The 72,089-nt window shown below is 40.2% G+C and overlaps 2 protein-coding genes across 2 annotated transcripts; one reads left to right on the plus strand and one right to left on the minus strand.

Moving 5' to 3' along the window:
• Positions 1–18,180: 18,180 nt before the first annotated feature.
• On the minus strand, positions 18,181–23,907 carry TRIML1 (tripartite motif family like 1; the record flags this gene model as incomplete). Its single annotated transcript, XM_079726589.1, has 6 exons — positions 18,181–18,731; positions 20,294–20,391; positions 20,567–20,589; positions 21,623–21,853; positions 23,164–23,259; positions 23,500–23,907. 6 exons carry the CDS (start codon positions 23,905–23,907, stop codon positions 18,181–18,183), a joined length of 1,407 nt encoding a protein of 468 aa, XP_079582715.1.
• Positions 23,908–43,380: 19,473 nt separating this feature from the next.
• TRIML2 (tripartite motif family like 2) lies at positions 43,381–54,428 on the plus strand (the record flags this gene model as incomplete). The annotated part of the gene is given in 8 exon segments (XM_079726542.1): positions 43,381–43,569; positions 43,849–43,944; positions 46,426–46,620; positions 47,709–47,782; positions 47,784–47,937; positions 49,949–49,971; positions 50,143–50,243; positions 53,857–54,428. Coding segments are annotated over 8 exon segments (1,404 nt in total).
• Between the last annotated feature and the right edge of the window lie 17,661 nt (positions 54,429–72,089).

Raw genomic sequence — 72,089 nt, forward strand, 5'->3', positions numbered from 1 at the left:
CACTGCCCTAAACATCGCCTGTGCTTCCTTCCTTCCTTCCTCCTAACCCTGGGCAACCCTGATCTTTTTACTAGCTTCATAGTTTTGACTTTTCCAGAGTGTCATATAGTTGGAATCATACAGCATGTAGTCTTTTCAGATTGGATTCTTTCACTTAGTAATCAGCTTTTAAGATTCCTCCATGTCTTTTCATGGCTTGACAGTCTGAGGGTTGTGAGGGCCCCCTTACAAATTTATCTAAGATGCAAGTACACCTCTAAACTAAGCTTCTATTTTATTTTTTTTTATTTTTTAAATTTTCAATTGAAGTACAGTTGATTTACAATGTTGTGTTAGCTTCAGCTGTATAGCACAGTGATTCATATATACATATATTCTTTTTCAGATTCTTTTCCTTATAAGTTATAGGTTATTACAAAATATTGAGTATAGTTCCCTGTGCTATACAGTAGGTCCTTGTTGGTTATCGATTGTATATGTAGTATCAATAGTATGTATATGTTAACCCATCAGCCAGACAAAGACAAATATCATATGATATCGCTTAAATGTGGAATCTTAAAAAAAAAAAAAAAGGGAATTCCCTGCAGTCCAGTGGTTGAGACTACACACTTCCACTGCAGGGGGTGCAGGTTTGATCCCTGGTTGGGGAACTAGGATCCCACATGCTGTGCAGTGGCATGGCCAAAAAATATTTTTTAATAAAAATTTTTTTAATAATAAAAAAATAAAAATAAAAAGATACAAATGAACTTATTTATAAAACAGAAATAGACCCACAGACATAGAAAACAAATTTATGGTTACCAAAGGGGAAAGGTGGGGGGAGGGATAAATTAGGAGGATGGGATTAATATATACACAATTCTATTTTCTTGGAGGAACAGTCTAGTTTCATATAAGACTATTCTTCCTTTTAGTAGAACACTGACTGTGCCCTTTGTGAATCAACAATCCCAATATTACTGTACTAAGGAATAGTTAACTCTTTTTTTGGCATGCCTTACATTACAGTAGATACTACTTTGGCCATAACAGACTCTTAGAAATCCAACAGCACTACTGTCTACTTCTGTTAATTCAATTTTAAAATCTTACCTATTCCCCATCCGTCCCTGTCAATGGACAAACGGTTCTCTTCCAGTACATCTGACCACATAATAAAATAATATATAGTAGAGTCATTCTTATAATAAGATTGTTTTCAAATGGTGGAGAGAGACCAAAATCTCACTGTAATTTTCACCAATCTATGGAGTTACATTCATTCTAATATTGTTTCCATAGCTGTTACTCAAAGCCAGTCACCCCCAAGGCAACATTAGTATGATTTGAGAAGCACAAATAAAGATTTCCCAGATGAAAAATTTCCTTCCCACTAAGCTGCCACTAGGGAAAGAAAGAAATTAACATTTATTGAGTTTCTTCTAAATGTGAAGCACTCTCATAAAAATTTACCTCATTTAATCTTCACAACATGCTACAAGATGGGTACTATTATCCAAATTTTGACACTTGGGGAAACTAAAGGCTGCTGATTTTCTCTGCAGGTAGGGACTCTGCCCTTTATCTGTTATTCCTTCAGGACAGCTCAGTGGTGGACTCAAAACAGGTACTCAATAAAAGGTCAGTTGAATAAACAAAACTAGAAAAGGCTAAAAAAAATTTTCTGAGGTCAAAAACTTTCTAAGAAGCCAAGAAAAGATTCAAACCCTATTCTGACTCCAAATTTCTAACCTTTTTTAAGAGCCTAAATTATACCAGGTGCTAAGATTGTGCCGTCTGACAATTAAGTTTACGTAACGGTATAAGTTGGACTTCCCTGGTGGCGCAGTGGTTAAGAATCCGCCTGCCAATGCAGGAAACATGGGTTCGAGCCCTGGTCCGGGAAGATCCCACATGCCGTGGAGCAACTAAGCCTGTGTGCCACAACTACTGAGCCTGCACTCTAGAGCCTGCAAGCCACAACTACTGAAACCTGCGTGCCTAGAGCCCATGCTCCGCAACGAGAAGGCACCACAACGAGAAGCCCGCACACCACAATGAAGAGTAGCCCCCGCTCGCCACAACTAGAGAAGGCCCGTGCACAGCAACAAAGACCCAATGCAGCCCAAAAACAAACAAACAAAAAAAATCGTAAGGAAGTGAAATATCTGTAAGTACTCTGTACTTTAATCAGTACCTGGGACATAGCTGGGATACAGTAATATTATTTCCCTTTCCCTATTTGAATAGAGCTACATTAGATTTTTCTGGAGCCAATTCTCTCTTGGATCATCCAGACCACAGACATCACTAATATCTCACATGTGGGACTAATTGATATCCATGTATCTTCTTGGCTTGAACCAATAGCAGGGTTTTCTGAGACTGTATTCTGTTCTTCTAATGTGTGCCCATCACTATGGTATGTATTATGAAAGAAGAACCAGACAAAAAGCAACATCTGTTTTATAGTCAGTATGTGCCAGACTCTGGACCTAGTCACACAGCTAAAAGGTGAAGGACTTGGAATCCAGTCTAACTCTCCCAGGTTTCCACACTATGTCTCATAAAAAGTTAAAAAGTGAAGAAAGGTGAAGAGGTAGGGAGTAAAACTGATCAGCGTGCAAAAGAAGATAAACGGTATTTGTTAAATCAATGAAATCTAAATGCAGAGTCAGCTGGGGAAAAGAAGGAAATAGAGAAGAAAAAGGAGGAGACAGAGAAGACAATCTTTTCTAACTTTTCACTTACTGACTCAGAGCACAAAGATGCAGGAGCCCACTGAGCTCTCCAAGCCTGTCCTTCCACTCAGCTTGGACAATTCTAACATCTTTTTACACGCAAATACTCCCAGCAACTCTCCCTATTCCTGGCACAATGGGCTGCTTGGAATTCACCTTCGAATCATAGAAGGATCTACCCAATCCATAAAATTGATCCCAATTCTAACGAGCCCTAAGGAGTTTATTGAAAATCTTTTATGCTTTCAACTTTGCTTGTAAACACATCATCTTATTCACAGAAGAAAGATATTTTGTCAATAGCAACCAGAATATGTCAACAACACAGTCAGTATGGTGTGCCTGTCTGGACTGAGTCCCCTGTGCCATTGGCTGTGGCTCTACCAGATGGTGTCAGCACTGCAAGGTGCCTCTGCCCTGGTCCCGAGCGAGGTCTGCCTCAGCCCCTGGAGCTAACTTGGTACTCAGTGGAAAAACATGATTGTAATCCTTATTTTCAGTTAACAAGTGAAGGTCTTTCCTTCACCTCCTCCTTCCCCGCCTCCTATACCCTTAATGTGTATTTGTTTTCTATCTCTGCTGTAACCAATAACCACAAATTCAGTGGCTTAAAATAACACAAGTTTATTATCTCACAGTTGCAGAGAAACAAAAGTCTGAAATCATTTTTCCTAGGTTAAAATCAAGGTGTAGGCAAGCCTGCATTCCTTCTGGAAGATCTAGGGGAAAATCTGTTTCTTTGTCTTTTCTAGAAGCCACATACAGTCCTTGGCTTGTAGTAGCCCTCTCCTTCATCTTCAAGGCCAAGGGAGTGGTATCATTTCTCCCGTCCGACCTCTGCTTAATCCTTACATCTTGCCCACAATTCCCCTAGCTATCATCTCCATTTCTTCTCATGGCCAGTGACACCCCACTAAATGGTTATTTCAAGCAGTCATTGCAGGGTATACAAAAGTAAGTGCCGATCAGTGTAGTTCAGGCCACTTCAGCCAGGCCGTAGGCTTTTTTCAGGCATGAGGCTGACACTACCCCATGTGCAATCACAAGCTTTGTAGATGCACAGTCATCTGTCTCAGTGCCTGAAATGCCTCTTACCAGGCATGAGATGAGGGGAAAGTAAGCTCTATCCTTCTCCCATAAAAGCGGGATCCAGGGTCCTAAGTGTACAGGTTACTCTCTCCAAAAAAAGCCTCCAGTTTCCCAATAAACATCCAGCTGAATCAACTTTAACACTGGCCCACTTAAAGCAAAAGTAAATGAAAAAGCTATTTTTTTTCCAACTCCTTTTTTTAACATAAGGAAAAATGAGGAGATTGTCACAGAGATGATCTTGATCCTCTGTGGAAGCCTAAAGAAAAGGAGTTCCATTTTAACATCCTGTCATATATTGTCAGTTCTGCTAGAATACTACACACATGTTCTTAAAAATCACCACATTATTGTGGTGATAAAAACCACAGGGCTTATGGGTTTATGGGCATAACACTTTAAAACTTTTTCAGTGACACATTAAAAAAACAGGACCCTAATAAATACAGAAGCACAGTCCTACACTTGTTAAATGGTTAGGAAATACATAAATGGGTTGCAATAAATACGACACTTTACCTTGAAAAGACGTGGGGTGTTCTTGTGGACACAGGCATCAGAAAGACGGCAACTTGTGGGTTATTGTGAGGTGGTGAAAAGAGGGTCACCAGAAGGGAGAGGAAAGGAGGGAAATCAGATGGATTTAACGCCAAAGGTTAATGGCGCAGCTTGTAACACATGCAGTGAATCAAGGTAGCTGGCAGATGCTTAAGATGTGTGTCTGTGTGCGCGCAGGCGCTTTGTGCTTTCCTGGGTGGCTAGGTTCAGCTGAATGCAGTTTTCTATGTTCGCCTAGTGTTTCTTGTAGATGAAATCATGCATAAGCAAACATGAGATTCCTGTTATGCTTGAATTATTCTCTGAAACACCCACTGCGTTAGAACAAATTTGCATTTTCAAAACAAGCATTATAGCAAAACAATGTATTTGTGTATGAGTGTTCTAATCAGATCCTCCTGAGGGAGAGATACCAAAGGACAGTAGCTTATCAAACTATTAAACATTAGTTGTTCCCACCTGTCAGGCATCTTTGGGTATTACTAGACAGGTGGTAAGAACTAAGAATCATTCCCCTACATTAAAGGCAAAATGGAGAAGAGAGTGTAAAGATGTCTCACAGGGACAGAAGAGAAAATGTAGGTAAGGAGGCAGTCTAGCATAGCAGGAAGGAAACTTCCACCGAATTCTTGGTCCAAAACATTCTAGCTACACACTGTATGATTCCAAATATATGACATTCCAGAAAAGGCAAAACTATGGAGACAGTAAAAAGGTCAGTGGTTGCCAGGGTTTAGGAAAGGATGAGTCATCAGAGCACAGAGAATTTTTAGGGCAATGAAACTATTCTGTATGACACTACAATGGTAGATACTTGTCATCACACATTTGTCAAAACCCACAGACTGTACAACAAGAGTGAGCCCTAACGTAAACTATGAGCTTTGGGTAACAATAATGTGTCAATGTAGGCTCATCAGTCATAGGAAATGTACCACTCTGGTGGAGGATGGGAAATCTTATTTGGAGGCAAACCTGCCCTGTACTACCAGGAGAATAGTTTTAGCCTTTATTTATCTCACTAAGTATGAATAATCTTACATTTCACTACTACATTAATAATACTATCATCAAATATTAATTTATCTGCTTAAAAGGTACTGCCTCAAATCCCACTGGGATGTTACACAACACGGAGTACGTGTAACACTACTTTTCTACAAACCCAAAATCTTTACTTCCAAAACATATTTAGCCTAAGGGTGATAAGGAATCGACAAACTGTATGATTTTCAAAGTATTCCTGTCAACCAGGAAACATAAAGCTAGGTTTTAGTACAGCTGCTGAAGAAACTGCTAGGTGACCCCAGATGTGTTCTTTCTGGACATGTAGCTACACGTAATTCCCAACACCCCTTGCAGATACGTGTGAGCAGATGACTAGAGGAATCTGAGATGAAGAGATATGTGATGCTGCTGTATCACGTGGTTAAAGGCCACATCTCTTGCTCTGGACTTCAACTTCTCCTAACCCCGCCTTGCTCCTACTAGCTTGAAATGTTCATGACTGAAACTGACTTGGAAGCCATATGCTGGGGGTGGCAGAGACACTTTGCTAGCCTCGGTTCCTTCATGACTGTGGAGCAGAGACCACTTAATCACCAAGCACTGTTATATGAGAAAAAGGTATTCTCTGCTATTTAAACCATGGTATTTGGTGGGTATCTTTGTTATAGCACTTTAACTGCTACAACAGCCTAAGCCCATGAGATCACCAACTTGAAATTAGCATGCTGGTTTCATTGTTTCTATTAAAAATGTGTCCACAAATTTTTGAGTAAGTTTCTTAGTTTAAATAAGATGCCCTTTCAGCTCACTGATTTTTTTTCCCTCTTATTGAATCTTAATTAGCATGCAAAACAATAAGCTGGTCAGCATTGGCCCAAACTGACTAAACTGTTTTCCTTTCCTTTGTTTCCAGTCATTTAATAGTAAGTTTCTTAACTACCAACTTTCTCAAACACTGTTTTTTTCTCTCATATAAAGTACAGAAGTAGCAGCCCTCAAGGCTGTCCCTGTGTAGAGCTGAGTAGAAAAAGCTCAGTAGAAATGAGTCTCTTTCTAAAAAGACCTTTTTAAAGGGCACTAAAAGGATAAGAATAAACAAAATGTATTCTTATAAACTCTGGGGATTACTCTTTTTATTGACTGATTTTTTATGATGCCTGAATTCCTAATCAGTTTGTCCTTGATCCACCACCTTTTTATTAATAGTCTAAAGATAAAGATTCTAACCAAGATGTTGACACTTTATCCAATCATACCAGGTTGTCAGGAACATACTGACAGACCTCTACATCTGCCAGTCAGCAAACCCTCAGCCATACTGAGAAAACTATTGGTTGTTTGAGGATCCAAAGTGTTACCACTTGGTTTGAAATACTGGTGGTATCCTCTAGTTACTTAACAACCAAGAACATGAGATTTTATTATAATGATCCTCTGTTTTATGACTACATTTTGCTATCATTTTAAGACCTCACATTTTGTGCCCCAAAAAAGTAAAGTTTTTTTCTACTTACTTGGTCAACTAAATGCAGAATGGAGAAAGAGAAGGAGGAAACTCAAACATGGGAAGGAAAAAAAAATTGAGTCTATTATAGTATCTTATTCCTTCCCACCTGTAATTTCTTTTTCTCTTAGAAATTCTTTATGAATGAATTTGGTGCATTAAAATAGTACAGCAGTTCCCAGTATTTCAATTACCTCTCTCTTAATTCAAATATTGTTTCAACAGACCTTTATTTGATATTCTTCTACCCTCCTGGTCTGCTGCTTCTTTAAGCTAAACTGAGGATTTCTTCTAAAGCTCAATACTTGGTTCTATGTTCTTCTTGATCTCCAGTCTTTACTAGAATAAAGTGATGTCATCTTACAACTTCAGTTATTATGTATATGACAATCACTGTAAAAATCCTTCCTGCAGCCCAAACCTGTCTAAAGAACTGATTTTCTATCTCTAAAAGCCAAGGGATTCACTGTTCTTTTCCCATTATGTGCCACAATCTCCCTCAAACTCAAATGCTTTATCAGACAAACTGGATCCTTCACCTAATTTCTATTAAAGAATAATACAGCCCAGTGGTTAAAAAATAGGCCCTGGAGTCAGTAGACCTGGGTGGATATCTAGTTCTTCCACTTGACAAATGTGTGGCACTGGGCAACTTCTTTAACCTGTTCATAGTAGTGTAAATATTATACACAATACTTAACCTACAATAGATGTTTAATAAATGTGAGAAATTATTTTCCACCTGGGATACATTATCCAATAGAATATAATCTTATTAGAGAGAAAATACATACGCACAGAAAATACTTTAAGTCACAAGTGTTCTCTTTGCCTCGATTTCATAAACACACTGAAGAAGTTTTCAAAGCAGCTCGATTACCTAAGCAATTAAAGTGCGATCATCAGCCATCGGGGTGGAAAGCCAGGGTACAGTCCCCAGAGGGCCAAGTTTCCAGGGGAAGAATCTGAACCCAAACACAGAGCCAAGATATTGTCCATAATGAAAGATAAAGGTGGTAGAACTGAGAAGAGGTGCATAAAATGGAATCTGATTTCTAGCAGAGATTACTGAGTAGATCATGTGCCTTCCACAGCTTGCTCTTTTTAAAGACTTATTCTTAGCCTCTTCCCTATCGGAGCTAATAAGAAAAAAATATCAAATTATTTGTTCATCTCCTGAAGAGTGAATAAGAACGCTGTTGTACATTTAGTATGTGAAGGATATATTTTATTCTGCAACTATAATAGTAAAAAATTACAGATTTCGAGCCAGACCACTGGGGTTCAAATTCTACTCCTACTCCTTGTTGGCTCTGTGAACATGGTCAAAGTTAATCAACCTCTCTGTGCTTCATTTTCCCACCTGGAAACTAGACATAATAATGGTAACTATATCTCTGGATTGTTGTGAGAATAAAATGAGTAAATGTATTTAAGTACTTAGAATACTCCCGTGCAAAGGATAAGTGCTATAAGCCTTTGCTTTCGTCATTATTATTACTATTATCATTATATTTCAACACGTTTCTTTTCTCAAAGGAATTGTCCTGCTGATGACAGCAGAAAACAATTTAAATATCAATGATGGAGTCAAAAGCAATCCCCTGCTTGTTGGGATTCTTTATCAGAGGGGGAAGCTTGCTCTTTTCAGCTATATGTATATCAGCTGTACGTACGCGTTTGTGTACAGAAGATGAAGCTGATGGGCAGCCAAATTTAGGCCATAAAAGGTGACATTCATAACCAAAGTCCACCGCATCTATCTTCGCTCTAAATTAACTTATTAAGCATGTGCTATAAAGCATTTTAAACCACATTAACTAATAGTGTGCACCTGAGTCACGACACTCCTCTCACTACTGACGTATAGGCAGAAATCCCGTCGCAAAGAGTAGGCTGGAATAACCTAAGAGCTCACCATTGTTCCAACAATGCAAAAGTACAAAAATTTCACCGGCTTCGTGTTTTATCATCCTTTCCTTTGTATGTATAATGCGCGAACTGTTCTACAGACAAAGCCACACGATACCAAAGGAGGTTGTTAATCAGGCCTTAAACAGAACTCTTAATGGTATTCTTAGCTTGGAACATGGCACAGAGAGGGTATATATGCATCTGTATCTACCGTTACTCTTTGACAGAAAATAAATTTATTTTTTGTTTGTTGGTCAATAAACTTTTTTTTTTTAATTGAAGGTGTAACACGGATACAACGACCAGGGCTGCTTTCGCTACATCCTCAGTGCCTACCCCAATGCATGATGGGTAGAAGCGCAATAAATATTCGTTGAACAAATAAACGAATGTAGAAATATTCCTCACGTGGGGAGGGGCGTCATAAAATTCATTTCAGGGAGGCAAAGTGTGGACTTTGGGGTCCACATCCCCAAAACAGCCCAACATATTGGGCTACTACGTATTGGGCAGATTTAGGTGCTAGATCTTATGCCACGTCCTTTACGCGAATTACTGGCTCACTAACTCTTCACCGAAACCGAAAAGGTAGATTAATTTTCCTGCCAGGTGAGAAAACGGAGGCGCAGTTAGAAATTGGGATTCCCGAGGTCGGACAGCGAGACCAGCGTCGCCGCCACTCCGGAGCCCAGACTGCGCTGGACCCTCGAGGCTCGGGGGAACCGGGAAGGAGCTTACAGAGGCGCCAGGCCTGCAGGGATGGAGACCCGCCCGGGCCGCCCCGGGAGGAGGGGGCTCGGCGGGGGGCGCGGGGGCGGTTGGGGGAGCAGGACGCTGAGGCCCCGCAGCCGTCACGGGCTCCTCGCCTTACTTCCTACCTCATCTGGTGGTGCCTGGCGACGCGCTCCCGGTGCTGAGAGTCGTGCCATCTGTGAGGCCGCTCGCGGGGCTGTGCGAGACGCCCGCCATTGTTGCCGCCGAGAGCCCCAAGGACCCCTCAGAGCGACTGGCTGCCACGCCTCCCACGCCCTCCGCGCGGAGCCGTCCGCTCGTCAGCCCGCGCAATTCCCGCTGCCTCTGCTCCGCCCCGCCAACCCAGCAGCCCGCGATCCTGAGAGGACGACTTCCGGCCTCTCTCAGAACCGGAACTCGAATGAGCAGGTAACCATGTTTGAACATTTTCAGGGGGGCTTATTAAGTGTCATAAGAAAAACAGTGCAGGGAATTCCCTGGCGGTCCAGTGGTTGACTCTGCGTTGTCACTACGGAGGGCCGGGGTTCAATCCCTAGTCGGGGAACCAAGATCCCACAAGCTCTGGAGCGGGGCCAAAAGAAAAGGAATGCAGGCCCTTTTAATTTATTTTCCAAAAGCTAGAAGGACTTTTTAATTCGCTTTTAATTCCCGCGGACGGTGATTTAAGAGTCCGTACCATACGCCCCAAGAAACACAAGTCTGAGAAGATGCATGGAGATAAGGAAGCCACTCCTGCCTTCGGTTAACAATGTCGTACGGAACACTAAATATCTGTTCAGACAGTAGATCTCATGTGTTCTTACCACAATAAAATAAATAGGGAAAGAAAAAAAAGATAGTTTTTACAAGGGATCTTTTTATAAGATAATGCATGGTAACTTTTAATTTAACCACTTAGAAAATATAAAGCATGGTTTTACTACAAAGAAAAAAAGAGGGAAATATAAAAAAGAAGAAAGAGAGACAGAGAAAGAAAGGAGGGAATGAAGGAAAGCAGGCAAGAAGGAAGACAGGAAGGAAGGAGGCAGGCCTTTGTCTCCAGGGCATTCCCTAAAACACAGAGGACCTGACAAACTCCCACTCAGCATCTGCTCGTGCTCCTGGGAACCCAGCCTGCAATAAGAGGCAGCCACTTTATCGAAAGTTTTTATTGAAGTACAATTTACATACAGAAATTGAATATATAAATTTCCAGCTCGATGTATTTTCACAAACGGAATACGAGGTGTAATCAGATAAGCACAGAACATTTCCAGCACCACCAAAGAGACAATACTTCTAAAACTTCTAGACAATACTTCCAATAAATACTTTTTAAAATGTCTAATAAAATGTTCACTGAGTGTAACACTCCTTTAGATGTATGCCAAGGGAAGAAAGAAAGGAGCAATCTGATATTATTTCCTAAGATGGTGTGCAGAGATCAAACAAACAACAAAAGATTTAGACTTTAAATACAAAATCTAGAATATTGTATAGCATGGTTTTCAATATGTATATTGCTTAAAACTGATTTTGAAAGATGCTCATTAACACAAAAATACTAGTTGTAAAATAACTACAATGTATATAAAAGTGGCATGACTCCTTCCAGATTAGCCTTGAGAGGGTCTCCCGGATTCTTCTGTAGGAAAATGATGTGTGTTGGGACAGTATCACTGCACATCAGTCTGGTCCTGCTTTGTGTGTTTTTCAAGCTCTTCTCTCTCATCCTTTACCTCAGGGCCATTTCCCTCCCTGGCAGAAACAGAGTCCAATAGACCCCCCGTGAGCTTCTCTTCTCAAAGCAGGTTTACAGAGCCTGCTTTTCATTTCTGAGAAACTAGATAATTGGAAGACAAGGAGAATTGAGAGAAGGTAGAGCTACTTGAAAGGGGGGGCACAATGTGAAGGGTCAAGAAGAGACTCTGAAGACAAACTAAGCTCCTTCCAGGGCTCTTCCTACACCACACCCTCCTCACCACACGTCACGCACATACACACACACATTCCACCACACATACCACATGCCACACACACATCACACAAAACACATACTACGTATCACATATCACACACACTACCACAACACACCGCATACACACACACCCCCCACACACATTCATACTCCTCACCTAGTGGATAATGTGCCTTGGCCCGACACCCTGGACATTTGTTTCCCATCTGGATGGAGGGCAGGAGACTCAGATGCTGTGTGAAGAGAGGCTGTCTCCCACCAAAATGAAATCTGATTAAATTGGTGGAGGAAAAATTTCCTTTTGAACCAAGAAGTTGTGGATCCACCATCACTGTTAAAAACACAGCCCAGAAAAAAAATACCAGTTTTGAATGTTCCTACTTATAATTTATAAGAGTTTACTATTTGAATCATGAACTGGAAGAAAAAGAATCAAGGAGGCTAATAAAAGGCAATATGTAAAATACTCAAGACTTAAAAAAAAAATCTTCCTAACAGATGAAGAATGAGGATTAGAATTAGGAACTCAAAAGGATGAACATTAATGTTTTGAGGCCATCACAGAACTAGACATAGAGGTTCCATCAAGGATGGAAACCAGGACCGTGAAGGCAGGAATGAGAGTAGGAGAAGGCATATTCTGAATTCAGATATAAGTTCATGGTCAGAACTGTGAGAAACAGAACCACAGATCTCAGTATTCAAACATGCAAAGAGTCCGGCTAACACAGATGCCAAAGCTTAGTAAGGAACTGTTGGTAATTCACATGGATTGAGTAGTTATACCTTAAAGTAGGTAGTGTTCTAAGTAGGTAGTAAGGCACCAGGATATTGATTATCTTGCCATGAGCAGTGCAGTTAGTAAGTAGTAGAGCCAGGATTTGAACCCAGGAGATCTGGCTTTACTGCCTTTGCACTTCATCTTGCATCTGGCTAGCCCAGAGGCAGATATACTATGAAACTAGTCAAACTTAAGTTTCAAGATCCTTATTTGTTTGAGACCCTCTAAGATCCTAGACCTAATGTTTTACTTTGTAATTTTTTATTCTTTTTCTTGACGAGGACTCTCCTCATTTGTATAAGCTTCAGGCCTCACAAAACCTGGTTCCTTCCTACTGGCTGTCAATAAGAAAGCTATCACAGGACCTCCCGGATAAATAATATGTCTCCTTATATGTCTGATCTCCTATGGTGGGGGGAGGGGGGCAGTGCTTTCCTACCTTTCTCACGCCGGGGCGCACATCTAACATGTTTTTATAAGGCAGTAGAAGGAGGAAGAGGTTAACGAAAATTTCAGAAGTGGAGACCAATTAAAATAAAGAGGTTTATTTGGGGTATGTTCAAGAAGCACTTGAATTGTGTTCCACCTGACTACGAAATGGGGGGAGCTTATAAAGGCAAAAAACTGCACGGTTACATATTGTTTGTCAAGAATTAAGATTGGGGACTTCCCTGGTGGTGCAGTGGTTGAGAATCCGCCTGCCAATGCAGGGGACATGGGTTCGAGCCCTGGTCCAGGAAGATCCCACATGCCGCGGAGCAACTAAGCCCGTGAGCCACAACTACTGAGCCTGCACTTTAGAGCCCGCGAGCCACAACTACTGAGCCCACGCGCCTGGAGCCCGTGCTCTGCAACAAGGGAAGCCACTGCAATGAGAAGCCCGCGCACCGCAACGAAGAGCAGCCCCCGCTCACCACAACTAGAGAAAAGCCCGTGCGCAACAACGAAGACCCAAAGCAGCCAAAAATAAATAAATAAATTTTTTTTTAAAAAAAAAAGAATTAAGATTGGAGCTGGCAAGAAGTAAGGGTGCTTGTTTAGCAGGATTGGTTGAGGTTCCAAATGATTGGAGGGAGCGAGGGACTTTGAAACTACAAGGTTGCAACTGGCAGCTGCTAGCAGATTTTGTTTTAAAAATGGCTGGTGGTGTTCTTTGATACGGTTGAGAAAATTCAAGTTCTCAACGATGCAGGAAAGTGTGTGAACCATATCCACGTGGCCACCTGGCTCCATTTTGGATGCCTAAACCGAGGTTGCTACAATTTGATTTTTAAATGATCTTAAATATGTCATCAGGTTCACAGCTGGTGGTGACCACCCTAAGTCCCAGCCAGAGGCTAATAGGATCAAGATTTTAGGGGACCTCTAAGCTCTTGAGTACCACTGAATGAGGTGCCGTGGTTGAATAAGCGCCTGGTTGCTCATGCCTCTAGGTTCAGTACTTCAAGTGCTAGCAGAGCTAATGATAGGAATGTTCATACCATGTCCTAGGAGCCCAGAGCAAAGGTGTGAGATTGTCAGGTCTGGAGGAATGAGAATGAGATTACCACTTTATAATAGTTTTTATTTTTATTTATCTCCTATTTATTATAGTAATTTTTAATTGGGTAATGAGATGCTCACAAGTGTGAAGAGCAAAAGGACTTCCATGAATGATAACAAAATGATCCACAGGGTTTTGTTTTTTTTTTCTCCAACTGAATTTTATGTTAATACTTTTCCCCCTTAAATAGTAACACCTACCTTGGAAGTATTTCAGAGATTTTGGTGCCAGTGTTTTCCATATTCCACACAAGCATGCTATGGCTTTTCTGTCCCCTTTCTGACAAATTGCAAAATGGAGTCTCTAAAGGGACAGGGGTGAGGCTGACAAAAATTCATCATGCACCATGGATTATTTGTTTCTCGCTGTTCTCACCTAATTATCACAATGAGTGGTATTTCCCAAATTTTTGAGAAGAGGAAAAGTAAGGCTATGAGAGTTAAAACAACTTGCAGAAGTTGAAACATTACTTTGTGGTGAAGTTCAGTGCTCCAGCCAAGGGCTGCCTGATTTCAAAGCCCAAGCACTGTTCCCCAATTCCTCCCAGGATTGGGTTTTTTTGGCATACATACAGTGCTTCTGGCAAGACCATAGGGCAGAGGAAAACATGTTCACTTGTCTTAAAGCTGTGTGTCTGCAACTTCAGTGTGGAAATGCCAGTGAGTAAGACATCCTGGACTCCCTGTAGTACACATTAAACTTTTGTAGCAGGATGTATGACCTTCAGATATGTGCCCGCAGGATCCACAGGCAGCTTTCCCACTTGCAGAGAGATACTTGGGGAATAATTAGAAATGTACCCAAAGGTTTATGTACATATATGTTCATCACAGTGTCGTTTATAATAACTACAAATGGAAAACAATCTAAAATGTCCCACAGTAGGGGAATTATTAAGTAAATTAGGGACACTCATATGGTAAAATATTACTCCCATTAGGAATCATATTTTCCAAAACAATTACTTTTAATACACGATCCTATATTATTTCTGGATGCTGGAAGATGGAAAAACAGCTATAAAGAATATTACAAGACTAATTGGGAATTCTTTAATTAGATTATTTATTAGATATCATTAAATAATATTTATTGAATATATATATATATATATATATATATATATATATATTTTTTTTTTTTTTTTTTTTTTTTTTTTTTGGCGGTACGCGGGCCTGTCACTGTTGTGGCCTCTCCCGTTGCAGAGCACAGGCTTCGGACGCGCAGGCTCAGCGCTCCGCGGCATGTGGGATCTTCCAGGACCGGGGCACGAACCCGCGTCCCCTGCATAGGCAGGCGGACTCTCAACCACTGCGCCACCAGGGCAAGCCCTGAATGTATATTTTTATATAATAAATGTAATTTAACAAAATGTACTAATTCTTAGAAGATGCGTATATATTTAAAGATAAAAAAGCTGTATTTTCAAGAAATATCTAATGATGAGAAGTTCACAATATATATAATTTAAGGTAATTAATTTTCATTTTGCTTAAAATATACATAGAAAAAAAATTAGAAAGATACACACCAAAACATAACATTGGTTATCTGTGTAGTGAGATTACATCCAACTTTTATTTTATTTTTTGTACATTTCCACATTTTTGTTTTTTCCTACTGTGACCTATTATATTTTGTTCCCACTCCTCCAAGGTATAAGCACAGGGAGAAATCCAAGACTAGGGAGAGGCTGATTGGGCACATCATTGAGTTAAATTAGTGTAGGAAGTCCTTGTAAAGTAGTCCAGAGTAAGATAAGGTACCAATAAGCTCAAAGAATAACAGGTCAAAATTATGTCATAGGAGGGGGAGGGCTAACTAGAGCAGGAGGGTCGATAAAGACCTGATTTGAAGAATGGAGTTTTATTGGTAGATCAGATTTCAGGGCAAGATATGTATAATATTTTATTTTTAAGGTACTCTAAGGCAAACAAAGAAAAAAATTTTTAAGGTAATCAAACTGCAGTCCTGCCTGGAATCCTATGTGATATCCTCCAACCTCAAGACCAGACTGTCCCCTGTCCTCCAGCCAGATGTGGAGAGGTTGGGAAGGAAATGGCAATGATTCTGGATTCCATTTGGTAATGTTCACTACAAGAGGCTACCAGTGACTTGCTATCTCCTGGGGAAGTTGTCCATTCAGGAAAGGGTGGAAGAGAGAGACTTGGGAAGGAGAGGGGGAGTTAATGGGGGGATAAAAGGGATAGCTTGAGTGATGGTAGCAGGTTCCTTGTGGGACGCCATTCATGTTGAAGGAAATGTCTTTGTCAAATGTTCTGTCTGAGGCAGTGAGACCCACACCCTTGAACAGTGCAAGGGGATGCATTTGCCAAGCAAGGGAGCACTTCTTTTCATTTTTCATTCTGGCCACTCTTGCTCCCATCCTTACCACCACGTCTGCTTGGCTTGAAATTTGTATCTAGGAACCCTGGGTGAACATTTTCTTGCACCTTTTACATAGTTATTTATGCAAACCCAGAAGAGTAAGAATAATATAGATTTAATCTTCCCCCCACACTCAATCAGTGGCAGTCCCAGTGTAGATAATCATGCAGCCAAGATCCACTCAGGATGACTTTCCCAGAGGGAAAAAATATCCTGGTTTCCTTGGCAATACCAACCCCTCTGGGACAAAGAGAATTAATAAATAAATAAATAAATAAATAAATAAATAAAAGGGCTATCACCAGGATTATACTACAATTAAATGTACACTAAATTAAAATGTATTACTTTTATATTCATTTATCAAAATTTTTAAAAATTCAATTTTTTTTATAATTGACAATATATTCAAATATGCTTGGTGTTTGCTATTTATAATTTACTTCTTAGCTTTTTGAGATGATAAATCAAGAAATAAAATTTAGTAAAATGAAAAATGGGAAGCAGCCACAAATTATCTGAAAAGGATGTGATTGGCTCACCTCCTCCACAATTCTCTGAGTATATGTAATGTCAGGGTGAAAATGCAAGTAGGGAACTCAAAGAACAGAAGAGGGCATTATCTGGGATTTAAAGTCTAGTTTATGTCTGCTCCCCACCTTTGAGGGCACAAGATTAAAAGGTATAAGGTTGAAAGACAAAGCAGATCTAGATTAATGAGAACGGTGAACAGAGACGCTAAAGTAAACCCAGTTACTGACCTCCTTCTATGATTTTCTATGCTGATTAAGAGGTTCAGTTATCAACTTTTCCTCACTTATTCTCTAATTTACAAAGTAGAACCTGTGATCAATTTTTTCTTAATAATTTTGTAGTCATGCATGGGTTAAATCCATCAGTTTTCTTGTCAGAGACTGAAAATACACTAACTTATCTGAGTAGGAAAAGGAGGGGAAGAGGTGCCCTCTGTGACTGGTGACATCCTGCAAATAAGAGCAAGAAGGAAGAAATTAAAGAAAAAAAAAAAAAAAAGAAGCCTGTAAGGACAGAGCACTAAGAATGGGGAGCCTGAGTAAGACCAGCCAAAAGAAGCATCTTCGCTCAGTCACTACCCCTTCCTAAACCCTGGCATGTTGGGATAAAGAGTAGGCTTGATTTGGTCTTGCAGAGATAAAAAGCCTTCTGCTCATAGCAAATAGCAAAAGCTCAGAAAATAACCTTATATAAAACTCAAAAAGTCACTCGGCATCCACAGCCTTGATAACATTTATTGGCTAGGGACTTTGCTCTGTCATCTTTGAACATATTAACAAACAACAAAAGGTTCCATCCTCTTGTGAATACGGTAACACGAATGCCTCGATGATATTCACACATATCTTTGCAGTGTCTGAACACATAAGTCTTCCTGAGTACAAATACTCCAGGCCCCATGGGATGGGAAGAAAATCGACTTTTCAGAGGAGGTTGAGTCACGAGTGAAAAGGAGAACCCATACCTCCAGCCCCCTGGAGGAGTTGGGATTGCCCCGGCACACAGAGCTTTGCATGTAGGACAAAGATACATGCAAATAGTAAAGTTTTTAGAGTCAAATAAATAAATACACTTGAAAAAAAATACATATATTTATAAAACTGGCCTATGACAATGGGATTCTGGTCAATAGGAACTAGTTCTATCTCTCCATTTTCAGTGATCAGCACATACAGGGGGTAGTCTAGATAATGAATTTGGTTAAAGACACAGGATATGATCAGCTTTCTCCTATTGGTATTAGAAGTTGATTGTCCAGTTTGGCTGTTCATTGGGGGCTCAAGTTAATGGAAATTCTTGGAGGTTGGGGGTAATCTTTCCTTTCAAATCACCTGATGTTAATACTGTCAATGCATTAATCATCCTAATTAATAGTCACCTGTTGGTCTTAGACCTCATTCTCAGAGAAGGCTGAGGGAGCCTCCCTCAGACATGGTTATTCAGTGAGCAGATGGTAAGAGGGCCTGTGTTTGTCCCTTCATTTGGGAGACAAGGGGAGAAGATGGGCCTGAGAGCCTCTTGGAAAAAGGCTGGAGGGAAACTGTAGATAAGGGACTCATCTGTCACATTGTAGAATGCTATGTGTCCGGACTCATAGTCTAAGAAAACACCAACCTTATGCACTGGCTCTCTAACATGTAGGCCTTTCAAAGGTGATGAGACCCAAAGACTATAATCATCTCCAATTTTTAAGCCTATAAGTGAGAAGAGGTCTCCTGGAGGCTTGGGGAGATTCCCCTTTCTGCTCACTGAGTCCTTGCAGATGCCCACCTCCCACTCAGTCTTGTTGCCCACTTCCACCTCCCAGTAGTGTCTCCCGCAGGTGAAGATCTGAGCACCCAGCACCGTTGCACATTGGTCAAATCTTTCGGGGTTGTCAGGCAACTGCTGTCGGAATCCTCCACATTTCACACTTTTCAGATCCTCAGACAAGACAAGATAGGCGTTGGCCGTGGCTGGATCTAGGGTTATATCCGCTGCAAGAAGGAAAAAGAATGAATCCTCATGTGCATTGTAGAAAATCCTCTTATGTATGTGGAATTGAAATTAAGGTCTTAGTATCTAGTCCTATTTTTTAAAACTTAACTTAGGTGAATGTGGTGGGCAGTGTCTCTGAGCCCCTTCTTTTAGTGTTTTACAAAACACAAGAGAGTGTATCTCTAAAAGGAAACCAAAGAGAGTCATGTCAAGAGTGATATTGGATCTCTGATAATGGAATGGAGGTAGTTCTGTTTATAAGACAGTTTTAGAACTAGGAGCTATTTATCCACACAGGTCATATCTTTTGTCATTTGTATTTGCTTTAGCCAAGGTTGGTTATGGTTCTTCAGTTGGGGTGGGAGAGAAATATAGTTATCACTTACTGAACTTCTACTTAGGTGCCAGGCATTTTCTGTACATTATCCCATTTAATTATGGCAAGTATTATTATCTTTTTTCCATTTTCATAAAAGAAAAAACTGAGGCTCATAAAGGTTAGGAAACGGGGCCAAGATTACAAAGTTACTGAGTGTTTGAATAGCAGCTCCTGATCAGCATTTTTCATTACGTCATGCTTAAGTGCAACTTCTTATGAGTTAGTGCAACCACCAGTGACCATTTGATGAAACGCACTTTGAACCACTGAGAGAGCTCCTCTCCCAGACTCCTGGGAGGAACTTTCATTGATTATCCAGATAAGATTAGGCACCCCATTATACCATTTCATACTTTTATTTATAGATCAAATCCCAATCACTAATTCTGTTTAATATCATTCTCCTCAATCTCACTAAGTTCTACAGAAGCAAAGGCAAGTCTGTCTTATTCATCATTGTAAGTACACTCAGAGACTGATAACACAGTACCTACTATAGCACATAGTAGGCACTTCTCAAATATCTGTTGAGTCCAAAGTCCATTAGGCCTTCTTCTGAAGGTCAGATTGTCAACAAGATAAAAGGTGAAAACTAATGCTGACCTCTGTAGACGTTAGCCAGCCTAAATATTTAGAGCATTTTAAAAGGACATTCTTGGGCCTCCCTGGTGGCGCAGTGGTTGAGAGTCCGCCTGCCGATGCAGGGGACACGGGTTCGTGTCCCGGTCCGGGAAGAGCCCACATGCCGCGGAGCGGCTGGGCCCGTGAGCCATGGCCACTGAGCCTGCGTGTCCGGAGCCTGTGCTCCGCAACGGGAGAGGCCACAACAGTGGGAGGCCCGCGTACCGCAAAAAAAATATATAAATAAATAAAAATAATAATAAAAGGACATTCTTTGAATGTTCCCTCACTGAGATTTAAGAGTTTAAATCAGCTTTTATCCTGACAAGAACAAAGGTAGAAATGCAGAAACCCCTGAGCAGGTATGTGTATGTGTGCATGTGCAAGGCAATGGGATGAACAAAACAACAATGAAAACAAAGGAAGGAGCAGAACTCAGAAAAAAAAGCCAGATCAAACATCAGTCAAGTCCCAGTTCTTCTGTCTGTTCCAGCAGGGATGGCCTATGGCCCCCCTTAACTCTGAAAACCCCTGGAGGTTCAAAAAATCAGGCTGACTTACTGCTAAATTTTCTTAGCATCTCCCTCATTCCAGTGATGTGGCACAGAGTCAATTCCGTGGTGATGGCCTCTGGACACTGAAGCAAGAGTGGCTTACTCCTACAGGAGGGCAGAGACAGTCACTCAGTCTCCTCCGCGCAGACCGCGTGACCTGCTCCAACTTGAGAATCCAGCTCATTTTGCCCCAACAGCATGGACTCTCTCTCATCCCCACTCTGATAACCTATTGCATCAACACCACACCCCAATGACTGAACACAGAATTGAAACCTACCTTTCCAGTATTCCTCTCACATCCTAAGGGTATAAAAGAAAGAGGTTAGTATTTGTGCACTTTGATCACTAGCAAAGACTGAATCCATTTTGGATACAGTCCTTTGCAAATTTCACAGAATCCCCTTCTCGTGGCTCTAGAACACCTTGAGTGGGAGAGCATATGGTAGAAAAAACCCCAAACTTCTTCTAGGGGTGAGTTCTTTTGAACATGAGATGGTTCTCCCAATGACTAGAGATCTCTTTTTCTCATATTGTCACTTTGTTGAGAGAATCTATTGCTGAGAAAGAAGCCAAACTATTAGCCTCCTTATCCAATGCCTCCAGGAGGTAGAGCTAAGAAAGGAAAGTAACCCAGTGAGAGCTGAAACTACACCTGTGTACAGTTGGACTGGGTTGTTGGGAAGGCACCAAATTAAATAGCATTCTGTGGAGCCAGTCTAGGAAAGAGACATGAAGCTGGAGACTGGAAGCTGGAACATAGCTTAGTTTAAGAAGGTCCCAAAGAATGCAGTAGTAGCCTAGGAAGGCAATAGAGCAAAGATGGTGAGGATTTGGGGCTCAGTACACAGAATACCTGGGTTCTGTCACCTACTAGCTATTTGACAGGCAAACTATCTAACTGCCATAGGTCTGAATTATTAATCAATTGCTACTATTAACCCATTTTGTAGATAACAATCACCTGTTGTAAATATCATAATAGTATTTAACTTTATCAGGTCTTTTTGAGGATGTAATTTAATGTGCCCAACACCTAGTAAATGTTCATTAAACTTAAATTTTTTATTTGGCAAAGCTGAGGTTGCAGCGAGGCAGGCACAAAAAAAAAATTGAAGTCATCATTTGACTTGGTTCGGATGTATATTCCTCTGTGTTTTTATTCCTCTTCAAGACTTTATTTATACTATATAGAACCACTCATTCTTTAGGAAAACTTTTTTGGGGGCCAGAACTTAATTTTTCAGGTAAATAAGGAAAAGTTTATTTTGTATGACTTGAAATATGATAGGGGACTATGTGTGTTTTTTTCCATGAATTTCTCCAATATTCTTACCTCAAATGACTCTATGATCGAGTTCTGACACATAGACTCTATCTGTCCAATCATTTTTCTCAGGCTTCGAATTTGCTGGGTCAGCTTGATCTCACTGTACCTCAGTCTCTTCAGGTTCTCTCTTTCCTCCATTTCCAGTAACTGGAGCTGCAGCTGCTCCTCCTCCTTCAGGAACTGGCGCATTTTTGCATATTCTGACACAACAACCTGTTTACAGGTCTTTGCCTCTTCCTGCCATCACGCATGTGTGTACACACACACGAACAATATAATAAAGTTAGTAACAGAAACACTTATGTAGATTTTTAATCCTTACAAAGTTCAAGAGTTCCATTGTGACAGTTCTTGAAACCTGACACATAAGACATACAGTCTATTGACTAGCTGGGTGGATAGTTTGATATTTTAGACGATGTTGTACTGTAGCTATAGTAGCAAAGAAAACCAAAATTTCTACTCCTAGGAGGCTGTCATTCTATTGGGAACAATGAAAAGTAAACAGTCAAGTAAAAATATAATAGATGGTGATCAGTACCATTATTTTTAAAAAGTAAAGCAAAATAAAGTAAGGAAAAAAATTAGGGGAGGGACTTCCCTGGTGGCGTAGCACTTAAGACTTTGCGCTCCCAATGCAGGGGGCCCAGGTTTGATCCCTCATCAGGGAACTAGATCCCACATGCATGCCGCAGCTAAGAGTTTGCATGCCACAACTAAGGAGCCTGCGAGCTGCAACTAAGGAGCCCGCTGGCTGCAACTAAGGAGCACACGTGCCTCAATTAAGACCCAGTGCAACCAAAGAAATAAAACTTTTTAAAATAAATAAATAAATAATAAATAAATAGATAAATAAATAAACAGGGTAACTGCTTAGTTCTTTAAAAAAAATAGGGGAAAAAACATGTATTCATTTATTCAACAAATATTTATTCAATGAAGTAGGCAATAGATCACATACTAGGACTAGAAATGATCATCACAAATACTCCCATGTAAGAACTCAAAGATTATTGGAATAATCAGATACACACTTATTTTTTAATATTTTATAAAATATTTAATTCTGTGCTTTGCTAGACAGCTCAAATTCTGATCTGTGACTAACCTCAAGCTTTTGTTCAGGTGTTCTAATCCACACTACTATTTTGCTTTAATTTCCCTTTCTGTTTATTTCTTTTTTATCTGCCCCTTTTCCCCCAAAGGATTTGAGATGTTCCTTTTTCTGTCAGCTTCCATTCTATGTTATATGTCTATAACTTGTATATTTAATAATTATAATCAGAGCAGAAATAAAGGTAGCCACCATGTGGTATAGGTACACCAAGAAGGGAGAAATAAGCCAGCCTGGGGATGGGAGAATTTGAGATGAGTCTTGAGATTCCCAGATGGACAAGCAGAGGTGGGCAGCCCAAAGCAAGGATACTGCATGTTATAGGACTGGGACTGGAAAATTTTGTCATTTTCCCCTTGGTATTTCATGACATGTCCCTTTAGTCCTCCTCATAGAATCACATACAAGATGCAAAAGTGAACAAGATACTGACCTTACACAATATCACTCTCTCCTTCTCATGGGTTACTACAACCTGAGTTTCATTTTTCTTTTTACGCAAAATATTTAGGGTTTCCTGGAGTTTCTCCTGCAATAGAAACAAACTCTGTGGCAAATGAGCAGAGCACCGGGTCGTGAAGGCGTCTTGAGGACCAGTAACCAGATGACTGAGACTCTAGACCGAAGGGTGAGGCAGGACCCACACCAAATTTGTGGTCTGGTACCTGGAGATTAGCACCCAGGAATGTCACCCATAGAAAATATTATGGGAATTAAGCGATGGAGCCTGATTTGTGTTCTGAAATTTATATCAAGCAGCCAGTCTTACTTTGTGATGCTTCTCAGCCTCATTCGAGAGATTCCTTCTGTTTATTCCATGACTTTGGCTTGAGAAATCGTTTACACCCTGCTCATCATCAGACAACATCTTAGTGGCAGCTAGCCTTCTCTCATAGCTGCCTTGGTGGCCCTCACTCTGCAGCATCTGGGATCTGAGCTGCTTGCCGATGCCAGCCACCCTCCCCAGACGCTCATTGAGCTGGAAATATGGGATCTCCAAGGTCCTCCAGCACTCAGGACAAGATAAAGGAGTGGTATGTTCCTCCCAGCTTCTCAGGAGACACACCAGACAAAAGCTGTGCCCACACTCAGTGGTCACTGGGCTGGTGAAATAGTCCAAGCAGATCAAACAGGTCAGTTCCTCCCTGAGATTCTCCATCAAATATGCTGTAGACATTTTCTCAAAGGACATCAGAGCAAGGTCACGCCTTTATTCTGGGATTAGAAAATCCTCCCTGAGAGTCTACTGTTTTGAGTAACTAGTGGGTAATCAGTTGCTATGGTGTTATTACATGAAATTCTTATTCTCCTCTGTGACTGATTTCACAAAGCCAATTATGACTTAATGTGGAACCTCTGTATACTGGGTTCATCATCAACCCCAAACTTTTAAGGAATCTCATCGTACAAGCAAGCCACACGCTGGATACTGAGGATACTTGCTCCCAACAGTTGTCATTTCAAGAGTCGCTTACTGTATATGAATAACACCTTGAAACCGTTGAAACACTTTGGTTTTACGCTGGAGGTTTGGGTAACTTGGTGTAAGCCAGTACAGAGATTTAAATTATGATGATCTCTGATAATATCTGAATTGGAATCTCCTCCAAATCTTTTAGAAAACTCCACTAATGGAATCTAGTTGAGAAACTGAAGAAAGAAAACTATAATATATATTTCTTCACTCATTAGGCCCTTTTCTTTCTTTGACCAAAGCCTACAAACTTTTTGCTCCTTTATCAGGTACTGTGTCCTTTGATTTAATTTTATTCATCCCCCAAAATGAGAATAATTCCAATGAAGTATTCCCTGACTTTCAATGTACAATGGATTACTAGAGTTATATTTATTGCTCTGCCCTGCAGACCGTGATACTCACCTCTCTGCTACCATAGAAAGCATCAAAAACATCATTGTTGTTGGAAGTTGCCTCAAGGAGCCATTACACTATGGAGTGGATGGAAAGACATATTTGGGGATAAATATAATTTTGCTCACTTATTTTCATTCTTTGAAAATGTTTAAACTAGGCCTTCTTAAACCTCTTATCACTGCTTACTGGACAGAAATTAAATGTGTAGACATTATTTTTAGACTGATGAAAAAATAAATATATAGTACGCAAACCACGTGCAATGACCTCTGAGATTAGTGCTAAATCCTATACATTTGCTGTCTTATGCTCAGGAGTCCTTTCTTGCCATGGCCCATTCTCCACTCACTACATGCCAGGAAGTGGAATCTTAAAAGCTTCCTCAGAGTCTAACCAGTTCTGTCCTCCCATTAAGTTCATACCTTATTTCTATCTTTCTCCTGTCACTCTCCAGCTTGGCAACCTTCTATGGGTCTCCATTACCTGTGTTATTCCATTAATTCCTTTCTGACTTTCATGGTTCCAACTGATGCTTCTTTCCCACTCATCTCCAGCAGGATGTTGAGTGTTTCCTTACCTTGAACTTTTGTTCAAAAAGGAGTTTTCTAGCCCGAAATAGTTCTTCCTCCACCTTCCTTCCTCCTAGTCAAAACTCATTTTTCTGAAGTCATTAATGTTTTAATCATACATCCTTTGTGAATGAGTGGGATGAGGTTTTTTGCTAGCAAAAGGAAGAACTAGAGCAAAGAGTTATACTAGCTTAAATAGGAAGAGTGGTAGCATCAGTTTGGGGTCATGAAATCTCTACTGTTCAGATTGCTTCTACGCTAGTAACTGGGGGCTTCAAAATATTGTTAGGAGGGCTTCCCTGGTGGCGCAGTGGTTGGGAGCCCGCCTGCCGATGCAGGGGACACGGGTTCATGCCCCGGTCCGGGAAGATCCCACATGCCGCGGAGCGGCTGGGCCCGTGAGCCATGGCCGCTGGGCCTGCAACAGTGAGAGGCCCACGTACTGCAAAAAAAAAAAATATATATATTGTTAGGAGTTAGTCTCAAGTAAGGGTCTTGCAAAACACACACACACACACAAAACCAAAAAACGACACTAACATGAATTGCCATCTCTGGAAAAGGATTTATGAATTACCACCTACATTCAGTGTGTTATTCACACACAAACTCAGGAATCTTTAACGTTGACCAGAATCATTAGAATAAGCCCTACCATAGAGTTATGGTACATCACAGAGCCTGTATTCCAATTTGGAATGGGGAGACTGGCATGTTCTAAGTTCAAGTCACAATGATCTGTTCCATCCCACTTCCCTCTTCCAAATAAACTTTCATAAACTCAACACAATAACCATATCTTATTCATTGCTGACTAGAAGAATTCTTTTGCATGTAGCAAGGGCTCAATTTGTCTGTAAATAAGTTTTAAATGAACAACTAGGGGAACCATATTGTTGTAGAATCACAGTCTTTTATCTAACTGGAAGCCAAGAGATCATATAATCCAACTATCTTCTAAAGATGATGAAGAAACTAAGACAAATAAATTGAGTTGGTTCCCTGAATACTTACTCTGAGTCAGGCCAGGGCTAGGAAGCTGGGTCTCCTACCTCCTGTCATTCTCTTCTGTCAAGAGTACACTGCATCTCACTTGTTGTCTTGTGAGTGGGTGAAAATTTCCAGTTATGTCAATGAAATGAATATGGCTCAAGTGCTTTCAGAAGGAAATTAAGAGAGCTATCATTATGGCGTGATCATGTGACAAGCATCTGAAATCACTGGCTACACTCACTATTGGGAATGCAGACTTTTTCTTTACCTTCTCTCTGAACACAGTGATTAGGCTTAATTCACAGATGAGGACGTTTATAGAGTGGGCCAGACTTCCCAGAATACATTACACCAACCCTCGGGTACTGTACTGCCAGACGTGATTTCTGAGATCAGCAACTCAAATAGCTTTTACTCTGGCCTGTCTCCTCCTACGGAGGTGACAGTAAGGATACCCCAAGAGGTCCACAGTCACAACTGTCACCAACATGTAATTAGGGTTGGAACACACAGAAAAGAGGAACCTTAAGGATACAGTGAGGGCTGGGAGTTCCCTGGCAGTCCAATGGTTAGGACTCAGTGCTTTCATTCCGGTAGCCCAGGTTAATCCCTGATCGGGGAAGATCCCACAAGTCATGCAGTGCAGGCAAAAAAAAAAAAAAATATATATATATATATATATATAAATATATATAGTGAGTGCTTATTCATTGATATACATATGTATATTTATACAGTGAGAGCTTATTCATTGTTGAAGGCAGTGGATTAGATAGGGACATAATTTGAAAAATATCTTGCTTGAAAGCCTGGTTTTAAAAAATATGTCTGTCATTTCATATCAGTGTGGAAAAGATAGATTATCCAACAAACGGTTTAGGACAGGTAGGGGTAGCCATCTGGGGGAAAAAAAAAAAAAAGTTGGATCTTTACCTAACAGTTTACACCAATGTGTATTCCAGATGTGTGTGTGTATGTGTGTGTGTGTGTGTGTGTGTATTTTCCCCATTCTAGTCATGAATTTCTACTCATATTACTTCCCTTTGTATTGCTTTTTTCACCTTATTATTTTATTTTTGTATGTGTTTTTGTTCTAGATTACCCCACATCTATTTAACAAGTGAGAAGCATATTTGTTAAACATATGGCCAATTATTGCATCCAAAGGATGAAGCACATTGTAGAAGGAGATAATTGGTAACTTAGTAGAAATTTAAAACGGAAAACTTAGAGAAGGCTTTATAAAGCATGCTTTGGAGTTAGCCACCACTAAGGAAAAAATGAAGCTAAAATAACTAAAAATTAAATATTTCTATACAGCAAAGTAATAAAATAACGAAATAAATGTTTGAAAATTACAATCTAGGAAAGGGACTTTGGAACACGTGTGTCAAATACCTTACCTTAAATTATGAAGAGGTCATCAAAAAAGTATGCTTAAAAATAATAGCTCTTCTTATTACTATATAGCCATTTAAAAATAACAGATCTGGGGGCTTCCCTCCCCTTCCCTGGTGGCGCAGTGGTTGAGAGTCCGCCTGCCGATGCAGGGGACACGGGTTCGTGCCCCGGTCCGGGAAGATCCCACATGCCGCGGAGCGGCTAGGCCTGTAAGCCATGGCCGCTGAGCCTGCGTGTCTGGACCCTGTGCTCCGCAACGGGAGAGGCCGCAACAGTGAGAGGCCCGCGTACGGCCAAAAAATAATAATAATAATTAAAAAATAACAGATCTATTTATATACACTGACATGACATGACATCCATTAAATGATATTAAGGGGGAAATACATTTTTACTCCCCCAAATAGTTTAAGTATAAACAATAAAAATTAGGTTATATATGTATTTTTTCCTACAAAAATGAGGTCATGCTATAGAGGTTGATAGTGTATCTGTATACACAAAGGCATAGAAAAAATATGGAATTTCATGGATATGACACCAAAAGCACAGACAACAAAAGCAAAAATAGACAAGTGGGACTACATTAAACTAAGAAGCTTCTATACTACAAAGGGAACAATTAACAGAGTAAAAAGGCAATCAACAGGAGAAAATATTTGCAAACCATGTATCAGATAAGAGGTTAATTTCCAAAATATATAAGGAAATCTTACAACTCAACAGCAGAAAAACAACAACAAAATAACACAAAACTAATAACCCAATTAAAATATGGCCTAAAGGGACTTCCCTGGTGGTGCAGTGGTTGAGAGTCCACTGAGTGGTAGAATTTTTAAAAAAAGAGTGGTAGAATTTAAATTCATTGGCTGCTTTGGCATTTTCATAGAGGAAATGTTTCATTCTGGCTGGAAAATCAGGGAAAAATTCATTTGATCTGTACCTTTAAACTAAAGGCTAAGTACATTTCAAACAAAGGAATAAGCTACTATTTAGAAGTGAGAAAACTCTGAGGATATTTGAAGAATAAAATACAGGATCTGACAGTGGGTCAAAATATTACAATAACAAAAAATCTAGATTGTAACATTCTGTTTATCCAAGAAATATTGAAAGACCCAATTTAGCTTAGAATAACCTTTGTTATTCTTTCTAGGTAGCATGGACAACACCTGGAGGGCAGATCAGAGGGGAGGGTCCTGGTGTTATAAATTCATACTCAGTTAAAAGTTGTAACCCAGCGGCTCCTGCTGAGTTGCCAAGGTCGGTGGTTGAGAGTTGCCTTCCAGAGCTTTGACAATTTACACATCTTATATGAGAATTTAAGGTGAGGTGTTTTTGTTTGTTTTTCTGGAGAATAAACCCTTTCTTTGTTCATCCCTTTGCATTAAGAAAAGTTAATTGTTGAAAATGTATTTGTTCCATGCTTCATGCTGGATGCTTTATGTACTTTATCTTCTAAAGAGATAAAAAGGGAAGCCGAGGAAAAGAAAAAAAATGTATGAGTTGGGAAGCCTGACCAGGAAAAATTTTAAAGCAGTTCAAACAAATAGTGAAATATAAGAATAAAAAGACATGGTCTAAATTTAGGATGGACTATTAAGAAAAAGGAGTTATAGTGTAACTTTCCCCTTTTTAATAGGGAGTATGGGACTTGAGATTATTACAAATAATTTTGAGTTACTACCCGTGTAAACAGTATTTAATATCAGTAAAGGATAATGCTAGATTAAAAAAAAAAAACAAACCTCGAGTGCAAGGGTCACTTGTGTCTTGCTTCTATCATATGACACCCTTTATGAGATGCCTATCACTTAATTCCGCAGGAATTATTAAATATCTTCACGTTCCAGGTGGTGTACCATACCCAGTAAATTAGAAAAATAATTATCCCACAGTACACAAATATTTTATAGGTAAGGAAACAGATGCTTATGTGTATACATGGTGCTTCCTCATCTTTAATGGGAAAGTCTGCTTTTTGCTTTTCTCAAGGAAATCTTAACATTTATTCCTAAGATTCTCTCACCATAAAACAGTATCTTTAGAGGAACAAAAGCACGAGACTAGCTAGTACAAAAAGAGAACTCTGGCACTGTACAAAGCACCGTTCTCAACACTTCTATATATTTACTTACTTAATCCTCTCAACGGCCCTAGAAGATAGATATGAGTTCTATCCTCACAGGTGAGAAAACAAGCCCTAGTTATGAACCTTGCCCTAGATCCACAAAGGTGGCCTAAGTTCAGTGTCCATGCTATTACCCACAGAGCTATACTGCCATTTCCACAGGACTGAATGAGTCACAAACATTAAACTCAAGGGGTTTACAATTGTGACCAAAAACAGGTTTGCTGGTTATGCAAGGATCCAGTCAAATCAAGCCCTGAAGGTCGATGGGGTAAGTGTCTCCCCCTCCAACTATCCAGTGGTAATTGGTGCCAGATACTGCAGGTGGCGCTCCTCCCGTGTTTATGTATTGTTTGCAGCCAAAGATGTCAAGGTCTTAAGAGAGCACTTCTAGGTAAGTTTGTGACACAGCTTCTTAAGAGAGCCCATGGAATCTCTTGAGAAAAAACAAATTGTCACTTTCTTCACCACCCTTGCCCCTTCTTGGACATTGAGGTACAAAAGGTCTAAGAAAATACCTGTTGGGCTAGGGTGCCAATTATAGTTGGAGAGAACCCTAGAGAAGAACGGGGGTCTTAGGCATAGCTGGGAATTCATGAATTGTAGCAATTCATGCCAGTAATCAGGTACTGTATGAGTGTGCTTGGGGAAAGTTGCTGCAAGTATAAGAACTAAATGCTAAGTGCCTTTAAGGAGCTGTGACACGAGGGACCAGGCAATATTGTTCTGATTATGACTGAAACTAAGGGAAGTTTAAACAAACAAGCAAACAAAAAAGACTTTTAGGAATACTTGGGGAAGAGCACCCCCAAAAGGTTGAACTCTGCTGGCAGAGCAACTGGGGATGCAAAGCACGTTTTATGGTCACAAGTTAGGCTAGGACATTGAGGTTTCGTATATGCCACCTTCTAGGTGCCCCAAAATGCCTCTTGTTTAAACCCTTTCAGTCTTTTAGAGTTGTAGTTCTCAAACTTAGTTGTATGTGTTCACCTGATAAGTTAAATTATACCTGAAGTTAATAAGTTAAATAATACCTGAAGCCTATGGCCTACCTCCAGAGGTTCTGATTAGATTGGTTTAGTGCCCTAATTGGAAGAGTATGTCTCAGCATCACCTGGAACTTTTTGGAAGTGTAAACTTTTGAGCCCCGCCCCAGACCTACTGAATCAAAACCTCTGGGGTGGGGCTCAGCAATCTGTGCTTTAACCAGATCTCCTGGTGACTCTGATGTACTCTAAAGCTTGGAGGCCACTGATTTAGGCATCACGATTGTTAGAGCTCTTCAGAAAACTCTAATATGCAATGAAATTTGAGGACCAGGAATTCAACGAACAAAACTACTTTGTAAGACTAGGTTCCGCCGCAGTGCAGGCTGGTCCCTTGGTCATGTTTTCATCCTGTCTTTACCAAAGCCATCTGTCTCCCTCCTCCTCTTAGAAACAAGAGTTTGCAGCAGGAATGTGGATGGAGAATAACATTCTGAGAGAGGTCTAAGGTAGAGGAATTAAAGTCCCACACAACTTCTCAATGGGGTAAGAATGGCAATTAAAGCCAATATTTTATAATAACTATAAATGGAGTATAACCTTTAAAAATTGTGAATCATTATATTGTACACCTATAACTTACATAATATTGTACCTCAACTATACTTCAATTTTTAAAAGTGAAAAAAAGTGGGGGAAAAAGATAGCATTACATGACTGAGAAGATGAAGAATGTGATTGTGAGCTGATTCTGAAGACAAATCTCTGATCTTGCAAAAGACCAGGTTAAAATGAAATTCTTTTTCTTCTTGATCCTTCTCTGCCTCCCTGAAAAGGACAATGGCTGCCTCAGATGTACCAGATCTCATGGAAGAGCTTACTTGTTTTATCTGTTTATACTTTTTTTTTTTTTTTTTTTTTTTGCGGTACGCGGGTCTCTCATTGCTGCGGCCTCTCCCGTTGCGGAGCACAGGCTCCAGACGCACAGGCTCAGCGGCCATGGCTCACGGGCCCAGCCGCTCCACGGCATGTGGGATCCTCCCAGACCGGGGCACGAGCCCATGTGCCCTGCATCGGCAGGCGGACTCCCAACCACTGCACCACCAGGGAAGCCTGTTTATACTCTTTGAACAAACCACTTGCAGTTGAACGTGGACACGAGTCTTGCTGTGATTGCCTCTTAAGAAATTGGAAGGGAAGCCCTGGTAACAGCACCTGCCTTAAGTGTAAAGAAATTTACAAGGTGAGAGATCCAGGGTGTAACCTGCAGCTGGGGATGATGGCTGAGGTAGCAAAGTCTTCACATGATGGACTTAAAGACTAGCATATGTGAGATATACCAAGAAAAACTGAAGAGGTTCTGTGAGATAGATCAGATGCCCTTTTGTGAGACTGTAATAAGGAAGAACCTTTGTATTCTATTAGAAGTTAATCACTAAAGGGATGTTGCCTATAAGCTTAAATTATACATAATGGCCCATCTCTGGGAACCCTGCTTCCCAGGTAATAATGAGTATTAAGCTAAGACACCTTTGTTTAGCTCACAGGAAACATCCTGAGCAGGCCCACCTGTGAATGACTTCAGGGAGGAAGAAATTAACACATCCCCTCTGAAGGCTGATGGGAACCAGAAGTGTTTGACATTACTCCCTCCCCTTTTAGTATAACAGGAACCTGAATTCTAATTCAGGCAGGATGGTTCTCTGGGGCATGAGCCCACCATTTTCTCCGTCTGCTGGCTTTCCAAATAAGGTTGTTATTCCTTACCCCAACAACTCATCTCTCAATTATTGGCCTGTCGTGCAGCGAGCAGTACGAGCTTAGGCTCGGTAACAAGATCTGTTTTCTTTCTTGAGAAAACAAGCCTCACAATGTTTACCATTAAGAAGGCAAAAATTTTCAAGGCAAAATTGTCTTCCAGATTTTAGGGATTCATTCTCAATCATTCTTTCCTCTTTAAATACCTTGGGTCTTCAAAGTGATACATATTTAAATCATTTTTCCATCCCTGACCTGTCAACTCTGGAGATTTGGGAGCCCCAAAGACCCCATTTTGAATGGGAATAATTAATTTTCACTTTATAACTCATGCCTAGGTTTGTGTTATAACTTCTGTCTTATAGATCTAGCATAACAACCTTCAAGAGGAGTTAATAGTGATCTTTCCTTTTCAGAATGAGGTCCAAGAAATCCTGGAATTTCTACGCAAGGCATTAGAGTCTCATGAGAGGGACCTTCCTTAGAAGAGAAAAATGAACACGTACGTGTACCTGGCAGTCTGCTGAATAAGGATGACCATGAGATCAGAGTCTTCGGTGAGTCCAGGCTCGTAGGTTTTAGCTCCACGTTTTACCCCAGCATACAAACACCAGTGTGTTCAAATGTGAGGACCTAGAGTGTACCACAAGGCTGAAAAATAAGTTATCCCCGCAAAGAAGCTAGCACATGAAGAAACCAGAAAAGTATCAATAATTGGACAGTCATGATTTAGAACCTATTGTGCAGTGGCTGTAGTGGTTGTATAAAGAAAACAAACTCGGACACAGTTTCTAGGAAATATATAAGGATTGTGCCCAAAGGCCCCTTCTTCAACTCTAATAGGGCGTGGGGAGCACAGGGAGGTCCAGAAGACACAATTATTATGTACAAAGACCTGGAAATAGGAACAAGTCAAACTCATCAGTAAACTAAAGTTACTTGGGAGAAGATAGGCAGGGTCTTATAAATCTAAAGAAATCTTAGTTGACTCCAAAGAAGTAAATTCATATCAACTAAAGTGTTAAGAGACTGGCATAGTCAGATTTTTTTTTTTTCTATGACTGGCTGTAAGCTGGGTTCAAAATAGCCAAAACTGTCACAGATCTTGATAGTTGGTTGCAGTGCTAAGCTGAACCAGGGGAATGGCAATGGGGATGGAGAGAAGTCAACCTACTAATGATGTGTAAAGGAGACTAGTGTCTTAGTCTCCTTATACCACAGATTGGGTGGCTTATAAACATTTACCGCCCACAGTTCTGGAGGTTGGAAGTCCAAGATCAAGGTGCCAGCCTGGTCACAGTCTAATAAGGACCTTCTTCTGGTTCTCACTGTCTTCACACAGAAGGGATTAGGGAGCTCTGTGGGATCTCTTTTAGCACTAATCCCATTCATCGGGGCTTCACCCTCATGACCTCATCACCTCCCAAAGGCCCCCACCTCCTAATACCATCACATTGGGGGGTTAGGATTTTAACATAAATTTGGGGAGGATACAAATATTTAGACCATAGCAATAGCTGAGACTTAACTATAGAAGTATGGAGAATACAGACACTGATAATACAGATATCTTTGAACAACTGAGTGGATAGTGTTGCCTTTTTCATAGGAAGAGAATGGGGCTAGAAGGGTATGTGCGTATTCTGGATTTGTTGACTCTGAGGTACCTGCGTGATCTCTGAATAGAGATTTCCAACAATCAACATACTCAAACCTATGAGTCTGAAGATCAGCAGAAAGATCTAAACTAGAGATGAGTATTTAGCATACAGATGGTAACTGAAGACTAAGGAACAGATAACTGCCCAGGAAGAATATGTAAAATGAGTCATATAGGTTGGAATGATCCTAGAAAACAGGGGAAGTTCAAGGTTTTATTAGATATCAGACATCCTTGGGAATTATCTTATTAGGGCTAGAAATTGACTGTAGGACTAGAAATAGCATGTTCTATGATACAAAAAAAAAGGAGTTGTGACAAGAAAATCACATTGATTCAAACGTGACTTTTTCCCATCATGTTGAAGTTTTGCACCGGGTAAGAACAGTTGAAGGTGAAGTACACTAGTATAGCCAAATGCAGCAAGCCATCAGTGTGGTAACCTCTCCACTACCATGATGGCCATTCACCCTAGAGGCTTCTTGGCTCAGTTTAACCAGATACCGTCTTTGAGATGCTTATTTTGTTGTTCCTCTGTGCATTTTGCCCTTGCTGCCTTAACTCCACACCCTCAATCCTTCGCTAAACTTCTACCAAATAACTTTGACTCTTTAAAAAAGCTGGTTCAACAGGTAACTGTTTTTGTGTTGTTGTCTTTGACTGTACTACATTTTTTTAAAATGGCTGTTAATATTGTAATAAACATCTGGTTCAAGTTGTATACTGATTGGGGACTTCCCTGGCAGTCCTGTGGTTAAGACTTCATGCTTCCATTGCAGGGGGCACAGGTTCAACCCCTGGTCTAGGAATTAAGATCCTGCATGCTGCTTGGCCAAAAAAAAAAAAATTGTATAGTGATTGAGCATTTTGCTCCAACACTTATACAAACACTATTAGTGCATGATTTGGCAGAATGTAAGGTGTCTTGAATTTTTAAGAAAATGTATAACATAGCAGAAATGCCTAATTAAAAAATGCAGCATTCCATCAAGATCAAGCTAGATTTAAATGAAAGACAGATAACTCTATTGAATCGAGGAAAAAACTCATGCAAAAACCTATCAAATAATGTGTATATGTTGTTGAGAAGGGAGGCATGTTTTCAGTTTCAGGAACAGAAAGCTATGGGGCCGCTAACACAGTGAATAACATTCAGAGTCCCACCAGCGTCTCTGACAAGATCCTAGTGAGCACCCTGGCAGACCTATCTGGTCACTCTACCACACTATGCAGGGTGAAAAGGAACTGCAAAATTATCACGTAGGAAGGTATTTATCAGAATCAAGATAAGATGTCAGTTTGCTTGATGGGTACCCTGGATACCTGCAGCCTCAGTGCTCATGCCCAATGGAAGTTTCCAGCCAAATGTAACCTCACTTAACCTAGAAGCTAATTATTTCCTAGTAGGTTAGTACAGTACCTTTTAACCAATCACAACCAGACTCTTAATATTTTGGTATTGAACATGTAAAAATCTACTTAGTGTCATTCCTAATGTTTAGGAGTACATAGCTTATGGTAATACGCATGTAACTCCAATCTGAAATATACAACTGAGTCACTGATTTAAGATTTGTGATTTTAAGTGGGGACCCAAATATACACAAAGCACTGTAATATTTTAAAACTCCAGGTTTACTATTTTTATAAGCTTAATTTATCACAAGACTTTAATGCTTAGGGGAGATTTTTTTAAATTTATTTATTTATTTATTTATTTATTTTTGGCTGTGTTGGGTCTTCGTTTCTGTGCGAGGGCTTTCTCTAGTTGCGGCAAGCGGGGACCACTCTTCATCACGGTGCGCGGGCCTCTCACTATCGCGGCCTCTCTTCTTGCGGAGCACGGGCTCCAGACGCGCAGGCTCAGTAGTTGTGGCTCACGGGCCCAGTTGCTCCACGGCATGTGGGATCTTCCCTGACCAGGGCTCGAACCCCTGTCGCCTGCATTGGCAGGCAGATTCTCAATCACTGCGCCACCAGGGAAGCCCCAGGGGAGATTTTTAAGTCAAACAATTGATACTCAAAGATATTGACTATACCATTGTTACTGGAGGCCTATGAAAGTATCTTGTGGTAAACTGTAATTTAAATATGAGGCATTTTCTTTTATAAATTGGCAAAATTTTTAGTTAACATTTAATAGAGGTAAGGAAGTATTATGAAATTTGGCTGTACTGAGTGCTGTACTGAGTGCTCTGGATCAACTACTTAACCTCAAAATCATGGGCTTTATCTGCAGTAAAATGTATTGGTATCACATACCTCACAGGATTGTGAGAAATATAGAGATATAAAAAGAGCCTAGCACACTGTGTCACATAGTGCTATTTATAGAATTATCTTAGTTAAAACATAGTCTACAGTCTTCCAGAATAATTTACTATTTGCTTAGAGTCTAAGATGGACCTTACAAGACTCCAAGATATGAGAATTTTGCTTTGATGTTTAACCCTTTGATTCAAAGGTTACAATGTTTTCCTACCAGAATGAAATCATATAAATTATGAAAGCTCAGGATGATAAGAATAAACGACCAGGTAATTGATAAAATCTTCACAGAACTTGGCTGCATCCAAGCTTTAAAGAGAAAAGGTAGGGGCTTCCCTGGTGGCGCAGTGGTTGAGAATCCGCCTGCTGATGCAGGGGATATGGGTTCGTGCCCCGGTCTGGGAAGATTCCCACATGCCGCGGAGCGGCTGGGCCTGTGAGCCATGGCTGCTGAGCCTGCGCGTCCGGAGCCTGTGCTCTGCAACGGGAGAGGCCACAACAGTGAGAGGCCCGCGTACCGAAAAAGAAAAAAAAAGAAAAAAAGAGAAAAGGTAGACTGAGTAGAAAGAGTAGAGAAGAAGGCTGAGGAGGGAGGGACACACAGAAAAGAATGTGATTTACTTGAAGGAGAAGAGGGTGTGTGTGGGGAGTGTTGTTTGAGATAAAGGGAAAGGAGGTACTTAAGATTCCACAGGGTGGAACCAGGTTTTGAAAGGTCAGATAGCAAGCAGAAGAATTTTTTCATCATCCCGTCAGCAGTTTGAAAGCCACAACAACAAAAAACCAGGCACTGATGTTTGATCAGCAGGGAATTGACTGAGGCAAAAAATAAATAAATAAATAAAACCTACCAGAGACAGAATTATAAAACTTGGGAAGCTGTGCAGATTTTCCTTCCACTGGGGTCAACAGTGAACTATCTGAGATTGTCCCCTGACCTCCCATCTGTGACACATTCCTCCATCCGTCAGTTATTTCTACTCTTTTCTATCTACAAATAATGCAGTGATCACTTCTTTCAGCAAACATTCTGGAAACAAGGAAATCACGTACCATCTTCTAATGAAACTATTGTATTTAACAGCTTAAGATAAAATGGTATGGCTAAGGAAGGAACACTATGAGATTCTAGGGTAATGGCTTAGAGAAGAATTTCTTCCTGTGAAATTGTTACTGTATCCATGGTGTTCATGAAAAACGAAAAACAAACACTTCTATAGTGAGTGCCTACCAGATAGTAGCCCCTTAAAAAGACCTTGGAGATAAAGCAAAGAACAAAATATTCACCCATCCACAGAGACTGAAACTCCTGAACAAAGTCCCTGGCTATCCAGTATTTTCTAGGAACCCATTAAAATGTAAATTAAGACTCCACCTCAGATCTGTCCTAAAAGAGACTCTCAGGGTGGGGCGCAGAACTCTGTTTGAATAAAGCTGAGATGATTCTACTGCTCCCTGAAGTTTGACGACCACTGTCCTAGATTTATTATATGGATAGGATTTGAAACTTCACAGGTTTTCTACCTGATAGGGAGAGGGAGGGATTGAGGGAGTAGCTGAACAGACGAAAGCTCTTCAGTCTCCATTTTTCTAGCTGTTTTCCCTGAAGGAAATACCTAGGATTACAAAGAAAGGTAAGCTTTTCTCTGAAGATCATTTCCTTAATCATGGTTTTCTTTAAATACCTAAACTTGATTTTAATATTTATGGAAGCTTTAAAAATATATATGCCATGCAATAGTATGAAAGGGTAAGTGAGAAAGCCAGGGCAAAAAATAAATAAAACTGGGAAAAACAAGGATAGGTATGAATTTGGCACATAGATAAAATTATACTCATGAGACAAATTATTCTCCTACTTTGCTTTCTCTTGGTTTCTGTAAAAATATGTTATCTCTGTTCTCTGCTACTGATTTCCCTTTGTGCTGGTTTGATTTAAAATGTCTAAAAATATTATTAGGTAAAATAGATACAAAGAAAATGATTATGAATGGTAGGAAGGTATTTCAAGTTGGGCAGTTACAGAAAGGCCTCTCTGAGGAAGTGATGTTTGAGCTGAGAACTGTAGGGAGGAAAGAAGGAGCTGGAATGGCAGAATCTTGAGAGAAAAGCATGGCCAGCTGAGAAAGCGGAAAGAGCACAGATAAATTTGTCGTAGTTGGAATGGACAATGGTTGGAGGAAAGCTATAGGTGAGATTAAATGTGGGCAGGAGGCCAGACCATCTAGGATTGTTAGCCATTTGGATTGTATCCTAAATGCCATGGAAAGTTGTTAGAAATGATTAGAAACGTGGTTTAGGTTTTAAATTAATATTCTGGTTGTTAAGCTGAGGAGTTGGAGACAGGAGTGGGACAGGGTTGAATATGAACTAGTTGAGATGATGAAATGATGGCGGCTTAAACTTAATGATGAAATTTCAAAGTGAGTTGGGGGAAGGGAAGTCTTCCGAATATTGAAATCCGAATACTGTTATAGATATGTTGAGGTGGGATGCTTATTAGACATTTTACTGCAAATGAGTTGGGAGTTCTGGGTCTGGGTAGAAGCTTAAATTGGAGCGTGGTACTTAAACTTTTGGAAGTAAATGTGATTACCTGGGAGACATTGGAACTAGAATAAGGTAAGGGACCAGAACTGACCCTGGAAGCACACCCAAACTTAGAGGTTCAAGAGGATTCCAAGTCAAAAAAGAATGCTGGGAAACAGACGAGTAACGTAGGAGGGATGTCATTTACATGATCTTGATTGCAAAGAGAAGAAACCATTCCAAGAGGAGGGTCCTGGCCAACTATGTTGACTGCTGAGAGCTCAAGTAAGATAAAGCCAGGAGTGACTACTGACTTTCTAAACTTCTTCATTTTTGTAACTGATCAGTTTTTTTTTTCCAGTCTAGGACATGTTCAGGGAGGCAAGACAAGAGAAGCCACAAGGGTTTGAAGGACCCAGCAAGAAAAAATTGAAGTAAATTCAAATCCAAATGTTACGTAGAGAGAAAATATTTGCAATTTGTATAATAAGGGGATAATCTTTTCAGTGTATATCTTAAAATTAAGAAAAAAGACCAAAAACCTGGTAGGAAAAAACAGCTGAAAGGCTTAAACATGGTTCATAGAAAAAGAAATGAAAATGGCTCTTAAGCATATGAAAATAATAGCTTTATTAATAATAAAATAAATGCAAGCTAAAAATAAGGATACAATTTCTCACTGACCAAGTGAAGTTTGACACCTTCTCATGTTTGAAATGCAAACATGTTGTTTGAAATGCAAAATTACATGATCTTTGCAGTTGGGAATCTGGCAAAATGTACCAAAATTACAGGTTCCTTTATATTAATAGTTACTGTATTCATAATTAGAACTTTTAAGAAATATTAAAAATAAATATAACATTTTTATGAGGAACCTTTTCTGAATAATTCTCGAGAAAAGTGGCATGGTTTTACAATTTTGCAAATCTCTTTAATTTCTGGTTCATATCTACTCCAGCATTCCATCTATTGCTGTGGGGTTTTTTAAAAAATATTTATTTATTTATTTTTGGCTGTGTTGGGTCTTCGTTTCTGTGCGAGGGCTTTCTCTAGTTGCAGCAAGCCGGGGCCACTCTTCATCGCGGTGCTCGGGCCTCTCACTGACGTGGCCTCTCTTGTCGCGGAGCACAGGCTCCAGACGCGCAGGCTCAGTTGTTGTGGCTCACGGGCCCAGTTGCTCTGCGGCATGTGGGATCTTCCCAGACCAGGGCTCGAACCCGTGTCCCCTGCATTGGCAGGCAGATTCTCAACCACTGTGCCACCAGGGAAGCCCAGCAGTGTTTTCTTTTTTAATAAATATTTTTTATTTTATTTATTTTAAAATTTATTTTATTATTTTATTTTTGGCTGCGTTGGGTCTTTGTTGCTGTGCACGGGCTTTTCTCTAGTGGAGGCGAGCAGGGGCTACTCTTCCTTGCAGTGCGCACGCTTCTCATTGCAGCGGCTTCTCTTGTTGCAAAGCACAGGCTCTAGGCATACGGGCTTCAGTAGTTGCAGCACGCGGGCTCAGTAGTTGTGGCTTGCAAGCTCTAGAGCGCAGGCTCAGTAGTTGTGGTGCACGGGCTTAGTTGCTCCGCGGCATGTGGGATCTTCCTGGACCAGGGCTCTAACCCATGTCCCCTGCATTGGCAGGCGGATTCTTAACCACCGCGCCACCAGGAAAGCCCTATTGCAATGTTATTTTAGTTGACGTATATGAAGAAAATCTGTCCTCACACTAATACATAGTTGGAAAAGGGGAGATCATTCTAATACCTTTTTCAGTTAATTGTTTTTTTCTGTTTTTTGAAATCATATTAATGAACATTTTGTCCTCTGTAACATTAAAATCCATTGATTTGTCTTATACTTTGAGTTCACTTTACCTTTGCATAATCTTATAACATCATGCATTGGTCATTTGGAAAATAATTGGTTCACCAAATTTGCAGATTTTCCAATGTTGACACATTTCATTATGCAATAGCAAAAAAAGAAAACAGTTGTTAATATTCCTACAAATTTCATCAGAAAAGACCAAGTATTGGGAAACTGTCTAGCTTAGAATAGTAGGTACAAGTTTTCCAAAACTCTCATTTTTGCTTAAAAGCTCCAATTTTATCATTGGGAACTAATACACTCACTTGGTTTCCTTGAAATGACAGGGTCATTCTGTCAGTGTTTGAGAAAATGTCTTTTCCAAATCACTACATCTGAATGACCACAGTTTGTCTCATTTGTTCTTTCTACTAAAAATGACCTATGAAAAAACGCCGCTAGTATGGCTTGCAACTCAAACAATCATAGAAAATGCTTTTTTGTGAGACAACCATTGTTTTTCCATATGCAGCATAAATGCTTTACACATATTTTCCATCTTGTCACCCAGAATGCTAAATCCTGTACTCAGGGTTGAGATTTAATACTTTACTATTGCATCAAGAAATAAGAATGTTCTTAAGTAAAATGGGCTTTTTTTTTTCTTTTAAACTGGGAGCATGGAAATAGGTAGAGATTTAAAAAATACAATAAATGACTATGGTACTGTTTGGTGTTACTTCCTTGATTAATGGTAAGACACCAGCAGTTTTATCTACTATCAGTGCAAATGTCAACACAGTGAAAAGGCAAATCAAGTCTGCTGGTTTAATATGTACCCTAAAAAAATAAGTGTCATCACGTATATAAGAGTAACAACTTCAGACTTTGTTTTTGAAGTTTTGCATATCTTAAAAATTAAAAGAGAGTGAAGAGATTGGTTGGTTGATGGTCAAGTTTGGATGGAATTAAGAGTGTGAGAGGCAGAAGAAGCTAATAAATCCAGAAATGGAAGTTTGGGAGTTCTGCGCTCTGGCAGGTCAATTCCTTTAAAGGGCTATTGTCAAAAGAACTGGCTAATGAGATGGAATGGGCAGGTGTAAATTAGAGAATTTTGATAAATTAATACTCGGTGTTATGGTGTCACCCAACAACGGCTAGAGATGGGATTAAACAAGGAAACTAAGGCAATTCTTTACTGGGAAAGAGTTTCCCAAATTCAGTAGGTAATACATTTTAAGAATATAATTAAAATGTTTCTAGTGAAAAAGTAGAATTGTTTGAGTAGATTACTCAAGGTAATCAGAATTATCTGGAATTGTCTGGATGTAGGAGATTATAGATCCCTTGTTCTGTTTCCTTAAAATCTGTATGTACATATGTGTATCTGTGCATGTGCACATACATGTATATATGAAAAAATATATGTATATGTACATATAAATGTGTGCAATTTCCCTTTACTATTTTTGAAAAGGTTTTATTTATTTGGGGGGGTTGTTTTATTTATTTTTAAATTTATTTAATTAATTTATTTATTTGTTTTTGGCTGCGCTGGGTCTTCTTTGCTGCGTGCATGCTTTTTCTAGTTGCAGCGAGCCGGGGGCTACTCTCTGGTGCAGTGCGTGGGCTTCTCATTGCGTTGGCTTCTCCTGTTGAGGAGCACGGGCTCTAGGCACGCGGGCTTCCGTAGTTGTGGCTCGCGGGCTCTAGAGCACAGGCTCAGTAGTTGTGGCGCACGGGCTTCGTTGCTCCGCGCCACGTGGGAACTTCCCGGACCAGGGCTTGAACCCTTGTCCCCTGCATTGGCAGGCGGATTCTTAACCACTGTGCCACTAGGGAAGCCCTGTTTATTTTTTTAACGAACACCTTTTAATGGCCAAGTCTCTAGTGAGACATGCCTTGGGCTTCGGGCGCAAAACTTGCCTTACCTCACTCAGGCGCATGCGCACTTAGGGAGTCCAAAAGGGAGCGCTTCTCATGTATGCGCACATTGAAATCTGAAAGTAAGCCCTTTCTTAAAGTTGGTAACCCGGCGCCTCACCTTTCTATGGTTTAAGGAGGCATACAAGGAGGCCCTTGCTTTTTGGCTCGTGCAAGCACTGGGTGAGTGATTCCTTTAATTTGAGACCTGAGTGCCTGAGGCTAGGCTCTGCTTTGGCCTCCCCTTAGTCCCGGAAGCTCCTAAGTTCCTCTCATGCTCTTTGCAGCAGTGTGCCTTCTTTGAGCACTATTTTTTTCTTTTTTTTCTTTTTTTTTAGGCCATGCCGCATGGCAGGTGGGATCTTAGATCCCTGATCCGTGCCCCCTGCAGTGTAAGCGCTTAGTCTTAACCACTGGACCACCAGGGAAGTCCCCTTTTTTTTTTTTTTTTTAATGACTTGCAGGGAGGTGGTTTGCTGTGTTGTCACTTGTAAATAATTTTCAACCAATTGCTTGAAATTCTTAGGAAACTTGATCGTTCGTGTATCTCCTTCTGTCTCCTTTCCCAAGCACGTGGCTGCCAAAGATTTGCTGGATTTGAGGAGTCCAGGATGCACTGACCTGCTGACGCTTGACTGCGGACTGAGGTTAATAAGTGTGTCTGCACCAGAACACTGCCACTTTTTTCCTTTTCAGAGTACGGGGAGGTGTATTCCACATCAGAAACAGGCCAATTTTCAAATAGGGCCACCTGCCGGCATGTCCAAAAGGCTCCGCTCCCAGTTAGAGCAAGAAATCCCAGAAGATGCCCGCTGTGAGATACATCTGGAGCCACCACAGCGGTTCTGCCATGATGACCAAGTCACGCTTTGTGACAAGTACTTCATGTCCCAGGAGCACAGGAATCACGTGATATATGGAGTACAAGAGGCTGCTGAGAATTATAGGGTAAGCTTCATGCAGATCCCAGACCACTGTCATTCTGGCTGCCTCCTCTTATTTATTCCCTTATTTATTTGGGGGACAGATATTCTGATCCTCCTAGACCATTCCCTTAGTTGATGTTTATCAAAGAATACTAGATAAGTACCATATTTAGACCTTCAACTTCAAGGCTAGGAAAACATTGTAGTCAGGGCTATTGGCCTTTCAGTTATCTAAGGGTAGGAATCTATCTGTTGTAAAGCAATTACTTTACCTGGAATTCTGTGATATATTTCTCTGCAGAAGTTATTCCAGGAGATATTGAACACATTGAAGGAGAAACTTGAAGTAGCTAAAAGCATATTGGCTGATGAGCGAGAAAGAATGGTGATGATGCAGGTCAGTGCTTATCTTGATTCTTAGGGGGAAATTACCCATGATGTTGGATAGCGAATAACATAAACACAATCAAAAGACAAATGACAAAGCAGGAAAAACTACTTGAAATCCATAGGTAGGAAAAGTGTTAATTTCTTCACGTGTAAAAAGCTCTTAAAAGTCAATAAGCAGGGGACTTGCCTGGTGGTCCAGTGGTTAACGCTCCAGGCTCCCACTGCAGGGGGCATGGGTTCTATCCCTGATTGGGGAACTAAGATCCCACATGCTGCACAGCCAAAAAAAAAAAAGTCAATAAGCAAAAGACTAGAAACTCCACAGAAAAATGATCAAAGACATGAGAGTTCACAGAAAAGAAAATGCAGATATCTTTTGAACATACTGAATTGGTCCATAAGCTCATGGTAAGAGAAATACAAATTAACTATATTAAATTTGTTAGTGAGATGGCATTTGTACCCCTTATTGGGGAAGATTGATAGCACAGTTTATAACAATGCCATAGGAGAATGAGCATCTTATGTACTTTTTTTGGTGGCCATGTAAATCCTGAAGCCATTTAAAGGGCAATTTAAGAATTACTATTCTGGGGTGGGGGGGTATAAATTAGGAGTTTGGGATTAACATATACAGTACTATATATAAAATAGATATATATATTTATAGATCTAAATATATATATCTATTTTATATATAGGGAAAAGAATCTGAGAAATATATATGTGTAACTGAGTCACTTTGATGTACACCTGAAACTAACACAACATTGTGTCAACTATACTTCAATAAAAAATAAAGAAAGAATTACTATTCAAATTGAGGAATCACCGTCCATTATGCACATTTCACTTCTAATTTCCGACCCTCCCTTCATATGTAACTGTTCTGCTAGTTATACTAGATTCTCATCCAGTTGAGGATGGTAGGCATTTTTTTCAGCTCCAAGCACCATATATTAACAAATATTGGGGTCCCAGTGTTTGCCAGGAGCTATGCTGGGTGCTGGGGATTCAGTAGTGAAAAGAAAACAAAACAAACAATCCTGGCCTTGTGCAACTGACATTCTAGTGGAGGTAAACAAGTAAAATGTATAGTATGTTACATTGTAAGTGCTGTACATTTTATTAAAAAAGCAGGAAAGAGTGATGGGATGTACTTTTAAACAAAGTGATCAGGACCTTGTCATTCCAAAATGGGTTTTGAGAAGACTCGAGGAGGTGAGGAAGTGAGCTGTGCAGTCGTGGGAAGAATATTCTAGGCAGAGGGAAGTGCAAGTACAAAGATCTCAAGACTGGTGTGTCCTTGGTTGGGGTTATGAAGGAAGTGGAGGCTAATAGGTGATGAGATCAGAAGGCCACATCTTATAGGGAAGTTGATTTTCTTTTTCTCTTTTTAAAAATTTATTATTTTTTAATGAAAAAAGGAAGCCAGTGGAAACTATTTTTTTTTTTTTTTTTTTTTTTTTGCGATATGTGGGCCTCTCACTGTTGTGGCCTCTCCCATTGCGGAGCACAGGCTCCGGACGCGCAGGCCCAACGGCCATGGCTCACGGGCCCAGCCGCTCTGCAGCATGTGGGATCTTCGCGGACCGGGGCACGAACCTGTGTCCCCTGCATCGGCAGGCAGACTCTCAACCACTGCGCCACCAGGGAAGCCCGCCAGTGGAAACTTTTGAACAGAGCAGTAATGTGATCTAACTTCCATTCTCGTAGGAATAGTCTAGCTGCTGAATGAGAATAAGACTGTAGGAGGGTGAGAGCACAGGTGGGGGGAACTGAAGGGGACTGTTTGCAATAGTCAGAAACAGGTTATGGTGAACTGTGGGGGAGGGGTGGTAGAAGTGGTGAGAATGGTCAGGTTCTTGATAAATCTTGACTCCATAGAGTCTCAGGAGGTTAAATATGGTCATTAAGCTGACTACTCCCAATGGATGTCTTTAGCTCAGACTTCCCAGTGGTGGGTTTTCATGTCCGACTTCCTGCCTAGCATCTCTCCTTGGATGGCTAACTGACTAATCAAAATCGACATATCCCACACTGAGCTGCTGATACCCTCCCCACTTCTGGAGTCTATCCCTTCCATACTTTTCCTTTCTATGTTTTGGCAACTCTATTCTTTGTCTAAAAACCTTAGAGTCACCCTTTGATTCCTCTTTTCTCACACCCTCTATCCAAACCATCAGCAAAAGCCACTGGTGCTGCCTTCCAGTTTTTCTGGTGTCCTTTTTGGTCACTAAGGTTGTATAGATTCCTCAGTTTTCTAAGTCAATTAACATTTCTTCATCTGCATTTCATGTTCTAAGATTGTATTGATGTCTTGGCTGATGTTGACTCTGAATTTCTCTCTGTCCTTTGTATTATATATCTGTTACTTCTTCCCCTGTACTTTTATATTTCCTTGTCTTTATATTAAAATTATAGATGGAAAGTAACCGTAGGTATTTATCTGTGGTGTTTAACCTGAATTCTGTCATCTATGGTGAAGGAAGAAGAGCAGAATTTTAAAGCGATGATTGAGTCTGAATATAGGATAAGGTTCTGGTTGATGATTGAAGAAAACAAAGTGAACTTCCAGAGCCCGCAAGGGTGCAGATTCAACTTGAACTTGAGAGAAGCCAGTCAGAAACAACTGATGGAGTTTGCCACAAAGCTAAGGGAGAAGTTCCAGGAAATACTACAGGTGAGATGTGAAACATGGCATCCTAACAATATTTGGGAAATGAGAGAAAGAAGAGCTGAACACTATGTCAATTCCAGAATAAGACATCCACTGACAGCCATGGATCTATTAAAAGAAGGGATATAGTCATCCAGCAATTCTATTTCTGATGATAATTTATCTTGCAAATATACTTACATGCATATAAAAAGACACGTGGGTAAGGAAGTGCGGTAAAATTATTTCAGTATAGAGCTGTGGCTTTGAGGTAGTCTTTGAAGCCAGATTGATGAGATTCGTATCTGGGTTCCGCAATTTACTAGCTTCTAGGTGACCTTAGATGTGTTGCTTAACCTCTGACTTGGTTTCCTTAGCTGTAAAATGAGGATAATGGTCCTTAGTTCATAATATTGTTGTGAGGCTTGAGTGTGATAATCGACATAAAGCTCTTTAAATAGTGTTTGTATGTGTGTACATTATTGTGTAATGTAAGTATTAGGTGTTACTATTACTAATATTTGTTGATAGGAAGAGAGTAGATACAACCTGTATCCATCAATGTTGGACTCATGAACTACATTGTACAGGACATGCAATGGAATGCTCGTCAGCATTTAGAAAAGATAACATGGCTCTATATGTATAGATAAGGAATGTTCTCCAAGAGCATATTATTTATTAAGAAAAAAGCAAGCTGTCAGATCAGCAGTGGAGTATAATATGATATCACTTGAGTTAAGAAAAAAATAACATGGAACATTCGTGTATTTAACTAGGTGGAGCTTCTTTGCAAGGATAGAAAGGAAACTGGTTTCTGGTTTGATTATCTATTTTATTCTCATCCATGAATTTAATTTTTAATTAAATTATAATAAGTCATAGTTTTAATTTAATGAACGAAATAGGAAACTTCCTGAACAAAACTGCACAGCAAAAAAAAGTGATCTGTTTTAGGTCCAGGTTGTGAACTGATGAAGTAGACTATGTGGATACTGTCCACATCAAGATAAATATATTGTGTCAAAGAATCAAGTTTCTATTGAGGTGTCTTGCTTGACACAGAGGAATATCCTGGCCTTATCTAATTATGTCTGTTTCTGGGGTGGCAGGCAGTAAAGCAGGTTTTTAAAGAGATGGTTGAATTAGCGAATAAGAGAAATTGTCAGCTGTTGAATAGTAATAAGGATGCTTCTGCAGAGACTGAACTGTTTGGGGAGAGAGAACATGAGTAAACTGAGGGAGAGTGAAGTCAGGCTCTCTGAACAGATCTGCAGCCTCCAGAAGGTCACCACAGAGCTGGAGGAGAAGTGTGGGCAATCTGCCTCAGCGTTGCTCCAGGTAAGATTCTGGGAATAACCTTCACTACAGTATTTGAGAAATGAGAAGTGGACAGTACTCATTAGGGGCCAGTTCTAGAACACAGTACCCAGTGATCTTCAGTCATACATGAAGGCTACCAAAAGCATTATGACTCATTATAAATTAATAGTATGTATAGAGCTGCTTCACTGATCAGTAGTAAATATGAATTGAGATGTCCTTTAATAAGGTAAATAATTGGTTAGTCAAATGATGATGTATCCATACAATAGAATATTCTGCAACCATAAAAAAACGAGTAAAGCAGTTCTAAACGCACTAAAAGATTATCTTCAAGATATCTCATTAAGTGAAAAAAACATGCAGAAAACTTTTTGTTATTTAGAGAATATGTGTAGACGTATATGCTCATTAACATTCAGACAACCTCTGGCAAAATAAACACAAACATTGTAATCAGCAGTAACCTTGGGAAACAAGGGTGAGACTTACTTGTATAGTATTGTTTGTTTTTTAAACTGTTTTGATTCTTTGTAGTTTTTATTTTTTATTTTTGGCCAGGCTGCGGAGCTTGTGGGATCTTAGTTCCCCAACCAGGGACTGAACCCCGGCCCTTGGCAGTGAGAGCACAGAGTCCTAACCACTGGACCGCCAGGGAATTCCCAGTATTGTGTATTTTAAATTTTGTTGAGTAACGTGCATTACTATTTTCAAAAAGTAAATTTTTATCTTTTGAAGACTGTTTAAATCCTTCTGCCAAGCCCACATTTGCAATATGAGTACTCAGAGAAGCCCCTGCACATAAACCCGTAGGTTCTGTTCTAGAGCCATGCGCAGTTCCAGACAGTGCAGATAGGTGTGACCCAGTTATATTCAGTTCCTGACCTGGTTCCAGCCACCATTCCCAGCTTAGCAGGCTCAATTCTTTTCTTTTTTGTTTGTTTGTTTGTTTTTTAATAACTAATGAGTTTATTATTGTTTTAAATGAATGACTAAAGAGCAATTTCTAAATCTCTTCAACTTTAAATTCCAAGAAGATAAACAGCAAGATAGAGCCCCATCGCAGAAATGCCCCGGGGGCCTCAATCCATCACAAGGCCCTGGAGTCCGGGAACCTCTGTTTCAGGGGCTGAAGAACAGGGCAGCCGGCACACCCCAGGGTCTGGGTGCCCCACCATGCCCGTGGCTCCCACCCTCTGAAGGATGTCCCCTCCCCACCCCTGCCACCTGCCAGGCCCTCCCAGCCCTTCCCCACAGGGGGCTTCCTTCTGGGCCCACTGGGCCCGCCACCCCCAGGTCCTGAACCCGCTGCCTCTCAGGAGTCTCTGAGGGTGCCCTGCCCCTCCACCGGCCGCCCCTGGGTTCCCACCCGCCCAGGAACACCCACGCCCCAACACCCACAGGGGACAGAAGCACTTGCGGCCACACAAAGGCCCATTCCCACACCCAGCGCGGGTCAGTGGCCCCGTCCCATGCGCCCCCAGGTCCCCCACTTCCTGCATCTGCCCAAGGCCTGAGTGGGTCACCACAGGGCTGGCTGGGGCCCAGGGTGTCCCAGATGTACCCCCACCCTGCCACCCAGGGCTCAGCAGGCCCCTCTTCGGGGAACAAAGCCCACCCTTCCCACAGGTGGACCCTCCCGGGGCAGGGACCCCCAGAGCCCGCCCCCCCCACGAGGCTACACCTGTCTCCGTGGCTGCAGGAAGCCCAGGCGGAGGACGCGGGGCAGCAGGCTCAATTCCTGCCCGCCCCAGGATAGAAAGCAAATAGACGGGCAGAATTTGAATGCGGAGCATTGTGAATTTGAGGTATAGAAGATTATTTCCCTTGGGAATATAACAGTGATTTCAAGCATTTTTCTGACATTTCCTATTCAGTGTCGAAATTTGGTATCTGAGAATTAGCACGAGGCTGAAGAAATTACATGGAAATCGAATTTCATTATAAGAGAAAATACTTTCATGAGCACAATTCACAAAAGGCTTGGCTCAAATACCCGCTAGTAATTTTGTCTCTTTTCACCCCATAGAATGCAAGACATTCTTTGGAAAGGTAAGTTATTCATTTTGGAAACACTTAGGTCAGATTCACAATCTGATTTGTGAGCACACAGGGGTTAGAGATGTTGGGGTGCGGATAGCAAGGCCATGTAATGAGATCCATCCTCTGGATGGAGGGGCCTGCGGTCTGCACAGGTAACTGAGATTGTCCTTTCTTTAACAGGAGTGAGTCACTACTGCTTCAGTGTCTAGAGCCCGCCCGAATCACAGACCTGAGTTTATGCCAAATAACAGGAATGAGCAAAATGCTAGAAGTGCTGCAAAGTGAGTTGACACACATCCATGATCACAGGACACTTTATATTTGTATTTGAGGATAAAATGAACATCCTACCATAAGTGAAATTCCAGATAGCTTAAGGATTTAAAACGACTCTATTTGCAAATATTTCTCTCCTGTGGTTTATATTTTCATTTGCCTAATAGTGTCTTTTGAAGAGCAGAAGTTTTAGATTTTGAAGTTACCTTTTTCTTTTTTAAATGGTGTATGCTTTTTGTGTCCTAAGAAGTCTTTTTGTACCCCAACAAAGATTTCCTTCTAGAATTTTTACAGTTTTAGTTTTTGCATTTAGGTCTATTGTTCATTTAAAGTTGTGTGTGTTTTTTGGCTGCACTGTGTGGCATGCGGAATCTTAGTTCCCTGACCAGGGATTGAACCAGTGGAAGCGCAGGGTCTTAACCACTGGACTGCCAGTGGGACCCCTAAAGTTATATTTATGTACGATTCGAGATATGGTACAACTCCCCTCCTCTTTTAGTACATGTGTGTATCCAATCGTTCCAACATCATTTGTTGAAAATCCGTGGGCACATACGAGCAGATCTATGTCAAGTCTAATAGGTCCATTGATCATTGTATCTATCCTTTTGCTAATACCACGTTGGCTTGATTGATTACTCTACAAAAAGTCTTAAAATTGGGCACTGTGAGTTCTCCAGATTTGTTCCTTCAAAAATAACTTTGACTACTCTAAATCCTTCTCCACGTAAATTTTAAAATGAGTTTGTTGGCGTCTACAAAAAACCTGCTGGGGTTTTGATTGGTATTACACTGAATCTATAGAACAATTTAGGGATATGGTGGTATATCTCCATTTATTTAGGTCGTCTTTGATTTCTCTCAACAGTGTTTTGTAGTTTTCAGCTAATATTGTACATATTTAGTTAGATACCTAAGTATTTTTTAGTTCTACTCATGGAATTAAATATCAACTTCTAATTGAAATTTTATTTCTAGTTTATCAATGGTATATGGAAATATTCATTTGTGTATATTGATTGACATTGTATCTTACAACTGTGCTAAACTGATTTATTAGATCTAGTGACTTTTATAGATTTTGAGGGGATTCTCTACAAAGATATTCAAGTAATGTATAAATATAGACAATTTTTTTCTTCCTTTCTGTAAGCCTTTTCTGTATTATTCTTACCTTTTGCACTTACTAGCGCCTTCAGTATGATGGTGAATAGGAGTGGTGAGAATCATCTACCTTCTTCCTGATCTCAGGAAGAAAGAAAGCATTGTTTTTCACCTTTAAGTTTAATGTTAGCTGTAGGTTTTTCATAGTTGCCTTTTGTCAAGTTGAGGAAGTTCCCTGTCTACTCCTGATTCACTAAAACTTTGTATCATGAACAGATGTTGAATTTATTAGATGCTTTTTTCTATATCTACCAAAATATTTATTTTTTTCCTTCATATATTGATATGGTGAATTATATTTGCTTCATATGTTGAACCACCCTTGCATTCCCAAGATAAACTCTTGGTAATAATGTTTTAGCCATTTTACATATTGCCAGATTCAATGTAGTAATGGTTTTTAAAGAATTTTTGCATTTATGCTAATGAGACATATTTTTCTGTAGCTTTCTTGTAATCATCCATTGGCACTTTATTTAATACATTTTATTTCTATTTCTAGATAATCTATTTAGTTCTTTGTCAAATCCACTTAGTCTTGCTTTCTTTAGTTTCCTATATTCTGTAGATACTTTTAAGTTTTTCTTTTTTTTTTTTAAACATAGTAAGCAAAAATTACTGTAGAGTTTGTGCCTGGCAATTCCAGTATGTAAAATTCTTCAGATTTTTAAAAATAAATAAATTTATTTATTTATTTATTATTTTTGGCTGCATTGGGTCTTCGTTGCTGCAAGCGGGGGCTACTCTGTTGTGCACTGGCTTCTCATTGCAGTGGCTTCTTTTGTTGCAGAGCACAGGCTCTAGGCATGCAGGCTTCAGTAGTTGTGGCATGTGGGCTCAGTAGTTGTGGCTCACAGCCTCTAGAGCGCAGGCTCAGTCGCTGTGGCACACGGGCTTAGTTGCTCCGTGGTGTGTGGGATCTTCCCAACCTAGGGATCAAACCCATGTCCCCTGCATTGGCAGGTGGATTCTTAACCACTGCGCCACCAGGGAAGTCCTTCAGATTTATTTCTGCTAGTCTCACTCAGTAGTACTTTTTTACTTTGAGTGTGTGGTTAATGATTTTTTTAATAGTAAGCTTTCCTTTTTTCCTTAAATATTATTTTTAGAAGTTCTTTGAGGACAGGAATGAAGGTGTACATACTTCTAGAGAAAATTTGCATTTATTTCTGCCAGTCTTCTGGAAATACCAGGAGCCTGGGACAAGTTGAAATTTAAAATTCAAGGCTTGTGGCTTTTAAGACCACTTTAATAATGATATGAAATAAGTGCAGAGATTTAAGTTCATTTGCCCATAAAACTTGCTGCTGGATTAGATGTTAAAGAAAGAAATCAAGGACTACTACAGGTTTATGGCTTGACCAACTATAAAGTAATAAGTGTTCTACTGAAAAGTAGAAACTGGGAAGGGATAAGTTTGGAGTTCCATTTTGGATGGGGTATGTTTGAAATTTCTGCATTTTGTTCAACTGGTATTTGTCAACTTTTTTATGGAGTAAGTCATGAACATATAGAAGATATTTAAAACTGAGGCTATATAAAGGCACTTACAGGAAAAGAATACAAGTAGTGAAAAGTAAGACCCAGGACCAATCCCTGAGAAATTAGAATATTTAAAAGTTGAAGAGAAAGAAATGAGAAGGAACAGTTAGCGATATGAAGGCACGTACCACTTTCATTCACATATAAGAAATCACAGTGAGCGTTCTTGATCTCAGCTTGATTTTTCTGGAGGATTCTCACAGGATTCCTGGCCTCTAATATATTCTCTTTTGATTTACTCAATATTAAGGGCCTGCTGGCATCAGTTTCTAAGTATCTGTCACATCTTGGTGATATTTAAGATGAAGAAAGCAGTTCAGTCACAGGATAGAGCCATGAATCAACTGCTCTATTAGGAGACTTAATGTTTCTGGCTGCTCCAGGCTTGGAGACGATCTTTAGGGACTGGAGTTGGATCTCAGGTGATACTGGGCTAGGACTGAGTATCAGGTCATTTTTACAGCCCGGCAGAATTCCTTTCTGTTTTGAGAGGTCTTTCTAAACCTCTCCGTAGTTCATTATTCATTGTTTTGTTCTTCTTCCTCAGATAGATTTCATTTTCATCTCCTTCCATTATCTTATTGACTTTGTTCCTCTGTGATGTCCATTTCTTTTTTTTTTCTTTTTTGGCTGCGCAGCACGGCATGTGGGATCTTAGTTCCCTGCCCAGGGATCGAACCCAGGTCCCCTGCATTGGAAGCACGGGAGTCATAACCACTAGGCCACCAGGAAGTTCCCCCATTTCTTGAAACAGAGCTTAGGGGTCCCTTTATCTGTACTCTCCTAGATTGCATCTCCCATATCTGTGCCTGAGACTCGTGCCCACTCACGAGGAAGCCCCTGCATGTTAGAAATCATCAGTCTCTGGCACTGACAAACCCCTAGGTTAACTAAATTTCTTTCTCCCTGCAGGACCTATAACTTTGGACCCTAAAACAGCTCATCCCTGTCTGGTCTTATCTGAGGATCTGAGAAGTGTGAGACTCAGAAATGTGCAGCAGGATGTACCCAGTCACCCAGAGAGATTTGACTTCAGCGCCACTGTGTTGGGTGTGGAGAGCTTCACCTCAGGGCGGCACTACTGGGAGGTGGATGTGGAAAAGGCAACACAGTGGCAGCTGGGGGTACACGGAAGCTCTGCCAGCAGAAGTGCTTCCGGAGATAAGGTCTTATTCACAGGATCCATTATGGGGACTGATTATACTTTCTGGGCCTTTCCCCCTTTAAAAAGGGTTTCCTGGAGAGAGCAAATGCACAGAGTTGGAGTTTTCCTGGACTATGAGTATGGCCAGATATCCTTCTATGATGTGACAAAGAGATCCCTCATCTATAATTTCTCTTATCTCACCTTCCAAGGAGCTCTCAGGCCTGTATTTTCTCTTTGTATTTCAAATGGAGGCATGAATTCAGACTCTCTGAGCATCTGCCTCCCTCATGTTTCTTCTTGTAATGGTACTTTTAGCCGTCAATCTTCTTTGGTGTGAAATCTAAGACCACAGGAGGCCTGAATGTTACAAGCATGACTTTATATAAATTATTTTACAAAGTAATCCAATAAAAGGTTTTTAGCACTTGAGTTGGAACCCAGGTTAACACCCCAGAGCCTTTGCATTCATGTGGCTTTCAACACCCATGGAAGAGGTAACATTTAACCTGAATCATGGATGATAATAACTGAAGGGCTGCACGTTAATTAGAACAGCAAATGCCTATGCAGCATAAGATTGGGAAATTAGAGACGGAAATAGTCTGGGATCGTTAAGACTAGGTTAAGGACTCTAGAGATTTCTGAAAACAGAATTGGGTATAATCAAGACTTTAGATTTGAGGCTATCGTCAGAGTGACATGTAGAATGGAGACATCCTATTCCTGACATTGTCAAGACTTCTAACATCACTCAAAATAGAGGACAACTTAATTTCCCTGGATACCTTATCTCAGTGGGGAGGAGGTGTTGCAGAAAATGTATTTAAAAAATATTTCAAGTATCCAACTTCTCTCTTACAAGGAAAATTAGATTTCTTAAAAGAAGTCTGATAGTTCACTGCTTTGAAAAACTATTACATTAAATAATGTAGTGGTGTCTTGTATTTGCCTTCATCTTTCTCTATTTGATAATCCACTGAAAATTTTTTGCTAGAGCCTTGTTCAGGGGTGGTCGTACAATGCTGAAAAGACAACAAAAATATTTATTAGAGGGACTTTTAATGAAAGGTTTATCATAGTGTATCTCCCTTTATGTTTTTAACAACCTGTAAGTGTGTATTGATCTTTATTATTCAAATGTAGAAGCTGAGGCTCAGAGGTGATTTAATTTTCCTTAAGTCACCTAGCTGTTAAGTATCTAGTAAGTTACAAGGGTAAGGAATTAAACCTGGATCATCATTTTAAAAGCAAGCTCTGTCTCAAATTTGTAAAAAATGTAAGCCTGGAAAAAGTCATTGCATATCTTCACATCAAATCACAAGACTTAAGGGGAAAGTAGCCCTGATCTGAGAAGGGGGTTTAGCTCAGGTGAGTGAGCTGGAAGTTAGATGATCATTTGAAACACTGAGATTTAGAACTCAGCAATGGTTCTCAAACCCCGTCCCAATTTCCTGTGGGAAAGATGACGATTTACTATATAGGGAAATGTGAGAATTTAATAATAATTGTATATATGAGTCTAAATCTTCACCTTCATCTTACCTCAAATTTCTACTGCCTCCACAACTTGACTCTTAAGAACTATTTTCCCAAACTTAGAAATCAAAAGAGAATGCAGCATGTCCTACCAATGTCAGTCTGAGATATTGTCTAACCAACACAAAAAGATTATTTAAATTATTTAGGAAAATGCATCTGCGATTGACTTTGGTAGTTACCAGCTGATGAGAACCTAGACACTGAAGTTACATGTTAACTCGAAGAATTATCTGGTAGAAAAGAAATCCTTAAAGGTTTTGGTTTTATTACCATGTAGAGTATTAACCAGTTTTGGATCTACCCTAAGCAATTTTATTTAAACTGCTTCTCATTTCTCTTGCAACAAACTTTACTCTCTAACTGGTTCCCTAACTAATTACTGAGTTGAGCAAAATCTTTGACATATCACTGTCAATATTTGTATGAGGACCATGAATTTTAGCCTTTGAAAATAATACTTTAGCACAGCCTACTGACCCTCTGAATAAATGGATGCCTAGTGTATCCTTCTACGACTCACAGAGACTTTGCACATACACCTCCCTGACTTCAGTCACCACTCTCCCCTTTTTCGCTAATTCAGCTTAAGTGTTGCTCCACAAAGCAGCCTTCCTTGACAAACTTAACAAGGGAGAATCCTGGGACATCATTGCACCAGTTACAGCTTCTTTTATGCAAAGCACAGTTGCAATTTTATATTTATTTGGACGATTCTTTGATTGCCTTTCCCACTAGACTAAATTCCATGAGAGTAAGGACTGTGCTTGTTTCTGTTCATTATCTTATCTTGTGTTAAACAGTCCTTAGCACATAAATTCTCAAATACATATTGAAAGTGAGGAAAAAGCAACAAGTAGTGTTGTATATTATGGAGCTGGGTAGGTGATGGTTATTGGTTAAAGTCTTGGAAGGGAGGTGCACCCACGTCAAAATGAAAAGGTCAGTAAATAAATTCAGGTGAACTGGTGGTTTAGTTTGTTAGGGCAGCCATAACAAAGTACCACAACTGGGTGGCTTAAGCAACAGAAATGCCTTTTTTCATAGTTCTGAAGGATAGAAATGAAGGTGTTCGCAGGGCCGTTTCCTTCTGAAGACGGTTGCATGCCTCTCTCCTAGCTTCTGGTGGTTTGCTGGACATCTTTGTTCTTTGTCTTATCGATATATCACTCCCTTCTCTCCTTCTGTCTTCACTTGGTGTCCTCCCTGTATCTCTGTCTCTACACATGGCCTTTTTAAAAATAAATAAGGACATCAGTCACATTGGGTTCGGGGTCCACCCTACAGTATGGGTTCATTTTAACTTAATAGTGACCCTATTTCCAGATAAGGTTACATCTGAGGTACGGGGAGATAGGACTCTTGTGGGGGCATGGGGGGTGGTGGGGGATGACACAATTTAACCCATAGCAGGCGGGTTAGTATGAAAAGAGTTTTTCACATGCAGCAGCAGGTCTGCAGATTCTGTGTATCCTGTAAGCACCTGAGGATTTTTTTTTTTTTTTTTTTTTTTTTTTGTGGTACGCGGGCCTCTCACTGTTGTGGCCTCTCCCGTTGCGGAGCACAGGCTCCGGACGCACAGGCTCAGCGGCCATGGCTCACGGGCCCAGCCGCTCCGTGGCATGTGGGATCCTCCCGGACCGGGGCACGAACCCGTGTCCCCTGCATCGGCAGGCAGACTCTCAACCACTGCGCCACCAGGGAAGCCCGAGGATTTTTTAAAATCATCACCCCTTACCCCCGTCACCCTTTACCCCCCCCCACACACACACTAATTACATCAAGATCTCTGGTACTGGAATCCAGGAATCACTTTTACAGAAGTCCGTGGGTGATTTACAACATGGAGCCAAGATTAAGAAAGTTAGTAAACGCAAACAGAACAACTGGTTTGGTCAGTGACTCCAGCCTTTTGTGTGGCTTGTAATTTTAAGTCTTAAAAGGTTAAGATGTGTGGTGATAGTGCTGGGGAGGTGGCTCTTAGGTCAAAGATTAAGGTGAGCCTTGGATGCCTTCTTTAGTAATGAGTAAACATGTGTGTTTCATATGACTGGGGCTGCCAGTCAGCCTGCTGTCTTAGAAGATCGTTGATTGGGTAAGGTATAATTGGAAGTCACTTTAAGAAACTGTATGTCTTGGATAACTGGGCTAAGTAAGACCTAGGAACTCTTCGGCCACTGGAGGAGCCTCCAGTGTTTTAGAACATGTAGGATTATCCCACCACACTGGGGACACATCTCTACCCTTAGAACACTTTGCATATGATAAATGTACCTTGGGCAAAACACTTAAGTAAAAAATCCAGTTCCATTCTGTAGTTGTAACTCGAAATGACTTCTTTACACCTTTGTAGAATACTTCAGTTGTGAGATTCTTTATAGCTGAACTGCTAACACATTTCTGGGTTAAGAATTAAGCCCATACCAGTCTAGACCTGCGACCTTCCCCTGAGAGTCAGGACAGTCTGCCTGAAATAATCTGGGGGCTAAAAGAAGAAAAGGTAAGTGGCCTCACTGCCATTAATTTTTTTGATTTTGGATAAAGAAAAGGAATTCGGATAGAGGAGATAATGAATTCATGGAGAATGGGCAAGTGATTTGAAACTTTGATTTCTTGGAGTCCCTGATTAGAATGTGATAAATGCCATCAGTGGTAAACTGAAGTTAAAAAGCACATGGATGGGGAATGGAAAAAATTGGAGAAGCTTGCATTTTAGCTGTCCTGACAAATTGGAAAGTATACAACAGAATGGGACATTTGCCTTGAAGAGAGCGAAGTGTGAGATTAGAAACTTACCCCCAAGCGAGAGGAATTATCCGCAGCAGTAAATGAATGTGGTAGGGTGACAAAAGCGTTGTTGAATTTAAATATTACATATTAAAATTTAAGTTTGTACATATACTATCTTCAAGATAAACTTCCAAATGCTTTATATGCATTACCTCATTTGCTTCTTCTAAGAGATAGATGTTCTTTATTTTACTGAATCAAAAATAAGCTAAAAAACCACCAAATAGTGATACAAACTCTTGAAAAATGAAGCTATTCATTTCTTTCCACCCAGACTGTATATCCCTAAAGTTATTCAGTGAGATCTGAGGTTGACTGGAAGGGAAGGTGAGGAAAGTTGAGGCCTAGTAAAGATGAAAGTGAAATTCACATTTCTCAAAAGAAGCAGTCAGTGGAGACAATGTAAAATTATTTTCATGAAATGTATTTATGTATTTGTATACTACTTTGAAACCTTATGTGAGTAAGCTTTTTTTTCCCTAAATGAGTACTTTTAATGAGCTTTGTGTTCATCCTAATGAAATCAGCTAAAGATTACCCTGTATTTGTGTTTCTTATTTCAGATAGGAGAACTATACGGTGATTCCAGATGCTGGTGGGTTTTCTATTTGAAAAAGGGAGGTGTCTAAGGGTACTGGCTGCAGTCTCCCTAACTCTTTGTGTGGCCTGTGACATTCCTAAAGCTAAAAGCTGTTCCTATGTTTGATGTTGAGATTCAGAACTTCAAACATCAGTGAATCTTAGCCCAGGGACTATAAATGTGAATTTCCTCTGAGAATATACTATCCTTATCTTCATCATGGAGTTACATGGCTTGTTATGGAGGGAAAGGCAGGGATACTAGTTTCCTGGGTCTAGAGTGATTTGGGGAACTGGAGGAGGTGTGTGACATACCAGCCTCTTTTCAAAAACTTACAAAAAATACATGTGAAGATCCATCAAATGTCTTCCCCGGGACTTCCCTGGTGGCACAGTGGTTAAGAATCCGTTGCCAATGCAGGGAACACGGGTTCGATCCCTGGTCTGGGAAGATCCTACATGCTGTGGAGCAACTAAGCCCGTGCGCCACAACTACTGAGCCTGCACTCTAGAGCCCGCGAGCCACAACTACTGAGCCCACGTGCCACAGCTACTGAAGCCCACGTGCCTAGAGCCCATGCTCCACAAGAGAAGCCACCGCAACAAGAAGCCTGCGCACCGCAACGAAGAGTAGCCCCCACTATCCCCAACTAGAGAAAGCCTGTGCGCAGCAGTGAAGACCCAACGCAGCCAAAGATAAATAAATAAAATAAAGTTATTTAAAAAAAAAGTCTTCCCCACCCCCAGTCAGAGCCAACTACATTCCCAAATGTGCCAACCTCTGTGGCATCCCATGTTTTATGTGAGCTTCACAGTTTCACTTTGCCTCAGTTTACTTTGGAAATCATTGACACCTTTATTTTGCTCCCATTCTATGTTCAGCCTATCAGCAAGTACTGTTAACTCTACCTTCCATATATATCCCAACTCAAACTTTTTACTATCTTCCCTCTTACCATACTAGTCTAAACTCTTCCAAGTGTAGCTTTCATTCTTGCCTTCCTCTGCCTACTCTTCACAAAGAAGAACCTTCCCTGAACATTATCTAATCCTCTTTCATTCTCTTACCTCTTACTCTACAGTATTTCCTTTATAGCATTGATCATTACCTGAATTAATATTATTTAACTTATCTGTCTTCCCTCTCTGGAAATGTAAACTATGTCATGGCGAGGGCTTTGAATGAATGGTGAAAAAGACAACCAACAAATATTTATTAAGTGATCCCTGTACACTAGGTATTTGACATGAGAAAACAAAACACAGATCCCTGACATCAATGAGTGGATGACAGTCTGACTTTAGAGCTTTGGAGTACAATTTTGTCTAAAGGAACTCTTAAGAATTATTATCTGTTCGTTTGCTTGCTTTTATTTTTTGTAAAGATGACAGCTCCTAATGAAATAGACTTCTCTAGTGTCATTTCATCATGATCCAGTGACCAAGTTTTACCAAGTATGTCTCTGAATACATTATTTTAAAAATCAGAACTCAGTGTATTCTGATCCAAGAGCAGACTAGTTTTCTAGCTCAGGTATAAAGCTTGAGATGTATCCAGAAGAGATGAAGGCGTGGCCTGACTCACTTGCTTCAAATAGAAGAGAATCCACTGAGGAGGATTTAAGCCTTTTCAATCATCAAGAACAGATGATCTTTGTTTACACTGTTTACACGTGTACAGCATTTTATCCTTGCATGGATGGAATACAGTAATTCTGGCATTAGGGGCAAAGGTCACATAAAGTGTCTGCTAAACAGAGGCTATAACTACTCAGGTAAAAGTAGACCATTACAGGGGCTTCCCTAGTGGCACAGTGGTTAAGAATCCACCTGCCAACGCAGGGAACACGGGTTCGAGTCCTGGTTCAGGAAGAGCCCACATGCCGCGAAGCAACTAAGTCCGTGCGCCACAACTACTGAGCCTGCGCTCTAGAGCTTGCGAGCCACAGCTACTGAAGCCCGCACGCCTACAGCCCGTGCTCCGCAACAAGAGAAGCCACCGCGATGAGAAGCCCGGGCACTGCAACGAAGAGTAGCCCCCGCTCGCCGGAACTAGAGAAAACCCGCACACAGCAACGATAGAACAAACGCAGCCAAAGAAAAATTTAAAAATTAATTAATTAATTAATTTTTAAAAATAGACCATTACAGGTTAAGGTTGTGTACTAATTAAAAATCCCAAGAGCCATTTCCCCATAAGCCTATGAAGGTTACTCTGGGAAAATCCCCCTGGCTTTCCCATGAAAAAAGGCTATTTGGGCTTCCCTGGTGGCGCAGTGGTTGAGAGTCCGCCTGCCGATGCAGGTGGACGTGGGTTCGTGCCCCGGTCCGGGAGGATCCCACATGCCGCGGAGCGGCTGGGCCCGTGAGCCATGGCCGCTGAGCCTGCGCGTCCGGAGCCTGCGCTCCGCAACGGGAGAGGCCACAACAGTGAGAGGCTCGCATACCGCAAAAAACAAACAAACAACAACAACAAAAAAAACAGTTAAAAAGCTGGAAGAAGAAAAAATCCCAGAGAGGAGAGCAAGAAGATGAAAAATAGCTGAAAAAGGTAAATCAACCTATTTATATCTATCTAATCCAGGAACTTTGCCATCTAACCAATGGGATTTCCAAAGAGAGAACAGAAAGTGACAGGGGAGGGGAGGAAAATTTCAAACAAATTTTAAATTGATGGATTTTGCATTAAAAGGGTCCCTTATATGCCAGAGTGGTGAATGAAAACATCCACACCAATACAGAATATCAGGGATAAAGAGAAGATGCTAACAACTTCCAAAAGGAGAAAAAATAGGGCACAGGTGTATAATCCATTATCAAAATGGCTTTGCACTCATCAATATTGATATTAGAAAATGGAATTCAAGAGGCTCTAAGTAGGGTCTCAAATAGGGAAGCTAGTGAAGAATATTGCATGGTTTTAGGACCTGAGTCATGTAATTTCCAAGGTGTGTTTTGCAAGGCAGAGAACTGACAGAGGTTGGGCCATGGTTATGACATCATAGCATGTGCTGGTCATCCCAGCAGGTGAGGTACCTAACGAGTATTGGTGGGCATGCTGCAGTTCTTGCTAATCAAGCTGTGTTAGGTGGTTCATAGGCTTATCTTTCAGACATAAATTGCCTAAAACCAGTTGCTAAATTATCTTTGTTTGGTCTTAGTAGGCCACTATGTTGGTTTCAGTTCTCACTTCTCATTTCTTAGACAAGAAAATTTTTCCTAGTAGTTTCCAAGCGACTTCCCCTTACCTTAACTGGTACATTTCTGTACATTTCATGTCCAGAAATAAAGCAACTTAGTGTGAGTATTTCTCTGTATCTGTGGGTGGGTAGAGAGATACAGTGTCATAAAAAAAATGGGATCACTTTAGAGATGCTACTTTTTTTTCCTGTGTCACTCAGATAGTTAAATTTGTCTGAAAGCCATTATCCAGTCTCCTGTTTCTCACGACTTCAAGTCAGTGGGTGTCTCCTTTAATCTGAACCTCTGATCAGGACTCTTGTGTTAGTTCCCCCAACTCACTGATCTGCTAGAGCCTGTGAGCCAATTATTAAATTTTCAGGAATTATGACAGCCAGTTGACATCATATCCATACCTTGAGATCAGTCACGATGGATGTATTTACACCACAGAAATCAGTGTGTGCTCAAATTAGGGCTCCACACTTCCAGCTGGCTGCTAAACACTGACCAGCACACCACTGCCTGTGTGTGCTACTCTTAAGAAAGTATTTCATTTTATAATTAAATTTTCAGGAAAAAAAAGTCAAAGAATTGTTGAACCTAGATATTCATTTGCTATAAGGAATCCCATTTCCTATAAGCCCTCTAAGGTTATGAGAAAAAAAAAAGTTGTGAGAAACATAAAGGCTTTTAAGTTTCCATGTGTTTGGAAACTGTACTCAATTAGGTTTTGGTATTCTTTAACTCTTATACTCTGACCCATCTGCCCTCTACTTGTTCCTCTTTTTCCTTAGCTATATTATTGTCTTCAGAATTTCTTGAGCCCTTGCAAACTGGCTGGCTGGTGGAAAAAGCTGATGAACTCCCACGGATGGATCATATTGCTCATCTGATTATTAAAACCTTCATTTGTAGTCAAATCATTTAAATGAGAATTCAGGTGATAAGATTCTCATCCTCTCAGCTCCTTCATTGTTGTATATCTGCTTATGCTTTTCCCAAACCACCTTTCCCCTCATCCTCCAGTTTAACTTTCAAAACATCTGACAGGACTTCCCTGGTGGAGAATCTTACCTGGTTAATAATCCACCTGCCAATGCAGGGGACACGGGTTTGATCCCTGGTCTGGGAAGATCCCACATGCCGCGGAGCAACTAAGCCCGTGCATCACAACTACTGAGCCCATGTGCTGCAACTACAGAAGCCCACGTGCCTAAAGCCCATGCTCCACAACAAGAGAAGCCACTGCAATGAGAAGCTCACGCACCACAATGAAGAGTAGCCCCCGCTCGCCACAACTAGAGAAAGCCCTCAAGCAGCAACAAAGACCCAAAGCAGCCAAAAAAATATAAATAAATAAATAAATAAATAAAAACTCGGGGGGTAAAAAACCACACCTGACAAATACCTGAAAAAATGCTGGTAGCTAGTAGGTGCTCAGTATTGGCAACTGTTGTTAGCAATTAGACAACAGCCAAATTATATATTAGGCACTTTCTTAGTTTCCTAGGACCACCTGCTATGATAGGTTATTGCAAACTGACTGACTTAAAACAACAAAGTTCTTCACTCACAGTTCTGGAGGCCAGAAGTCTGAAATTTACATTTTGGTAGGGATGTATTCCCTCTGAAGGCTCTAGGGAAAAATCTGTCCCTGCCTCTTCCAGCTTCTGATAGGTCCAGGTGTTCCTTGCCTGATGGCTGCATCACTCCAGTCCCTGCCTCCATCTTCAAATGGCCTTTTTCTCCTCCTCCTTCTCTGTGTGTCCCAGGTAAGGACACTTGCCATCAGATTTACTGCCCACAGAATTGCCTAGATTGATCTCACCCCAAGATTCTTAAGCTAATTACATCTGCAAGGACTCTTTTACCAAATGGTCCCAGTCACAGGTTCTGGGAATTAAAGCATCAGCATACCTTTTTGAGGGCCACCATTCAACCCAGTTGTAGGCCTTAGTGCTAGAAAAATGAATAAAACACTCACTGAGCTCACAAGAAGTTCACAGTCTAGACAGCCACATAACTAGAAAGCTAAAATCTTGAAGAGTCATAAACCAAGCATTAGCAGAACACAGAGGAGGAATGCTTTACCTCATTATAGTTGGAGTGAGGTGCGTTGCTGGAAAATCTTAGAGGGGGCCAAGTGGCCTCTAAGCAGAAATTTAAAAGATGAGTTATCTAGGGCATGTGGGCGACTTAGAGAAGGTCATCTAGGCAAAAAGAATAGCACCATAAAATCAAGGAGAAGAAAAGTAGCTGTTTTGAGTAGGAAAATTACAAGGAGTTCAGTATTGCTGGAATGTAAAATGCTCATTAGTAGGTGGTGAGTAAAGGTAAGACAGGAAGTGATTAGGGCCTCTCGAATGTTAATGCGCTATGAAATCATTTAGGGCTCTTGTTAAAATGCAGACTCCGATTAAGCAGAGAGGAATATGGACCTGAAATTCTGCATGTCTGAATGCAGATGCTGATGGTGCATATCTACAGATCTTACAGAGTAGCACAGATTTAGACCAGTGGATTGAAATCCTGCAGGTGTAAGAAGGAAATGAATGAAGCAGGGCAGAGCTAACGAGGCCGACCTGGAGAGCCTTTCCACTCCAAGAAAATGTTGCTAGATGGAAAATCTGTTTCTGCCAGACCTTCCCACTCTTTTCAAAGAGAAATAGGAATCAGTATATGAAATCATTCAAAAAAATTCTAACAACCGAGAAAAAAAAAAAAGTTGGTCTGCTAGTTCTGCTAGCTTTTGACCCCTATGAGGAGCTTCGAGATTCTTTTAGGAAGAGTGTCCTAGTGGCAGAGTGCAACCAAAGAATAGTCTTGAGAAATAACCTTACTGCAGGAAGCTGAGATCAGGAGGCACTGAGACCTTCCATTTACTCTTGGAACACCTGAGGTTATCCCACCAAAAAGGCAGAAATAGCAAGTGTCGTGAAGCAAATTCCAAATGGTGGAAATGACGACTTCATTCTGAGGAGCTGGGATGACCTTACGGACATTACCTAGTATCAGAAAAAAGAAAAGAACCCTCCTGATTTTCTCACGTGACTGTAGAAAAATGAAACTGTGGGGTTTTAGTATGGCCAGTGTTTGGTAAAAGGCGGTTTTCTCAAGGCTTCCCCAAGGCATAATTTGTCTTTGGGAGGTTCTTGACCCTTGTTTTCCTTCTGGATGATAAGCAGTAGGGAAATCACCAGGGAAGGGCTTGAGTGTAAATCTTTTAAAATCAGGCTCTGATTTTGATTTGGCAAAATCAAGTAACTCTGTGTCATCCTTTACATTAATGGTATTCTCAGAAGGCGGGGATACAAACTAGTCTAGGTCCCAGTGTCAACTAAAAGAACAGTTCTAACACCTTCTCTGTCCAAGGAAGAAAGCAATTCACTGGAGAAGTTTGCATCTAATCTGTTCTCCCAAAGAGGGTTTGGGACAGAATTGTATGGTTCCAGTAAGCTGATTTGTTGATACACTAATATGCTATGAACTAGGACTCTGGTCTTCGTTGAATGGCCTGAGACAGTAACTGAATGTTTTCCTTACACAGAAGGAAGGAACTAATATACTATCTTCAAATTTTGTCAGGAGCAACTCCTTATGACAGCTCATGGAAAACACTGAAAGTTCGTGTTGTTAAGTGTCTGAGCTGTCATGAAAATGGAGAAATATGAATGACCCCCTCCAGCTCCATCACACAAAGAGAACTGTAATTAATTTAATATAGAGTATTTCTTGCAATTCCCCTTCCTCTATTAAGGTTTTAATTTGTGTAACTGGAATCATACTATGTATAATTATAAGTGCACTTTATTTGCTTTGATAACTAAATTATACGGCAACTTGTTTTTAAGATTTATTTTTTGAGTAGATAATACATTTCCCTACATCTACTCATCATCCAACCAAGTATCCCTCTCCGGAGAGTCTGTAAATATACAAACAAGTATATATTTCTTTTTAACAAACTAATTACAGTACTTTTCCACATGTTTTTTCACAAAATAATACATCATGGAATTCTCTTTATCTGTTTGCAAAATTTTACTGTAACACATGTTACAACAAATAGCCTTGTATAACGTCATTTTATATAATACATGTTCAATTATACTTTAGAGGGAAATTCATAGTAGAATCAAGAATATGTGTCTTATAATTTTTATATATGTCATAATTCTCCACAGGAATACCAACATACATTTTCACTGACAATTGTCTCTTTCCCTTTGACTCAGTATAATCAAACCTTCTTAATGCATTTAATTATTTTTTTAGAAATATACACATGTAATGTATGTGTATATAGATATGCATAAGTGTGTTATGTGTATATATATATATTTTTTATAAATTGATAAACCTTTATTACAAATAGATTCTACAACCATGTGTCCTTTTTTTTTTTTTTTTTTTTTTTTTGCGTTATGTGGGCCTCTCACTGTTGTGGCCTCTCCCGTTGCGGAGCACAGGCTCCGGACGCACAGGCCCAGCGGCCATGGCTCACGGGCCCAGCCGCTCCGCGGCATGTGGGATCTTCCCAGACCGGGGCACGAACCCGTGTCCCCTGCATCGGCAGGCGGACTCTCAACCACTGCGCCACCAGGGAAGCCCCCCATGTGTCCTTTTAAACATGTAAATGATGACTGAGTTTTCTGATGTACTCCACAAACGGGTGCACCTGACTGCTGGGCTCAGGAACTGAAGGACCCACAGAAGAGGCTGGGGGTCTGCTGGCCTCCTGAGGAACACTGGAGGCCAGGGATGCGTGTGTGTGTGTTGGGTGGATGCCATCACTAGCAGAGGACATCCTCACAGTTGCCAACAGGATCTTTGTGGGTCTTGTGTCATACACACACATACACACAAATATACATATATGTATGTATATACACACACATATATCTACACAGAGAGAGTGACTGAAGAATAATAAAACACCCGTGAACCCATCATCTAGTTTAAAGCAAGAATGTATATATATATTACATTATATATTATTACAAAGTATCTTAGAAGCTTTCTAGTATCTTAGAAGCTACTTCTCCCTAATTGTTTCTCTCTTCCTCCCTCTCCGAAATAACGAATATTTTTAATTTTGCATTTATAGCTTGTGTATATTTTTGTTGTCTGTTTTTTTGTTTTTGGTTTTTTTCCTTCGGCCGTGCCACGCGGCCTGCGAGATCTTAGTTCCCTGACCAGGGATTGAACCTAGGCCCTCAGCATTGAAAGTGTAGAGCTCTAACCACTGGACCGCCAGGGAATTCCCCGTTTTTTGTTTTTTGCGGTGCGCGTGGCTCTCACCGTTGCGGCCTCTCCCGTTGCGGAGCACAAGCTCCGGACGCACGGGCTCCAGACGCAAGGCTCAGCAGCCATGGCTCACGTGCCCAGCCGCTGCGCGGTATGTGGGCTCCTCCAGGACCGGGGCACGAACCTGCGTCCCCTGCATCGGCAGGCGGACTCCCAATCACTGCGCCACCAGGGAAGCCCCTGGGGTTTTATTGATTTATAAAAGTTACCTATGTATTAAGGAAGTTACTCTTTTGTGATATTAGTTGCAGACGTCTCCCAGTTTTGTTTTTATGTTGCTTTTTGTAGTTTTTGCCATGTAGCTGAATCTTCTATATTTTCTCTGTTTTGTGCTATGTTTAGGACAACCCTCCCCACTGTGAACATTATTTTTTTTAATCCCCTTTTTATGATTAGTTTTCTTTTCCTCTTTTCAACCAGTATCTTTGCATAGACCCTTTTCTGAATTTTAGAATTGGTAATCATTCCTTAGAATACCATTCCCAACATAGATTTACACTTGATATTGTTTAGGGCCATATTTGAAATCTTACATTTTCCCTTTTTCAGAAAATGGATATCAGTAGAGGCCTTTGTTGAATAATTAAAAATCTAACCTTGGGATTTTCAGTTTACCTGATGCTGTAGCTATGGATTTTGCAGAAAACAGTTACGCAGAATATCTAGAAGAATCCTGCTGGATTTGCATGTGCTGTTTTCATTTTTAAAGAGTGTTAACGCCAGTTAATATAGACAATTTGGACTGACTACATCAAATTCTACCACTTGGAGATAAACCAATGTTGTTAACATTTTAATGTATTTCCTTTCAGTTTATTCCTTTATGAATGTATACATATTTTTATCTTAAAAATAAATTAGGGTTAGGATATTTAATATTTTATCCCTGGCTGATTTCATGTCATAATGTCTAAATATCTTTCTGTGTCAATATAAATCTAAATGACTTTAATAGCTGTATAGCTCCATTCTATCAGTTTACCATAAATGAATTACCCAAGTTTTGATTGGATGTTAAGTTGTTTATAATTTTTCTTATCTGTACATATGATAGGCAATACAACCTGGTTTCAGTCACACATAGTTCTGTTATTTGGGATGAAGACTCTGCCAAAGTGCTTTTCAAGTGGAAGTGATGAGAGATTGGAAACTTTTCGAATACCTGCAGAACAGAGTCAGACCACTTAAAAATAATCTAGCATTTATGGTCAGTGATGAGAAAAGTTCTTGCATTTAAAAAGTATTTCTAGTCAAGTACTTGGTTCATGTTAAAAGAACAAATCCAGCTAGGAAAAGTCAATTTTGTAAAACAACTTGTTTAGGTTTGATGAGGAGGAACCACTGAACGAATATAGGTTCAGGACCTGCCCAGGCCCCCAGTCAGTGATGTGTAAAGTCTAGACCCATCTGTAGAGAGACACAGCTTAGAGCTGTGCTTCTAGAACTACACTGTTCAACACACTAGCCATAGCCATATGTGGCTATATAAATTTAGATTAATTAAAATGAAATGAAACTAAAAATTCAGTTTTTCAGCCAAACTGGCCACATTTCAAGTACCTAATGCTTGTAGCCAGTGGCCCCCTCATTGGACAGTTGTGCAGCTACAGAATATTTCCATCATCACAGAAAGCACTGTTTTAAAAAATTAAACTGAGAGTATTTCGCAAAATACCAATACACGGGGGCCAGAGGATGGGTGGGAAGAATCCTATCTGAAGGCTATTTTTGTAGTCCATTTGAAGATGGCATTAGTAAGCAGGGAAAAAGAGATTGATGTGAGATGATGTTGTTATTATAGGGTGTAAAACATCATGCTCTAAGTTTTTTTTTTTTTTTTTTTTTTTTTTGCGGTACCCGGGCCTCTCACTGCCGTGGCCTCTCCCGTTGCGGATCACAGGCTCCGGACGCGCAGGCTCAGCAGCCAGGGCTCACTGGCCCAGCCGCTGTATGGCATGCGGGATCTTCCCGGACCGGGGCACGAACCTGCGTCCCCTGCATCAGCAGGCGGACTCTCAACCACTGTGCCATCAGGGAAGCCCCATGCTCTAAGTTTTAACTTGGGGGACTGGGAGATAGAAATGTCATGAAGAGAAATACAAGACACATAAGGAACAGCAGGTGTAGGAGGCAAGATCCTCTGGGAATATGCTGCCTTGGATACTGGGGGCTATCCAGATAAAGCAGATCAAAGCATGGACTCCTAGAATGAGTCTTATAGTCAAGAGTTGATTTTTGAGACAGCTCAGACAATTACTTTCTCTTTTTTGTCTGTTTTTGTTTATTCGGTTATTTATTTGGGGGATTTGTTTGTTTTCATTTTGACTTTTTTTTTACTTTTATTTTAATGACTGGATATGCACAAGCCAATTAGGATGCTATTTTCTTTTTTAATTAGTTAAAATTTATGTTGAGTAACTCAAACTTAAGTGTAGAGCTCCATTAACTTTTACACATTTATGTACCAGTGATACTACCACTTAAGGTTCAGATTCAGGTTTCTGACATACCCCAAGATCAGCTAATGCAGCTTCCTAGACAATACCTAACCTCCCCAAAAGTAACGACTCTGCTAACTTCTATTACACGATTAGTTCTGCCTGTTCCTGAATGTAGTATGAATGAAATGATAAAATACTGGTCATGAGATTTTCCATGCTGTTTCTTGTACTGGTAGTTGTTTTATTATTGTTGGCATTTCTCTGTAGCACCCCATGGTAAAAACAAATCACATTTTTTATCTATTCTCCCGTTGGTGGACATACGGATTATTTCCAGTTTTTAGCTATTGTGAACAAAACTGCTATAAATGTTCTTGCGCACATTTTTTTGTAGACACATGCATTGATTTCACTTGGGTAGATGTTTAGAAGTGCAGTTGCTGGGCCATAGAGTTCTGAAATAAATAAATAAAATAATGCATCCAAAATTTTATGTACATCTCACATCTTTGAGTTTTATTATTTGTTGCATGCTGTGTGTGTGAACACATGCATGCATACAAAGATCCATAGCATTTTGTAGATGTAACATTAGCAATAACTAAGGAAAATAATGGAAAGGAAAAAATAATCTCATTCATTGAGAGAAAAAACCCTCAGAATTATAAGATACCTAGGCATTAACAAGAAATGTGAAAGACTTATTTATGGAAAAGTTAATAATGAAGTTTACTTAAAGAGCTTAAAAGTGGGAAGATACACTATGCTTCTCAATGAAACATTTTGTATCATACAAATGCCAATTCTCACCTAATTTCTAAAGCGATTCCAAATATAGTCCCTTTAGGATTTTCACGGAACACAACAAATGGTTCTAAAGTGTATATGGAATAATAAATGTGTGAAAAGAGCCAATAAAAAGTATCCAAAAGAAAAAATGAGATGGGGACTCCCAACCAGATATAGACAATAAATTATTCAGTAAACAGTTTGGGACAGTTGGCTCTGCCTTTAGGAATAAAACATATAACTTTACCTCAAACTCAGTAATAAATTCCAAATGGATTAAGGGCAAGTGCAAACAAATTAATCCAACACTGTAAAGGAGACTACAGAAAAAAATAGCTTTATAATTTTGGACTAGGAAAGGCTTTCTTAAGCAAGACATAAATCCTAGATACCATAAAATAAAGGTTGAAATATTTAAAACTACATAAAGTTAAAGACAAATGGCGAACTGGGGAAAATGTTCTGCAACATATATGGCAAAGTATTAATAGTCTTAATATAAAGAGCTCCAACAAATCAATATATAAAAGACAAAGAGTCCAATAGAAAAATAAGAACATGAAAAGGTATTTCACAATGGAAGAGATAAAGTAGACAGTAAATATGCTTTTACCTTCACTAATAATGCATGAAATACAAATTCAGGCATTAAGGAAATAATTTTTTTTACATGTGCAAATATTTATAGCACCTTTTTGCCAAGGTTATGGGGAAACAGACACTCTCATAATTGCTTGGAGATGGTGTATGTGAGTACAACCTCTTTATGGGGAACCCTGGGAAAAAATCGATTTAAATGTATTGGTTTTGATCCAGCAAGTCCACTTCTAGGACTTAACCCATGGAAATAATAGGACAGGTGTATAAATATGGATTACAAGGCATTCATTTTAACATTGTTATAAGAAGGGAAAATGTCAGTAGGGGAATGCTGAACTAAATTATGAAACTTTATGTGATTGTTAAATAGGAGATGGATGGAAGGATGGAAGGAAAAGATTTCTGAAATATATTTTGAGCAAAGCGATGAAAGCAACTTCCAGAAAAACTTTTAAGTTTATATGTATTGAGAATTCTGGGCTAAACGATTTACATAGAATGGATCCTCTTATTTAATCCTTAGAACACTGATTGTCTAGTATATCAAAACACGTATTACAAATATGTCTTCTTAATAAGAGCCTGCCTTAAATGTACAATAAAGTAACAGCCAAGGCTTTGTGAAATAAATCTATCTTGACATACCACTTCTTACCCATGAGATTGGCAAAAATCCAAAAATTTGACAGCCCACTCTTTCAGGGCTGTGGAAACAGGCACTCTCTTATCATTGTTTGTAAGACTATGAAGTTCTTTATACCCAACCACACTGG

This window comes from Hyperoodon ampullatus, assembly GCF_949752795.1.
Source record: "Hyperoodon ampullatus genome assembly, chromosome: 20".
In the NCBI taxonomy this organism is placed as follows: Eukaryota; Metazoa; Chordata; class Mammalia; order Artiodactyla; family Ziphiidae; genus Hyperoodon; species Hyperoodon ampullatus.